Raw genomic sequence first — 60,948 nt, forward strand, 5'->3', positions numbered from 1 at the left:
TAGGACACTGCCTGGGACACATCAGTGCTGTGTGTCAGCTGTTGTGTGTTGTTGCTGCTGTTGTTACCATTATTGTTCTCTGTGGTTAGTAGAGAGTGTCAAGGGATGGAGACAGAGAAGGTAGATGGCGTCAGATTGTAGATGAATTTATTTGCCAGGCTAAGGAGCAGATCTTTCGAGACCACAGGTGGCCCTTGAGAGTTTTTCAGCAGAGGAGTGGCGTGGTCACAACCCTTGTTGAGATCAGTGCGGACACAGAGAGACTGGAGAGGCAAGGGGCTGGAGGCTGAGACCAGATGGGAGGCTGAGCAGACAGCAAGTGTGAACCGAGGTTCTGACTCTGGAGGAGCATCAGACCCCCGGTTCCCATTTACTCCAGACCAGGACGGAGAGGGACCCTCTACCGTCCATCTCCGCGGCCTAAACATCCATGCCACACGGTCCAGGAAGTGGCCATCACCCCGTCCATCACCACGTGCCCCTGTCAGTTCTCAGAAATGGCTCTGGAATCTGCCCTCTGCTCTCTTTCCTCTGCTCTCTTTCCTCTCCGATTCTTGTTGAGGCCAATGCTCACAGTGTCCAGGGCAGTAGCCTCCTGACCGCTCTCCCGGCCTCCCCCTCCAGTCTGCCTCTGCTCAGCAGCTAGAGTGCTGCGTCCTGCCTGAACACCTTCAGGGGCTCCCGTCGCTCACTCCCATTGAGACTCAGAACACACTGCTAACCATGGCCTGACCTGCGGGCCCACCGCCTGGCCAGGCGCCGGTGGCCCCCTTACCCCTCGGGGCACACGCATTCTATACAGAGCCACTGTCACCGTGAGCCACGTCCTCTCTGAAGCGAAATGAGCACAGCCCACTTTGCCGCTTTTAGACACAAATACAGGCTCATTTATTTTTCCAACCAGTCCCTCCATCTCCCAAGACCTTTATCAACAAGACATGCATCCTTCCCTGTGAGAGACTCCCCCTGACCTGCCTGGTGTCCTCCTCCTTGTCCTCTAAGTACCGCTCACAGAAGATGAGCACGTTCGTTCCACTAGAACATGTCTCCCAACTCCCCCCTCCTTTCCCTTCCCCAGGTGGGGGGCCGGCACCTCCAGCTGACCCCACCCGGACAGACTTGAGTACGTGCAGTGCATCTGCCTCCCTCTGTGCCCAGTTCCTCCTTGGACCCTATGCCCAGCCTCAAGCAGCATTGAGTGACTGACTACCTGGCTGAATGAATGAATGAATGAATAAATCAATCAATCATGAACAAATCAACAAATGAGCACATGTGTCTGGAAAGGCAAAAGTTCCCCGCGCCTGGTTTCCAGCTAGGAATCCGCCTCCTGTCTTCACTGCCTCTCTGCTCAGCGCCGCAGCCATGGGCCGAGACCCCCCACGCTGTCCCTGCCTCTGCGGGGTCCGGACTGGTTCAGGCTCCCACTCACACAATGTTGGCTCGGCCCTGAGGGTGTAATTCCAGCCGCTCCTAAGCACACCCCGGGCATATGAAGTATGTTTCCTGTCATTTCGGGCTGTCAGCGTTGTGCGTGCTGCCATCTACCTCGTCCCCGTACCCTCTGCAATCTCAGGGCTCACAGACCTCCCAGCTTCTCGTTTCCAGGGAAGCTGAAGGGGCCCGGTGCTGTCGGCCAGGCAGGCTGAGCCGAGGGAACCCAGGCCAGAGAAGAGGGAGTCTGAATCTACCACTAATTGCTGGGCAACCCTCCCTGAGCAAGAGCTATAACTGCTGTGGCCCATGCCAGACGCACAAGCCCCTAGTGCCTGAAGCACTCTGTGATGGTCCAGGCCAGTGTTCCCAGGCTGTGGGCCCCTCAGCTCAAGGAAGGCATCTGGAAACCACGTGGCACCCAGTGCTGTCTAGGAGGATAGACCGTGTGTCTCACACACAAGTATGAAGGCTTTTCAGATGGACACTGATGCTGCTATGAGAGACAAGAGCCCACATTTTAAGGCTTTATGGGGCACCTGGGTGGCTCAGTCGGTTGAACGTCTAACTTTGGCACAGGTCATGATCTCACAGTTCAACTCATGAGTTCAAGCCCTGCATCAGGCTCTGTGCTGACAGCTCAGAGCCTGGAGCTTACTTTGGATTCTGTGTCTCCCTCTCTCTCTCTCTGCCCCTCCCCTGCTTGTGCTCTGTCTCTCTGTCTCTCTCTAAAACAATAAATAAACATTAAAAAAATTTTTTAAATAAATAAAGCTTTGCATGAGTGGACATTAAAAGCATATATGCTGCTATGTGGAGTCATTGAGGGGTAGTTTTAAACCCCACTCTTTTTAAAAAATTGTTTAAATGTTTATTTATTTTTGAGAGAGAGAGACAGAGAGAGTGTGAGCAGGGGAAGGGCAGAGAGAGAGAAAGAGAGACAGAATCCAAAGCAGGCTCCAGGCTCTGAGCTGTCAGCACAGAGCCCAACACAGGGCTCAAACTCACGAACTGTGAGATCATGAACTGAACTGACGTTGGACATTTAACTGATGGAGCCACCCAGGCACCCCTAAACCCCACTCTTAAGCTACTGCTTTAGTCCAATATGCCTTCTTTACAGTTTTGGATATTGAGGTCCAGACAGAGGAGACATGTATCCCACGTCCCAAAACAAGTCAGTGCAAAGCCTAAACTGGAGCCTAGAAACCTGACCACCTCCCAGCCTTAGCTCCTTCTCCTCCACACTTATCCAACAGTATTTATTAAGTACCTGCCTTGTGACAGGCTCTATGCCAGCCACTAGGGATCCAGGGACGAAGACCAACTGTCCTACCTGCAGGGGCTGGCATTTTCTGGGAGGTGGGTGGACGTTATGCAGGGAGAGGAGTCATCAAACAAAGATTTTATCATAATTTCCTTTTTTTCATGTTTATTTATCTATTTTGAGAGAGACAGAGACAGAACACAAGCAGGCAGGGACAGAGAGAGAGAGACAGAGGAGAGAAAGAGGGAGGAAGAGAGAGAGAGAGAGAGAGAGAGAGTTCCGAGCAGGTTCCACGCTGTCAGTGCAGAGCTCAATCTTGTGAAACGTGAGATCATGACCTGAGCCGAAATCAAGAGTCAGACGCTTAACCAACGGAGCCACCAAGGCGCCCCTCCCCCCCATCCTAACTTCTACAGAAGCCATTGAAAAACTGGAATCAGGAAGTGATACGATAAGATCCCTGTTGTATAATAACCAGTACATTTGTAATGTGGATGATAGATGGGAAGTATTTTATCATTTAGGATGTTTTTGGCTTCAAGTAACAGGAAACATCAACTCAAAGTGATTTAGGCTGGAGGGAAATATATTTTTTTTCCCCTAACAAGAAGGTCAGAGGCAGGATGCCGTGAGGCCTCTGGCTCCCCTTTTCTGTAATTCTTTGGGCTGTGCTGTTCCTCATGGATTGGCCTCATCTTCAGCCTGGCGACAAGGTAATCACAACACCCAAACTATAACACCGAGCTCCAAGTATCCAGAAAAAGAAGAGAGGTTGTCTCTTTCTATGCACCACCCGCCCCGTGTGTCCTCAGCTCTCACTCGCCAGGATTGGATCACTTTCCATTCCTAAACAGTCTCTGGCAAGGAGAAATAAATTACAGGTTTGACCAAGACTAATCAGGACCTACCCTTTCCCAGAACTGGGGATGGGTCATTTGCTGCATGAGAGTAGAAAACACCGAGTTTCCTCAGGAAGGAGGAATTGGAACCCTCAACAATGTCTGCTACAAGGAGAGAAGAGAAGGGACACCCAGACTGGAGTCGATTGCACAGGGAAGCTGCTAGAAGGCACTCACCCCTCTGCCTTGCGTCAACCTCCCCCATGTCTCAGCCTCCCCACTTGGCTCTCAGCTCCTGGGGGCAAAGCCTGGGACTCATACTCTTGAGGATCTAGTGCCAGAGTCACCAAAGGAGGAGGAAGAGGAGTGTTAGGAAAGGCAGTGTATTTCTGCAGTAGAAAGCATGGGCTTCCCTCTGAGAAGTGTGCCGAGCAGAGCGCAGGGACTAACACCCTGTGAAACATCATCCAGCTTGGTGCCCTCGGACGATCATCTGGACCTCCTTGAGCCTCAGTTTCTCCTTCAGGATGTTCTCATTCTTCAGCAACTCCCAAACAAACATTCAATCCCTGTGACTCTGGATGATCCTCAGGGAGGGGGATGAATGGGGGGAGGAAGAAGAGGGGCAAGAGGGCAACCTGGGCAGCTGGAAAGTCAAGTCAGCTCCAGCCTGTGAGACCAGTGCGTCCCATCCCAGCACTGCCTTCCATGACACGTTGGCAGTTTGACATTGGCCACAGTGGGAGGCTGTACACCACGGAAATGGGCAAGCGCTACCAATCAGAACCTACCTCTCCTCCCTCCCTCGGAGAGCCAGCTGCTAAACATTCACCAGCCCACCACTTGACAAGTCTCCGATGATTAAAACGATAAAGCTCAAGTTAGACAGAGCCCCTTTTTTGTGGCTATCAGAGACTCCATCTCTCTCTGCCCCTCCCCCCTCTCAAAAATATATAAACATTTAAAAATTAAGAGAAAAGGGTGGGGGCGCCTGGGTGGCTCAGTCGGTTGAACATCAAGAGCCTGGCAACAGGCTCTGTGCTGAGCCTGGAGCCTGCTTAAGATTGTCTCTCTCTCCCTCTGACCCTCCCTGCCCCCTACTCATGCTTTCTCTCTCTCTCAAAAACAACCACCACCACCACCCAGGGTACAGAAGGTACACAGAATGGTTCCAATGTTTATGTACATACACATACCTAGAAAAGGAACAGGAAGAAAATACACCAAAATATCAACAATTGTATCTTCAGGTGATGAGTCTCATGTGATTTTTCCTTTTTCCTTTTTAAGAATTAGAACTATGATACTTATTCACCAAGTTGTGGTTTTGAGACAGTCACTTGGCTGCGTGTGTGTGTGTGTGTGTGTGTGTGTATTCTAGGTGAATACTGCTATCAAAATCCTTTTATCCATATTTAATACACCAGGAACCTATAGCAATGGCTGCCTCGGTGGAAGAAAACGGGTAGTTATGGAACAGGAGTGAGAGGGTGACTAATTCTGTGCCATTTGCATCTTTTGAACTTGGAATCGTGTGAGTGTATCACCTGCTCAAAGATGGGTTGATCAAATGTTTAAAAAACAGACAATAAGCATCCATAAGTTCTTTAACCAGTAGCCACCCCCAGTTTACAGATGAGGGAATGGAGGTTCACAGAGGTGGAGGGAACTGGCCGGAGTCACTCAGCCAGAAGACAGGTCCAAGCTTCGGTGCTGTCCAGTGGTAGCCATTCCTGAGTGTGTTTGGAAATTTGAGTTTTCTGATTACTGCCTCCCTACGGATTCATTACCATTCAATAGATGCAGAAACTGAACACACTCAAGTTTAGAACCCCTTGCCTCACCCCAAATCACCTAGAGCACTGGCTCCCAGCTTCCCACCTGGCATCCCTCCCCCACCGCCCCACCAGGCAGGTGCCATAGCCTCTACAACAGTCGGTGAAGGCAAAGATCCCATAGACTGCCCCTAGGAGACCCAGAGAAGGCGATCACTTACCCCAAGACCCTCAGCCGACCCTATGTCTCCTAGAGGACTAGAACCCAAGGAAGAGTCCAGGACCTCAGGCTGGGAGAAAGAAGAGCTCTCCCAGAGGCAAGAAGCAGCATCTGGAATAGTTTAAGCCTCTGGAGCAGGCGTGCAGTCATTAGTTGAGCTTTGGCATGTTTGGGGGCAATAACTGCATATTTTCTCCAGGATGCATTGTGAACCGCCTTTGCTCAGAATGTAATGAGTATGTTTCCGAGGAGAGGGGGATGTTTGCGCCCCTCCCCGGCCCGCCTGGGCTGCTCTTCTGCCGTCTGCTAGTCTGCTCACTGTTAGGTCTTATTTTTAGGTGGATCCAACGACAGCCTTAGGACCCGCTGCTGGATGCAGCATGGCCGCCCTGATGGGACCCAGGGCCAGTGGGACAGCCTACTGGAGAAAGGATCACTTGCTCCAGGGATTTACTGTGGTCAGGAGTCACTTCTTTTCATCCCTGTTCAAAGACTCCACCCTGGGGACTTTCCAAGCTTCAAAAATGGAGGTTTAGTTGTTGTTTTTTCCCCCATAAGTTTTACATGGGTGGAAAATACAAACCCGTTCCTCTCTTGTGTCCCTTCCCTCCAGCCCCAGGCTGCCGCTTTCCCTCATCCTCCTTTGGGCCCTTACAGTTAGCGTCTTCTGCCTGGAATGCGCTTCCTCCTCTCCCTGATCCCACCCCCATCTGAAAAATTGAGCTCATGCTACCTCCTCCAGGAAGCATTGCAAACGGGCCTGTGACTCCTCTGACTTCCCCATGGTGCCCATGCTTCCCTCCATCACAGCCGTTACCACACTCAGAACTGAATGCTTGCTCGGCTCCCCCCTAACTCTGTGAGTCTCTGGAACTGGCGGTGTGAATTTTTCCGCTAGTGTGACTCCTAGCATCTATCATGGGGCCAGGGACAGAACAGATGCAGTGTGGATGCTGACTGACTGACGAATGGATGAAACGAAGGAATTGATGAATGCGGTAGTAGGATGTCAGAGATGAAGGGGCAGGTGGCATCCTATACACAAGGCTTCTGAGGCATAGATAGGGAGGGAGACATATTATCAGGAGGCGTTGCTTGCAAGTAATACCAGCTCGAAGCAACTTTAGAAAAATGAGGAGAGTGTACCGGTTCATAAATTATGGTAAGAGTGAAGCAGGATTCTGAAATGTCCGGAATCAAGAACACAAACATCCTCTTCATACTGGCTTCACTCTCACAGACCATTTTCTCCATGAGTTTGGGAGCCTGTCGGTTGGCAGCTTTATGATCCTGTCTGTAGAATTGTGCAAACGGGGACAGAAGAGATGCTGTTGGAAAAAAGCCCCAGAGAAGCACTCCAAGGGATCCGATTTGGGACATACTGTCCCCTTGACAAATCGCTGTTGGAGGGTGGCAGCTCCCAGCTAGAGGCAAAACAATTCTCCCAAATGCATGGGGTATCATGGCCATGACCACAGGGGTAAATCGCTGTGAGCTTGGAGGCCACCCCAATATACATCTACTCGTGGCACTAGCATGTCTGGAGCATCTCAGTACCAGCCCATATTAGACATTCTGACACCGACTGCCTTCCAGTTACTCTGTGAGATGGATAGTGTGGCTGCCATTTTGCTCCCAGATGAAAAAGCAGAGACTCAGAGAAAGTAAGTAATTGGCCTAAAGTCCCAGAGAGTTAAGGAGCCCACCCTTGTACACTTGGTCCCACCCTTCCCGTGAACAGTGAAAACTACAGCCCAACAGGGGAAGGACTTGCCTCAAATCACAGAGGAGGTCAGGAATAGGAACTCATGAGCATTTAGTCACATGACATTACAGATAAGTAATAGACATCATTGGGGTATCTGCCCTACTCATGACAATTTCCCTTCTCTCAGAACAGCCCCCGATCCCCATGACTATGGGGAGTGGCTCCCAAAGGAGTAGCCTGGCAGCCGTGTTAGCCCTTCCCAAAGCCAAGTGGGCCAGAATGGGCCAATCACCTTCTCTTGGGAATCTGGAGATTCTTTTCACATGGCTGGACCTGTAAGGTGCTGTGAACAGTCACGCTCTCCCTCCCCACCCCCATCTGATAGAGGGCAGAGAAGGTCAGTCTGGAAAGAGAACAGAACAGAGCTGAGCCAGGTCAAGTCTTTTCCTGCATCAGGTTGCTTGAGATTCCAAGTTCCTTGCGATCTGTTCCCCTTCCTAGATTCAAGTGGATTTCTTGTTGTAAAAATAGCATCCTAATATTGCACGTAGCAAAGCATTAACTGGAAAAGGGTCATTGCATGAAATTGCAGGGTTACCTCAGTCATTTTAAGTGGTCTGACGAGGAGGCCACTGTGGGCTGGAGTGGTCCGAGGGTATCCCTGGAGCAAGCAGGATTCCTCTGTCCTTGAAGGATGAGAGTCATGTAAGAAGAGAGAGAAGAGGTGGAGTGCTTCCCAGGGGGCACTTGAGGTGATGAAAGGGAGGCTGATTTGAAGGAATTGAGTGTGTGAGCAAGCAGGGAGGTGAAGTAGTAAACAAGAAGGATGGTGGTCTTCTGCTCCCCAGGAGACATCCAAAGCCACCCAAGGTACTAGACGAGTGTAGACAGGGATTGGGAAGCATTAAGCACTAGGAGGGCTTCTCAGGGCTAGTCCCAAGCCAGATCATTGCAGCAAAAGCAGTTCTCTCCTCCCTGGGCTCAGGGTAGCACGACATCAGACAGTTGACCATTTCCTGCCCTGCCCCTCACTCTCCCACCTCTGTGTCTCCATTTATTTAGTTCCAATAGCCTAGGAGCCCTTTATCGAACCTCAACGCACCTCAAAGTCCTCCTTATCCAAAGCGCCTTTCCAGTCACCATCCCCGAACCTCCAAAGTGAAATCAAGGCTCTCTTTCTATGGGTTCTCACTTGGACCCTCTACTGTGTAGTTTATATTATACTGATCTATGCAAGTATCTGTTGTCCCTACTAGAATGTGAACCCTGAAGCCAGGAGCTCAGATGGGATTCATTGCTTCTCTGTCGCCCAAGGCTGGGGCTGGCTCACACCAGGAACATTGGTGGAACACCTGTGCTGATCCACTGCCCATGCTAAGCACGGGAAGAAGTGATGTGTTTGCTGCGTCCTTACCAGCCTCCCTCCCCGCTTACTATTCAGGAAGGAGAGCAGTGTTTGAAGGGGCAGAGTCTGTCCTCATACAGGCAGCTAGGGAGTTGGGAGCTGTGTGTGCATAGCAGTGTAGTGCACAGGTCCGTGTGTGCACGGGTGTGTGCAGGCAACTCTCTAGGTTGTGAGTCGAGGAGGGCTCCCCTGAGAGCAAAGCAGTTGGCAGCATTACAGGCCCAGCTGTGTTTGTCACCCCCTGACCCCTACCCTTCATTCTGGTCACATGGTCCTCTGGGCCAACAGGCATCAGGCCCGGAGGCTGATGGGCTATATAGTCAATAGCTCCAAAGCCAACCCAGTTTGGCCTGGAGCCCAGGAGGGCCTGGGGCACAGTAGGGATCAGTCTAATCTTCTGTCAGACGATGCTCCCCAAAGATCTGGTTAATCTCTGCTAATCTGGAGTTTTACATCCAGGCTGATTAGATACACCCTAAGGCTTGCAAGGGGCCAGGAGGGAGATTGGCACGGCCGGATGCAGGGACTGGCTGTTCAAAGGCTTGGCAAAGAAGGAAGGAGCAGGGCATAAGCGAGCACTTTGAGTACCTGCAGGTTCCGGCTCTGACACATTTCATCTGTTCCTCTCAACAAGCCTGGGAGCTATGACCCCTTCTCGGTCTTCGAGATAAGGAAGCAAGTACCGGACACTGAAGTGGCTTGGCCCAGGGTGAAGGGCTGGGGAGTGGCCCAGGGGGGACGTGAACTCAGCGGGCAGATGCCACCCTCTCATCATGGAGTCTCATTGCCTTTAGAGGATGTAGAAGCAGCACCCTTTCCTCCCAAAACTTCATGGCCCCAAACCCTCAGCCCCCTTCATGTTGGACTCTTTCGCAAACAGCTGTCCAGATGTCCGTAGCCTGGCCCCACTGGACCACAGTCAGATTACGCTGTCACAGCTGCCCCTTTCCATCCAGCATTGAGGCCTGTGGGTGACTGTGTGCCTGATGTCTGTCTCTGTCCTTGGGCTGTAAGTTTCATGAGGGGAGGGGCTTTCTCTTCATCACCACTCTATCCCCATTTGTTTACTCACTCAACAAATATCTATTGTGCACCATTCTGTGACAGCCACTGTACTGGGTGTTTGGGATTCAACAGTGAAAAAAAAAAAAGATAAAACTCCCTGCCTTTTGGAGCTTACTCCAAGCATAGACAATCAGCAAATCTTATAGTGTATTATGGCATAGAAGGTATTAAGCATGATGGACAGAAATAAAGTGGGGGGGGGGTAATAGAAAGAGTAGGGATGTGATTTTATGTAGGGAGGGCAGGAAGGGCCTGGAAGGAGGTCAGGAAGGAGTCATCTGAATATATGAGGGAAGGGCATTCCAGACAGTGGGAACAGCAAGTACAAAAGTGCTGAGGTGGGGTCAGGTGGGGTCCCTGATGCTTTCCAGAAACAACAGCAAGGCTGGAGCAAAGTGGCCAAGGGCAGGGCATGAGAGCAGTGCAGGGTACCATAAAGTCTTCCCCTTGCCTTTGGGCTGGGAAGCTGCTGGAGAGTGACGGAGAAGTCAGTTGATCTGACCTGGGTTTTAAAAGGATGACTGTGCGGGTGCCTGGGTGGCTCAGTCAGTTAAGCACCTGGCTCTTGATGACAACTCAGGTCATGATCTTGCGGTTTGTGAGTTTGAGCCCCACATCGGGCTCTTCGCTGACAGTGAGAAGCCTGCCTGGAGTTCTCTCTCTCTCTCTCTCTCTTTCTCTCTCTCTCTCCTTCCCTCTCAAATAAATAAACATTAAAAAATATATTTCAAAGGACCACTGTAGCTACTGTGATAAGAACTGATAGTTTCAATGCCCCTTAGGGATCGAATAGGGATTTGTGATTGAGCAGCTTCAAAGGAAGAAGCTGGAGAGGCAAACCCAGAGGACACTTCTAACCTGGACACTCAGTGCTTCTGAGTCCAGTTATTAAGTTATGAAAGGGTACAAAAGCTGCTGAGCCAAGTGTGAACCTTCCTGCTGGCAGGGTATCTTAGTAAATGTCCCAGGAGGTCATAATAATGCCTTGTCACGGGAGACGTGCAAGTGAGGCCCCGGTGGCCTCAGGAGAACTAGAAGCTGTGGCTTGCAAGGGCTAGAGACACCCTGTGTGTCCCTCAAGTCCTGTCCTCTAGCTCTAGCTGGAAGTGGATGCAGCAAGGCTCCTGTCTCCTCCTCCAGGACCTCCATCTGACCCTCGGGGCTGTCGAGCCTTCCGGGTACATGTAGTTCCTGCCTTGGGTGGTGCAAAGGATGGCAGAGGTCCCGGAAGCCAGCCTGCAGGGGACACTGGCAGCAGTGTTTGGAGTGATATTTGGCTGGGACCAGGAGGCTCTCCAGAGTGGCGGGCTCTCTATGGGCAGAGTCCTGGATTCCCAGGGAGCCAAGGCCAAGGCAGGCCAGGAATTCCTTGCCTTAATTTTTGCCTCTAATTCCTCCCAGAAATGAGGCGTGTCAGTCTTTAAATTCTCGGGTTTTTATGAGGCGATTATGGTGATTACTATAAATCTCCCGTGTGTTGTTTTCAAAGGGGCAATTAAGTGGAGGAACCAGGCACCATTTTCGTTTCTCATTAAGTGATTAGGGTTTGTTTGGCAAATCCCAACATCTGTGGCCAGAGGAAGGCTCTGCGGAGTCTGACTTGGGCAGCGCCTTAGCCTCCACACACGGGAAGCACACCCAGCCCTTCCCGTCTGGCCTGGCTTCTCCTAGCCGGAAGGAGTTGGAGGGAAACCTTGCATTGTATAGATGAGGACACTGAGGCACAGAATGGGGAATCAACCCACCAATATTGCCCACTAGGAAGCAGTAGAGCCAGGTCCTGCCTTCCAGAGTAAAACTCTAGCTGTGGCACCGTGCTTTCCATCTAAAGAAAGAGTTTTTAGTAAACCTGCTCCCACTGGCAGCTTTGCTTCTGGAAGGAGCAGTGAAGGCTCTTTCTTTAGCATGAGGTCCCCTTTTCCACCTGACCTTTCTTTCTCCTTGAACAACCACTGGTGTCAACAAATATGGCAGACACTGTTGGTGTCCACCCAACAGTCATTCTCAGCCTCCTTTTCCTTTGCTTACCTCCCACTAAAAATGTTTGCAAAACCTCCCTAGTGTTTTAGAAGAGACTACATGAGCCAGTTCTGGCTGATGAGATAAGTGGGGGATTTTGCTCGGGGACTTCTGGTAGATTTTCTTCCTCCTTCAAGTCACTTAAGAAGAAAGCCTTTGCGGGGCACCTGGGTGTTTCAGTTGGTTAAGCGGCTGACTTCGGCTCAGGTCATGATCCGCGGTCTGTGGGTTCGAGTCTGTGGGTTCGATCCCGCGTCGGGCCCTGTGCTGACAGCTCGGAGCCTGGAGCCTGTTTCAGGTTCTGTGTCTCCCTCTCTCTCTGACCCTCCCCTGCTCATACTCTGTCTCTCTCTGTCTCAAAAATAAAAAAACGTTAAAAAAATTAAAAAAAAAAAAAGAATAAAGCCTTTGCTCCCTCACTCCTGCTTTTAGCTGTGGGTGTTTGTAGCAATGTTTGGAGCTGAGGCAACCATCTTGTAACTTGAGGCAACAAACTAGAAGAAGAAAGCCAACTGTTCCAGTCATCTGCTGCTGCATAACAAATCACCCCAAAAATTCAGTATCTTAAAGGAACAATCCATTATTATCTTTCACCATTCTATATGTTGGCTGGACTCAACTAGATGGTTCTTACTTGAGGTCTCTTACATGGTTGCAGTCTCATAGAGGTGGGGGCTGGATGTCCTGGATGGCTCACTCACATAGCTGGCAGTTGATGCTGCATGTCCAGTGAGAGCTTAGCTAGGGCTCTTGACCAGGACACCTGCACAGGGATTCTCCATGGCTTGGGTGTCCCACACCTTGGCTGCTGGTTTCTTTTTTAAAATGTTTATTATTATTTTTGAGAGGGAGAGAGAGAGAGAGCAAGGGAAGGGCAAAGACAGAGGGAGACACAGAATTTGAAGCAGGCTCCAGGCTCTGAGCTGTCAGCACAGAGCCCACTATGGGACTCAGACTCACAGGCTATGAGATCATGACCTGAGCCGATGTCAGCGCTTAACTGACCGAGCCACCCAGGCACCCCAGGCTGCTCGCTGGTTACTGAGGGCAAGTGTTCAAGCACTAATCATTTTAAGAGGCTCAGACAGATGCTGCAGGGCTTATGATGTAAACTTGGAAGTTCAAAATGTCATTTCCACCGTGTTCTATTGTTTAAGCAAATTTTTAAAATAATTTTTTTAATGTTTATTTGTTTTTGAGAGATAGAGCATGAGCTGGGGCGGGGCAGAGAGAGAGAGAGAGACATAGAATCCGAATCTGAGCTATCAGCACAGAGCCCAGTGCAGGGCTCGAACTCACGAACCATGAGAACGTGACCTAAGCCGAAGTTGGACACTCAACTGACTGAGTCACCCAGGCACCCCAGGTTAAGTGAATTATTAATGCCGGCTTAGATTCAAGGGGAAGAGAACTAGACTCTATCTCTAGGTGAGGGAATGACAAGGTGACATTGCAGAAAAGCAAGTGATATGTGAGATACTGTCCATCTTTGGAAAATGCAATCTTCCATACCCATACCCTGAAGACCATGATGTGGTAAGCTGGAAAGAGTCATGGTACTTGTTACCTATAAGCCACTGTGCCAGTCCTGGCATTACTGTTTCTGGACTTCTCAAGTAAACAAATAATGTCCTAAAAGTTTAAGCCATGTGTGTTGGATTTTCTGTCCAAATGTGGAGCAGGAGGCAAACACGATCAAGGAAGACTTCCTAAAGAAGATGGGACTTAAACTGGACATTTTAAGACCATCTCAAGTTCTTCCACTTTGGTATCAAATACTCCTAGGTTTGAGTTCTATTTCTTCAATTACTACTAGCTGTGTGACTCTGAGCAAGTTAACCTCTCAAAGCTTCAATTTCGTCATCTGTAAAATAGGAATAATAACGGTTGCCTCTAAGGCCAGTCTGAGAATTCAGTGATATGATACACAGTCAGAGTTTAGCATGCGACCTGATACAGAGTAAGTGGTCTTTAATCATGACCTATTTGATCAAATTATTAATTGAGAGGCAGAAAAGTAACCCACTTGGTTTTGCATGGTTCCCAATGTTGTTGCTGAGACCACTGAGGGGAGGTATCAGGAAAGCATTTCCTGGTGGACATGGCTGCATCTGCGACCCTTCAATTTCTGAGGGCAAAAGCAGAGGTGCGGGGCCCTGTGGGGGAGACCAAGGAGGGGCTCCTGCCCTGGAAGAAGCTGGACCATCCTGTACAGCTCAGTGATGGGGAAGAAGTGGGAGTGGCCTGTGATTTGGTAGCTGGTGAGAGGAGCCTAGTTGGGACCCCCCAATCACTTAGAGGAGTTTGTGAGGCCCCAAACCTTTCTCTGTGGAAATCTGACATTAGGACATGGAAAGGTTCCCTGCAGTTAGGGTGACCAATCTATCCTAATTTGTCCAGGACTTGCCAGTTTTAGCACTGGAAAGCTCACATCCTGAGGAGCCCTTCAGTACAGGGCAAACCGGGATGGCTGGTCAGATCCTATTTGCAGGGGATCCTCTAGGCGGGAACTTCCGGGACTCAGAGAGTCCTGTGTCTCAGTATAAGGGATAACATCCTGGCCAAATAGACTGCCCCATGGAGGTCCAGGAAACAGAGCCACCTCCAAGCAACCAGCTTTATAGGGCAGGGGCAGCAATGGCCCCTCAGTGACCACCAGGTACATGTCCAGGTCTGGAGACAGAGGGTGTCATATAGAGTAGCAGCCACCTCCCTCCAGCCACAGTCAGCCTGTCTCAGCCCTTTGAAATTCTCACTCATCACCAGTGAGTAACATGAGATCATTTTAGGGGCTCAAGACATACAAGAACTGTGCTTATGCCTGAGATATAGTTTTCCCAAACCAAGTTCTAGAACTGAAATACCACCACTCACTCTTCATTTGTTAGATATGAACCAATAGAACTATGTTCCCAGAAGCTCTCACCTGACATGCACACTCAGAGTAAAGAAGTCTAGAGTCCTTCCTGGTGGGGGAAAGAGCCTGGAAAGCTGAAGAAGAGGTGCTTGAAGCGTGGGGATGAGGAAGCAAGCACAGGAGTCCTCAGACACACCTCATGGACCTCACAATTGTGCCAGTGTGGTAATGAGAGGTATAGAGGAAGATCTTGGGCTGACATGTCACTGGGAGTGTTAAACTGATGCCTGGTTTTATTCCCCTTTCCCTTGAGAGCCTTCTAAAATGATGGTTAAGAAATAAAAAAGGATGTAAACCCACAACAATAAAAATAGTGGGTGAGGTAGCATCAGTAGAGGAGATACTCAACAAGTTTCAGGACAACAGAAAGCAGATGGAAGAGTGGTAACAGACGCAGTAGGGCAGAGAAAGCCTTAGCACAGAGCATGAAGAGGAGAAGATACAGCCAAGGAAAGAGGCAGCCTTCCTCAGCAGCACCAGCAAAACGCAGAACTTAAATCAGCAGATTAAATGCATCTGTACACTGACCAGTGCCCCCCTACACCTGGGCACAGAGCACCAAGAGGTCAGGGTCTACCCTCCAGGTGGGAGCAGGAAGTTTCTGGAGAAATCGAATGTCCCCAGAAGAAGGACCCTCATGTTCTGGGATTGAGGTGGGGATGAGGGGGGGAAGTGCTCTGCTGTGGTGACTGCCTGCCTGCCTAGTCAACGAAGGCACGCCAGTTAATCTGCAAGCTTTTAGGCTCTTCATTCTTAAATATGAATGGACAGCCAAAGATTACCACACACTTGAGGGAAGCCTCCAAACTGAACACAAGACAAACAAATAAAATGACCTCAGAGGAAATGGAAATAATGCAAGGAACAGAGAAGAACTAAAAAAAAAGTTTACACTCTATTAATACTCTCACATAGATTAAAGGACATGTTGTACTCATAAAATAAAAACTGGATGGTATGAAGAAAACAGAACCAAACAGAGCTTTTGAAAAAAAAATATTACATGTGTACATATTAATTATATAAATAACTTACATACTATGTAACTAAATTATATATATAATTTCTATATAATATAAATATATATGATGGGAATAGAATGTTTTCAAGCTAAGGAAATTTTTCAGAGAGTGAAATAAAAAGATGAGGAGATAGAAAATATGAGAGAATAAGGAGCCTGGCTGGCTCAGTCAGAAGAGCGTGTGACTCTCGATCTTGGGGTTGTGAGTTCAAGCCCCATACTGGGTGTAGAGATTACTAAGAAAAATAAATGAACCTTAAAAAAAAAAAAGAAAAGAAAATAGAGAAAATATGAGCAACATAAAGGATCAATCCAAGAAGTTAAAAATCCAGTGAATGGGGAATTCTAGCAAAACAGGTACAAATGGAGAAGAGGAATCATTTAAAAGTCACATGAGAAAATTTCCCATAAACAAAGTTCATACACTCTCCATATTACAAAAGGTCAATATATGCCCCCAAAATGAATGACAGAGTGACCCACACTCAAGTCCAATATCCTGACATTTTTTAACACAGGGATTAGAGAGATCTAAAAGCTTTCAGAGGGGAGAAAAATGAAAATAAAGAAAAAAAGGTCACAAAGGAAAGATAATCAGAATGACTTCAGAATTCTTAGCAGCAACATGAGACACTAGCAGTCAATGGAGAAATGCTTCTAAATTCTGGGAGAACAGAGTTTGCAATCTAGAGTTCCATGTAGGCTGAACCATCCATTACTGGGTTATAGTGAAGACATATGGAGACATGTATGGAGTCAGAACATTTATGTCCTATGTACCCTTAGGCGATTATTTGGAGCGTTTTTTCCAGACAAACATGGAAATAAGCCATGAAAGAAGACTGAGCTCCACAAAAGACAGACCCCTGCACAGAAAGCCAGGAAAGGAAGTGAGGCTGATGGATGTCCACCAGGTTTGGACACTCGCAGACCAGACTGAGGTGCGAGAATGGCAGCTCTAAAAGAAGGTGTCTGGGGAGAGAGGGAGGTTGAGGAAACATGAGGGAAAGATAAGGGCCATTAAGCAAAGAGGAAAAGAAGGGGCCCCTGGGTGGCTCTGTTGGTTAAGTGTCCAACTTTGGCTCAAGTCATGATCTCACGGTTCATGAGTTCAAGCCCCGCATCGGGCTCTGTGCTGACAGCTCGGAGCCTGGAGCCTGCTTCAGATTCTGTGTCTCCCTCTCTTCCTGCCCTTCCCCTGCTCATGCTTTGTCTGTCTCTCTCTCTCAAAAATAAATAAAGATTAAAAAAAAAAAAAGGAAAAGAGGAAAAGAAAAAGCGGTAGGAAATAAAATACAGCCTCGTGGCCACCATTTCCGCAGTGAATGTGATACTAACACAGCTACACAAAAACCAGTTTATTAGCATCTTAGTTTTGGGGATGCATCTATAAACAAAGCATAAAAGACTTGTCCAGCTGGCAACAGAAGAGGAAATCAGAGATTTGAAGTGGGGGGAGGATTCCAGCTGCCTTTGTTGTCTGGAAAATGGCAGGGGCGAGTGGAAGGGACCCGAGCCCGGCCTCTAGTGCCAAGAGCACCCCATGACCAACAGTCAGCAAGGAAACAGGCACCTCAGTCTTACAACCACAAGGAACTGGATTCTGCCAACAGTGTGGATAAAAGCTTGGATGTAGATTCTTTCCTGAGCCTCCAGATGAGAGACGCGCCCGGCTGGTTTCTTGAGTTCAGCTTTGTGATACTGTGAGCAGAGAACCCAGACTTCTGAGCAACCATGAGGTAAGTGAGGGGAGTGTTGCTTCCAACTGCCAAGTTCATGACGATTTGTTACACAGTCATAGAGAACGAATCCGCCTGGGATGTCTGCCCCCAAACTCATTTTATTTGTCACAAGAGATGGTTTGGGCTGGGTGTTTCAACTCTCAGACTGCAGACGGGCCAACCTGGGTTAGAATTTGTCCTCTCTGAGGACTGGCTGTCACAAACACAGTGAACAGTCAATAAACAGAACAGGAACCGTTGTTCTTATCCACCCTATCTCTGCTCAGCTCTCACCCCCTCTGTCAATGTTCCTTGCCTTGTTCCTCTGGAAAGTGCACCCCACCCTCCCCTGCAATTCGTACTTGCTGCGTTATTGCTAGTCTTAGGCTGTACTGGTCAAATGCCCTCCCCAGACCATTAGCTTGTGGAAGGGCAGAAGCCCGGTCTCTTCAGAACATGCCACAGCCTCTGTCATGAAGACGGAGCTCTGGGAATATTTATGGAGAAGGAACATGGAGAAACTTGCCAGAAGTCTGAACTACCCGCTGAGGACAACTGCTCAGGGAGGGGGTGAGAAATCGGTTACTAGGGTAGCTATCTGTCAGGGATGCTAAAAGAGATCGACTGCAGGACAGATTGGGTCTTTCTCCCCTAGCTTATGTTTCAAAGCCAGGATTTGTTTCATAGAACCACAACGGGAAGGAAAAAAGCCAGGAGGCAGGTGCTGGGGGTGGAAGACCTCTCTAGCTAAGGGAGAATGGGGAAGTTGAGCTGGGCATTAACTCAATTATTTTAACATGCGTTGTTAACTTTTGGCAGTCCTGCCCTGTGAGACGCTATCTCAGAACTTGAAAAAGAGATGAGGTTTTGACAATCGCATCTGGGGGAGAAGCTTTTGGTAGAGGCCACGTTATGGTCAAGACCTGACAGGTCCAGCCCCCAAGGAGCGATCTCAGGACTGAGCAGGGGGCTCCGCAGTGTGCTGTGTGCTCCTCTAGGACAAAGCAGAGCGGAGGAGTTGTGGCCGCTTCAGTGGTGTGGGAGAGGAAAAGGTGAGACTGAGTTCAGTGGGTCCTGGAAGGTTGGGGCTGGAGGTAAGGAGCCTCCCAGCTGTGTGCAGGGAGCCGGAACAGGAAGGTGCAGCTTTGTGGGTACAGAAACAATCGATGGGCTGGCAGAACCAGCGGAAGGTGACTGTGGGATGGCTGACGGGTGCCCCTCGGTGGCCACACTGAATAACTACACCTGATACCACCCAGACACACCGGGCGCCCAACCCATTCAGTGCCTGCCTTACCTCAGGACTAGAAGGGCCTACTTGCCTACAAAACAGGGCCACACGTTGCAATAAGAATGGTTTGTGTGAATGCGTCCGTATGTGGGGCAGTGCATCTGTGTGCTTGTATCAGGTGGGGGCGTGCATGTATATGACTCTAGGCATGTGTATTTGTGTATGTGTCCAGGGACGTGTGTCCGTGCAGGTGACTGGGCATATGTGCAGGTTGTGTGTGCACGTACAGACTGCTTGTTAGTGTGCAAGCGCTGTGAGCACGGGGGCCAGAATGTGTATCTGTATGTTTGTATGTATGTGTATCTGTTGGTACAATTGCTTGTGTCTGAGTGGATGTGTGTTAATGTAACTTTTGGGGCCTTGGCTTTCTTTTCTGTTACACATTGAAATAGTTAAGCTCCATAATCTTATTGTTTGTTTAAAGTTTGCTCTTGGATGCAGGCCTGTTCCAGAATAACTAGCAGATGCGAAAAGCATCCATTATGTATTTTTGCAATTAGCCGAAAACCCAGAAACTTTTCTTAAATAACAGACACAATTCTGTGGGTTGCTTATTGCTAGGAGCCGCCTCCTCTCCCCAGCTCAGGCAGGCCGGCCCTGGGCCCAGCCCTAACCCAGGCCAAGCCAGGGAGGGTTTGCAAACTGTCCCTAGTGAGATGGAAAAACCATTAAGGGTCCAGAATAGAACTCAAGGGACAGTTTACAGCGAGGAGGAGAAAAAGAGGAGGGGGTGAGGAGCAGAGCAGCCTCCAAAATCTGAGAAGACTTTGTCAAACTGCCCCATCCAGCCTAGCAGTTACCCAGCGTTCTAGTCTGGACTCAGCTAAACAGACGCAGGATAAGCCCACAGTCTTCTACCCACCCTTACAGTTTGTCCATTACATTTCCCTACCTTGTCTTTGCATGTCCCTATCTCCTGTTGTTTGGTATATGGACCCCTACCCTGTCCAGCTGGGTGTGTCTCCCCCACCCCCCACTCAGCCTCACTGTCATGCTTTTGCTAGGGTTGTTCCTCTCCCGGAATATGCTGTTCCTCTCCCCTGATACAAAGCAGGCACCTTGGGACCGCCAGCAGCATTGCCACCCTCAGACTTTGTTGAACACCTATCCCAGGCACGAGGGAGGGCACCTGGGAGGCAGAAGCTTAAGGAAATTTCTCAATATTTGGGTTCCTATGGGAAGGCACAGGCTCCCATGATGTTCCCTAGACTTTCCTCCCTGCTTCTGTGGACAGGAAGCTGTTCTGCGTCCAGGGTTTCAAGGGGGCCCAAAGAATGTGGCCGGGGCTCCAGGTGGACCTCAGACGTAGACAGCCACAACTTGAACAGGATGATTCAACCATAGAACCTAAGGGCTGGAAGATTCTAGAACATCCTGCTGAGTATGCATCCGGGCTGCTTGCACTCTTCCAGTGACGGGGAACTCATGTCCTCAATTATCCCAATTCAATGCAGGTGGCTCTAACTTTACAAGGTCTTCTTTACGGGCGCCTGGGTGGCTCAGTCCGTTAAGCTTCTGACTCTTGATTTTGGTTCAGATCATGACCTCACAGCTGTAAGCTCGAGCCTCTAGTTGGGCTCTGCACTGGGCATGGAGCCTGCTTAACAGTGTCCCTCTGCCCCTCATGCCCACTCTCTCTCAAAATAAATAAAAGGGCTTCTTTAGTTGCTTCCATGGCCCTAACTCTGCCCTCAAACCCATCTCCTTTCAGAAGTCTGGACAGTGACAGTGGCCCCCAGGGCTCTCACCTTTTATGACAGTGGCAGCTGTGAAGCGAGCTGAAAGCCACCCTACTGTGCCAAGTTAGTACCCATCTGACAACTTCTTTAGAGAGAGAACATTGTGATCTTCTTGTAGTCTTTCTACCCCTCCCCTCCTCAACCCAGAACTTCAGGGATGGTAGACTAGGGAACTGTTTGATCTGTGAGCTCTCACTACAGTTATTATCAACCTGGCATTTATCCAGCACTAGGTACCTCTGTGTTAGGCACTGTGGATAGAAAGACCAAGAAGACTGGCCTGGTCCCTTGCCCACAAAGATGCAAGGCTAGGAGTTTCCAACATCAGCTCTGATTACTATTTACTATGCTGGTTTTCAAAATATCACTATCACCCGCAATTTTATAAGATATGCAGATTTGTGGACCCCCACCCCAGATCTACTGAACCAGAAGCACTGAGGTGGGCCCCCACAGACTGGGTTCAACAGGCCCTTCAAATGATTCTGATACACTTGAAAGTTTCAGAATCACTGGTTTAGATTCACCTGGGGAGCCTTTAAAATGAAATTAGAATTTCTGGGAGTGATGCCTGCAGCGTTGGTTTAAAGAAATGGTTTAAAGGACATTCAGCAAACATGTGGTACACACTGAATGAAATCCCGTCAAATAGAAGTGACCCTGCAGCATCACAAGTTACCACTTTGCCTTTCCAAGTCTTTGTTAGGAGTGGTGGCGGATAAAAGCACGTTGGTGTTAAGGGATGAGGGCTGGGCGAGGGGAGGGCTGGGTTCTAGGTTTAGTTCTGCTGTTATCTGGAGGGCTTTGAGGAAGACACATCTTTCAGTATTCAAGAGAATGTATTAAGAATATCTTAAGAAGAAAATGTAGGGGGCGCCTGGGTGGCTCAGTTGGTTAAGTGTCCAACTCTTGATTTTGGCTCAGGTCATGATTTCATGGTTCATGAGGTCAAGCCCCATGTGGGGTTCTGTGCTGCTTGGGCTTCTCTCTCTCACCACCCTCTCCCCACTTGTGCCCGTGCTTTCTTCAAAATAAATAAACGTTTTAAAAAAATAAGATGTATTCAGAATCGAATCTGTGCCAGGTCAGTAGAGAATACAGAAACACAGTGAAGCCCTCTAAACTCTCTTTCTCAGACTCCATGCATCAGGAACTACGATGCATACCCACTGAAGACAAAGTAGGTGGAAAGTTTCTCACTTTGTTTTTTCCCAGTCCAGTAAATATGATCAGTGAAAGCACTGAGGAGACGCCGTAGTCTTACAAGGCTTCAAGTAGAAATCCATACTAAGGAGTTTCAGATCAGGAACATGAACTGGAAACTATCAAAAGTCTTCATAAAGCAACAATTTTCTAATTCATGACACAGTAACATTACAATGGAGGTACAATAGGTCAAAAATCTATCAACTAGATTGAACTATGGGTGGGTGAGATTTTCGCCTAAAACATGATTTTCTGGTCCCTCCTGGTTTTCTTATCAAGATAGCCAGTCACACTGTCTTCTCTGAACTGTAAGCTCCAAGTAGAGGGAGGCTGATGAGGTGAAAGATTCACCTCCCCTCCCATCCCCCGTACTCCATGGCTATGTGCTTCCAGGCTCTGGGAGGGATGAAAATAGAATCCTAAGGAAATTGCAGGTGGACCCAGTTAGGATCCAAAGTTGAGTGATACAGCTGGCAGCTACAGTGACAGTCAAAAATAAGTTTCCTTTTTAGTTTGTTTTTTCAAGAAATATTTACTGAGGCCCTATTATGTGCAGACACTAGGAAACAGAGATGAAAACACAGTTTTTGCTCTCCTGATGCTTATAATCTAGCAGGGGAATCCGACAATAAGTAAACAAATTGCAGATACATGCAATAGGGAAAACAAACGAGGAGTGCCTGGGGAGCTCAGTCGGTTAAGCATCTGACTCTTGATTTCAGCTCAGGTCATGATCTCACAGTTTGTGAGTTTGAGCCCTGAGTCTGGCTCTGGGCTGACAGTGCAGAGACTGCTTGGGATTCTTTCTCTCTTCCCTTCTGTCCATCCCCTATCCTCTCTCCCCCAAAATAAACAAACTTTAAAATATATACATACATAGATATATATATGTGTATATATATATATGTGTGTGTGTGTATATATATATATATATATATATATATATATATATAATAAACGAGGGTGGAATGCCTGGGTAGCTCAGTTGGTTAAGCGTCTGACTTTGGCTCAGGGCATCATCTCACAGTTCATGAGTTCAAGCCCCACGTCAGGCTCTGTGCTAATAGCTCAGAGCCTGGAGCCTGCTTTGGATTCTGTGTCTCCTTCTCTCTCTGCCCCTCTCCAGCTCCCACTCTGTCTCTCGCAAAAATAAACATTAAAATAAACGACAGTAACAGGATAGTGACAAGGAAGTATGATGGCATATTAGCAGTTATGCTTCAAAATCAGGCTTTATTCCAAGCAGGCAGCACGGGCTACTAGGAGGCAGGAGGCAGATCTGGTAAGCCCCACAGGTCTGGGGTCCAGTTTCAGACTCACAACTATCTAGCTGTAAAGACTGTTGAGCAATTGACTTGGAGTCCTTGGGTTTCAGTTTAATCATTCACAAAACAGGAAAATCTCCATCCTAACCTGAGTGGTTGAGAAAACAAAATGAGATCACAGAGGTACAAGTGTGCTGGCATTAAAGCACTATACAAAAAACATAATACGGTTAAGAAACCACTAGACTTGAGCTTAACTGGTGAGCCTGTTGAGGGCAGGGACTATGTATTATTGCTTGTGGTGTTCCTAATAAATGTGTCTCAAACATATTTTGAATGAATGGTCAGCCAACGTTAAAAATTTTTTTAATGTTTACTTATTTTTGAGAGAGAGAGAGAGAGAACGGGGAGGGGCAGAGAGAGAGGGAAACACAGAACCCAAAATAGGCTGCAGGACTTGAACCCATGAACCATAAGATCACGACCTGAGCCAAAGTTGGACACTTAATTGACAGAGCCACCTAGGTACCCTGCCAGCCAACTTTTTGTAATGTCACCATTTTAGTGCTCTTGTCGTCTCCTGGTCTGATGACAGACATATTTCCTAAGGAAGATACAGATTTCCTATAACAAATGCTCTGATCTCAGTCCTAAGGGCTAGCATCTCTGAAATGCAGCTTGCTAACGTGACCAGTTAGCTCAATTAACATGGCAGATCCTTGCATGAATGTGATTAGACTGTAATAATGCCTCCTGTATGAATCTAGTTGTTATTTCAGCAACTGGCCAGTCTCAGTACTGTCATATGAAACAATGATTTAGCTTATTTAGCAAACTGTAAATAAGACATATACACAAGCTAAACTCACAAATATTCACACAATTACTGAAACCGTAAGTTAAGGATAAATGAAGATAGGTAGTATCAAGGGAATCACATTCCTGAAGCTCATTTTCATCAACAAAATAATCCTGGAGAGCAGTGGGAATGTGGTCTATGATCATGAAGACTTTGGACAAATTAAGAAATGGTATTTGGTAGGGTAGAGTGATTATGGGTAGAGTAAGTCTCCTACAAGGACTATCATCAACGAAGAAGAACTGGATTGAACCAACTCCTGCTTCTCTACACAAACGGTCTCACTCTCCCTGCTCTCACCCTACCCCAGCCCCTCCCCTCCATTTCCGCATCTTCCATTGGCACAGTAGCAGCAGCCTCAGGCCAGCACTGCACCTTCCTTCTCTAAAGAGCACTTAGCCAGACCTAAGGAAAGGCCCTAAGCAGAGGAATGGCCTCTGTGCAATCGTGTTTGATACTGGACAGGACAAGGTCATTCTGACACAGTACTTGACATCAGGGGCATTTTGATGCAGCTGTTTTAAACTGGTCATTTTGACGTGGGACTGTTTTGATCCAACATCACCATTAAACTTCAGCATTTCCCCCTCAAAGACTGTGACTGAGGTGTCCATCTTAAACCACTATCCCAATGCAGGACAGGATAATGGTAGTGCCTATTGTGCTCTACCTGGTAATTAAAAGGAAAAAAGGTTTCCATTTGGACAAGGCTAGTCTGATGCAGCCTTGTCACAATCGTACTCTGGCCAAATTCTGGCAGCCACTTTGGAACCACTTGTGAGAACACTTCTCTGCAAAACTAATGAACCACCAGCCCGGGGTGAGACATGCACAACAGCTTTGTGCTTTTAAGTTCTAACTGCTAAGCAGATTCAATGTCTTTTCCTTCTGGTTCTGGAAGCCTTTGGAGCCAGGTGGTTGTGAGAGAGCCAGTTCCACCCCAAGTCCCCAGAGGGCCACAACCGTTTACAAACTGGCAAGGAATCTCGGCTCATTCAGGGGGTTTCTTGGAAGTCCATCTCGAGTCCACTGCATCAGTTTTCCCCCCTTAGTTTCAGAGAAGCAGCTACCGAGAGTATACTTCTTCCAGGAAGCCTTCTAAGGGCAGAATACAAATATTCCCAAAGCTTACATACATGTTTTTTGAATTTTACTTTCTCTGTTGAGATGTGGTTACTCAACCAGATGAGAATGCATCTGCTATTTATGAAAATGCTGCTTAACTCCTCAATTCCATGGTGTAGATGACAATTTTTAAAGTGTGTTTGGATTATTTACATCAGGGCTGGGATGAGGTAACCCAACCCACCTCTGCAGATGCTTTTCCTTTGGTTGGTTGGGGCATCAAAGGGCAGTGTTAAGAAGTTGCACAAAGTTACTTCAAAATGTATCATAAATAAAAAACCATTTTCTGTGGCTGAGAGAACCTCACTTAGAGAAACGTTGATTTATTACCCTCGTCTCCCCCGATGAATAGGACAAAATAATTAAACCTTCTTCTCTTATGGCTGGGTCGTAGGACAAAATCACGAAAGAAAAGCCTTTTCGAAGAAGAGGGACTCCAGAAAACCAGGTGCTGCTCTAATGAGCAGGGACAGCAAGGATCTCATAAAAATCTGAGCCCTGGTGGTGGCCCGGGGATAGAAGGGCTAACAACAGGCATAGGGTGTGAGAGCCAGAAATTCAACTTCGTCCTTTCGCCGCCCTGAGTACAGGAAAGCTGAGGACCTGCAGAGCACAACTGAGGCCCAGAATTAACACCACAGTCACAACAACCACACCCATTCAAAGGAAAGCAAACCTGGCTGGATCCAAGAGAGTACTTAAACTGGAGTCAGGGGTGAGGAAATAAAGGGATAGATGATTAGGACCATTTTTATCTTTTTCCTTGGTACACAACAAATGAACTTACTTTCATTTAAAAAAATGTGTAGAATTAAGGAGTACTTAATTTAGTTGAAGCATGCAGGCAGGCTAGGGAGAAGTGAAATAAGCTAAATAACAACGACGATTACCCAACAGAAGACATCTGAAGGTCTACCCACATCGGGTGTTGGTTTCAGACAGAAAACTCTTGGAAGGCAGAGAATATGTTTGTAGCACCTACGGCTTGTGCAATTATTCTGTATTTGAAGATGAAGGAGCAGACCTCCAGGGGAAAAAAGCTTACCACTCTGGCCACTACTTTCAGCCACTACCATCTCCAGAGTGTCAAGCTATCACTCACTTACAGACAAAGCCACAAGCCCCCAAAGCCCTGCATCTTGAGACATTGCCTGCTGCCAATTTCCCCCTCAAAGAGACAAGTGATGGCTGCTGTAGGTAGGTAATGAAATTGGCCAGACTTGTGCTTTGATACAGATTACTTCTTGAAGGAATGGGATAAAGTCATGCTTTCTACTTAACTCAAGATGTGCAAACATAATACACAGAGCAGAAAATTCTCGTGGATCCTGAACTCTGCTTTTGCTGTAAACCCACATGTTAAATACAGGATACTTCTCGGTTTTCAATATGCTTGAGAGAATGGAAATCTGAAACAGCAAACGCCATAGCACAAAATTTATTAGGATTATTTACCAAGTAATTCATACACATCCAACATCACTGAATGGAAATAATGTCAGTTAATTGTTAATTAAAAAAAAAAAAAAAGCAAGGCTTCCACGAAGGTCTTTCAAGAAAGTAAAACACTTCTTGGTAACCGTACTTTTAACAAATGGAATGACCAAACTAAGGAAGTCAGATGTATCTCAGTCAAATCCTAAACACAATATTGCCAACATGATTTTCTACTCAAAAGCAAACTAGCAAAGGCTCATAATTTCATAATTACAATGTTTCTTGATTTGTGTTTTCAAACGCCACAGAGGCTGTGTGATGAAAGGAAGCGAAGCGCCTCGTCTCAGCAGTCTTCTTAAAAACCTCACATGTGCTTACACAAATCAATACAAACATTTAGAGTTCCCTATCTGATGAATTTCTTCACTTATTTGAGCAGGAATGCTCTCAAATCTCAGTCTTTACTCTTGCTTCATACTGCAGCTGTTTAATGAAACCACCAGTGAAATCCCTCGGTATGAGCTAAACTAAATCACCCGAAAAGAATTTGTTACAGTCTCTTCCAGGAAACCAAGGTAATCTCAATACACATTTTCTTGGCTAATATGGTCCATCCTTTATAGATACTTTGTTTCCTAATGGCAAGTATGTTGAAAAATGTATCATCAAGTGAATTTCATAACACACATAGAAATAAATGAACCTATTATAATGTCAGAACATCTACAAGTTGTCCTCACTATTCCCAATGACTTTATACTTCTAATTCTTTTGTCTCTTTTTTAAGTAAACTCCAAGCCCAATGTGGGGCTTGAACTCACACCATGAGATCAAGAATCACATACTTTACACCACTGAGTCTGCCAGGTGATCCTATTCCCAATGATTCTAAATATAAAATCTAATTAAACAAAGACAAAATTCCTTACCCTATTTAACCCTGTATACCAAACAGTATAGGTGCTAAAAACGAGAAACATTTTAATAAATCGCACATTAAGAACTTTGGAAATAACTCTTCACTAGTAATGGTAGAAAAAGATAAGAAAGGGGAAAACAAATTTCTCAAGAGATTTTTTTTAAAGGAAGAATGGATTTAAGGGAAAATTCCTTTGGACTCTACAGGCTTTTTAAATTCTGTACCCTTCAATGCTTCAACATGATACCAAAAAAGAATTTACTTTAAATAAAAGTAGCCAGGAAGGAAATCAAACATTTATAAGATATATTTATTATTTTTCTGACCAAAGTGCAATGATCTTTAAGTCTCCTTAAACAAATAACTGAAAAAAAAAGTATTCAAGAAAATAAACACAAATGGGAAATTTAACCATTAGATTTTTTTTACTTCATACCAACCCTACATTTAGTCTAGAAAACAAATAAACAAAAAAACTCTGAATGAAGTATTATTAAAATGCTAACCAAATCATTCTACCATAAACCCAGGACATGCATTTCAAGTTTCCACTGCTAGGGATTTTGCTAAGATCAGTTTACTCACGAATAACACTATATAATAGAGCACAGGAACACACGTCATTAGATGTGACCCTGCCCCTTACCCTCAGATTTATGTCAGAATAAAGCTGACAATTCTGCCAGGCTCTGAACCCCCAGTGACCCCATCCCAATCCCTGAAAGCAAAGAAGATGCTTTGTCATACAACTTTGTGTAAGTTGTAATAAAACAAAGCCTTACATTTTCTTATCTTTCTGTAGGAAATGGTCAGTTATTTGATAAATACTAAAACACTTCTAGGAATTCATTTTATGAGTTTGTTTATCAAACACATTTTGCAAGAACCGACTACACAAAAAAGTTCCTTTGGAATTTGGTCCACAAATTCGCTTAACAGGTTGGAAATGTAAAACCTGCAAGAAAACAAGGAAGTGGGGACCCCTAATCTTAGCATGTCGGAATTACTAATGGGGCATACACACAGACTACAAAGTTCTGCTCACAGAAGGCACAAACTATAAAAGGGATATGCTTTTTGAGAAAAAACAAAGAACTAGCTGATCTCCTCCTTTGTTTTGTGAGCACCATAGCTAAGATGAAGTTAGACCCGAATTCACTGTCTACTCCTGTAACCAAAAAAATTGAAGATAAAAAATTTAATTTGTCTTACTACATACTTTCCAGCCATTAATTGAGATGTAATTATGAAAGATTAAAATTGCCTTAAAAAGGGGTTGTAATAGCAGCTATCAAAGCAATATTCAAGCATGATTTCAAGGATGCTTTCAGGTTTAGAGTTAACCTTCTTTGTCAAAAATCTTCACAACTTCATCAAAAACCTGTAAAGGACAAAGATAATGGTCATTTAAAAAGCAAGTATTATTAAAACACTATATGGCTAGTTCCTGTTTAAAAGCCCATTTTTTATTAATTTACGAGATGTATCATTTAAAAAGATACCTGGCTATTTCCTTGGTTTCACCTATTTTACAATGGACAGTGGTATAAATACCATGAATACACATAGAATTGTGAACATGATATGCATCAATTTTATTCCTGTTTTCAGGACAAAACAAACATCTTAATCGGCAGCAACTGTTTGATAAAATGTAAACCGAAGTGGCTTTTCTTCCTAGTTCTGATTCTTTTTTTTTTTTTTTTTTTTTACAAATAGTTTATTGTCAAATTAGTTTCCACATAACACTCAGTGCTCATCCCCACAAGTGTCCTCCTCCATGCCCATCCCCCCCTCCCCCCACATCCTAGTTCTGATTCTAAAGCACCAAGTTTCCTGATGTATCACCTCATCTCTATGGGAAGGAGTAATGGATAAGAAAACAAAACAATATGTAGTAAACAAGAAAGGTTCCGAGGAGGAAGACTCAGGGAATCAGGGCAACAGCAGCTGGATTAAGAGATACTAGAAAAGGGGCATCTGGGTGGTTCAATCAGTTAAGCATCTGACTTACGCTCCAGTCATGATCTCACAGTTTATGAGTTAGGGCCCCCGTTCAGGCTCTATGCTGATAGCTCAGAGCCTGGAGCCTGCTTCAGATTCTGTGTCTCCCTCTAGCTCTCTGCCTCTCCTGGACTTGCGCTTTTTCTCTCTCGCTCTCAAAAATAAACACTAAAAGAGAGAGACACTAGAAAAGAGCTGCTGGGCACTGAGGCTTGCACAGCAATTTAGAGATCATGGATTCGTGCAGCAGGGAGGGAAGGGCTGGGTGTGGAAGGCCTGTGCCCCTGGGGCCCTGTGCTCTGTGATGAAGAGATGATGGAAGCCGCCTGGGGTTCTTGCTCTAGAGGCCTCGCCATTCACATTAAAGATTTTAAAAGATGAATGTGGTCCAAATCACAGTTCTCAAAATGCCAATTTTCCAGTGCTTGAGAAAAGAGGTTTGGAATTAATAAACCACCCACTTCTTATGAAGAACAAGTCTAAGTTGTAAAATCTATTTTAGACTCTATTCAAAAAGGGAGAAAAAAAAAATCTCATTTTTCATTTAGTCTCCCGGGTCTTGAAAAGCAAACAAACTAATCTGTCATACTTCTTTTTCTCCTGCCTACCTAGCCCTGATCCCGCAGATCACATCTTTACTGGACTTTTAAGGCAAGCTAGGGATACTCACTTCATCAACAGACTTAGAGGCGTCTATTTTCTTGACTTTCCCCATTTCTTCATATAAGTCAATAATTGGCTTTGTTGACTGAAGATAGGTCTGAATTCTGCAAACGCAGCACATATTGCAAGGTTCTAAGTATCCGCTGGCTCTCCCCCAGGTTACAGAACAGCTCAGGGCATGACTCAGACCCAACCCAACCGACTCCCTTACCATCTTCTTAGACCACACATTTTACGTAGTTAAGCATGCCACTTTCTTTTTCTGGACCAAAATGAGGCAGGTATTTAATCTGTGACTCAAGTTCCAAACTGAACCCAAGGTGGCCATGTGTAAAGTCTGCAAAGTACCTCTTTTCCAAGCTCTCTCTGTTGTCATCACTTCTACCACTACTCTTCCCCCTCTCAAGACACCGTTCGATACAGATCTAGAAAGAGAGATAAGTAAAAAGTCAGTCCAAAGAAAAAAGAAAGATGTGAATTTCACATTTGCCATTCTTTTAACCTGAAATGAGAACAAAGTTTGAAGAGATCACACAAAAAACCCTACATTAAAACTAATTTGTCTAATTCATTAATCAACATGCAAAGTCCTTTTAAATTTAAACATGTGGTTCAATTTATATAAACTAGGTTAAATAAGTACAGAGCATAATAAGAATTCATTCATGACTCAGTTTTTCCTGTGTACTTTTTCTTAAACCGCAATAAAAAGAAGATCTGTATGTGTATGCTTCCATCTAGGATATATTATTAACTTATTAGGTATGAATTACATGCCTCAAACTCTGTTCCATTTTGCTTACTTTTCGATAATTCCATAAATATCCAAATATTTAAGAGTCAACATATTTGCATCTGAATAAAGTATCCCTTGTTAATCGTGAATAAACATTCCTTAGTTATAAAGCTGTGGTAACATTCTAAAGTCAACTTTGAAGAATAAGTGAAAACATATTTTTGGGGGTTGGAAAAAGAGAGTTACATTTTAAAACAACTCAAAGGCTGCAGCAAGCCTCTCCACCAGAGGCACATTTGCAATTCAACCCAAGAACAGCCAACTTCCTTCAAGGCAGCTCTTTAGATTCTTATTCATCCAGCCTGTTGGCGTTAATTTAATGAAGTTCTACTACAGCTGTCAAACAGGCAGGCCTTTTAATTAAATGACTGAGAAAGTGAGTTATTCAAAGGTATGTCTGTGAATGTTATGAGAAGTGCCAGAAAGAAAAAGAACGCTTTCCGGCTTTTTCAAGATCACTTCACTGTTAGAAGACAAACTGAGCTATCTTACGTGTTTCTTTAAAAATAGAAAGTTTTCGGGGCGCCTGGGTGGCTTAGTCAGTTAAGCATCCGACTTTCGCTTAGGTCATGATCTCGCGGTTCGTGGGTTCGAGCCCCGCGTCGGGCTCTGTGCTGACTGCCAGCTCAGAGCCTGGAGCCTGTTTCAGTCTGTGACTCCCTCTCTCTCTGACCCTCCCCTGCTCAAGCTGTCTCTCTCTCTCTCCTAGAAATAAATAAAACATTAAAAAAAAAATTTAAAAATAGAAAGTTTTCCCAACTTCCCAAAAATGTTTCCCTTAACACCCTAAGGCAAGATACTCTTGGATAAGAGTGCATACCTAAGAGGAAACAGGGCACCTTCGTTACCTAACATTACTATACAAGTCAATTCTTAAAACAAATACAGTACTTGCTATTTTGAAAATAAAGCAAATTTTAGGTCCACAAGGTTGCTGATGCCAAACAGTTTTTAACAGTCCAACAGCAAGACAGTTCTGTTCCACCCACCCAATATACCGGTTCAAAGCAATACTGCTGCCAATATGAAATAAAAGTGAAAAATCACTTTGTTTTTCTCTAATAGTTGACTATCAGTTGGTTAAACCCCATGTGGGCAGATGAAGGTCATCATTACCTCATTATCACAGTCAAAAAAGAGAACAAAGGACACATCTGCCTTCCCATCCATGGTCTTATTCCAACCTTGAAGGTTGTCTTGATTTCTTGGAAACCCATCAATCAAGAATTTATTCTTCTGAGCATTGGTGGCCATTGTCTGATCCATTTCCTAAAAGAAAAGGAAGATTTTGGTTCAGTATAACATTAACAAAATACAGTTTCTTAAGCAGGGTGGGTAACACATGAATGAGTGTTTGCTTTGCTATTATTATTTGCTATTATTATTCATTAAGTCATGAGTAGAGTGGAGGGTATGTAAGGAAAAAAAAAACAAGACTTAAAGGAAATGATGGGGGCTGGGTGGCTCAGTCGGTTAAGCAAGCATCTGACTTCGGCTCAGGCCATGACAGCTCTGGGCTGACAGCTCGGATTCTGTGTCTCCCTCACTCTCTGCCCCTCAGCCACTCACCCTCTTTCTCTCAAAAATACAAACATTAAAAAAGTTTTTAATTATAAATTAAAATTAAAAAAAGAAAGGAGATGATCCAGTAGAGTAACAAGGTCACCTCAAGTTGGTGGAATTATGGGTATACAGCCCTTCCCCATTTATATGTATATATACACACACAGTTTTATTCTACAGTTTCTAAATTTTCCACAGTAAGCATATATTACTTTCACATATAGAGTTACAAAGTTATGAACAGCAAAAAGAAAATAAGCATTAACCAGTATCTTTGCTCTAGCCACCAGAGACCCTATCTTCCTTCCCCTCCCCCACCAAGTCATTTTCCCTGTGGGAAGGAAGTATGCTGTTTCTGTGGGTATTGTGATTTTCTGCAATAACTCAAGTCCAATTGCAAAAAAACCATGGACAAATATACAGAGATTGCCGGCATTAATTATTAGTAGAAAGTTAATACTTTTTTCAACTGAAGCTAATTAAGCGACCCAGAACACAGGTAGCAGAGGAAAGAATAGACTCAAGAAAGGTAGCAAGAGGTGCACGTTTCACCATCCTCTGCCAGTCTGACTTTGGGCAGAATGTGACCACATGTGAACAGGAGATGCAGATCTCTCGTCTCCAGATCCTCCCCACTGCCAGCCACCATGGGGTACGCACTGACGCATGATTGACCAATTCCAGAGCAGCCTCCATTCAAGACACTAATATCCAGTCCCCTCAGTGCTCAAACTGTTTCCTAGTTCTTCAAGAATGAGGGCCATTAGGCCCCCCTAATTCCTTTATCTGAGGGTTTGTCCCATTATCTAGCTTCTCCAATATTCTCCAATAATATGCAACTATCACAGAATGTTTTTGGGTCCCTGCTATGGCATTTCTACCCCAATTATGGTAGCAGAAGATACTTGAAGAGGTTCATCGATATTCTACTCATAACATACATTTACTCAAGGCCCATTACCAGGGAACATGAAAAGCAAAGTCATGGCTCTTGGGGGCTCATAGTTCAGTGGGTAACAAATATGTGTAAGTATATGCACTAAGTCCTATGATGAGGTATGAAAGAATGCTATGAAAAAACAAAGAAATTAAGCACAAACTATCTGGGAAACTGCTAGAGAGAGTTTTACCAGAGACCTGGCCACGGAGTCCTAAATAATTAAGTGGTAAGCAGACAGGGATCAAGGTACTCCAGACAGCATAAACTGGATAAAGGCTCAAAAATGAGAAAGCATAACAGCTTTGATGAATCTGAAGCTGAGGCAGCTGAATCTTGAGACATGTGTAGAGAGTAGTGGGAGACAGGACTAGAAAGTAGGTAGGGGCAAGATTAACGAAGAATTTATTATGTCACACTAAGGAACTGGTTTTTATCCTGGAAGCAACAGAGGATTGCTAAGGATTTTGAAGTAGAAGAATATGCTTACATCACCTTCTAGAAGAACACCTTGACTATACCATGAAGGATGAGTTAGAAGGGGACAAGCATGGATTAAAGGCAAAAAGACTCATGATAAGACTCCAATAATGGTCCGGGTAAGAAAAGAGGATCTGAAATAAGGTGACAGTAGTAATAGAGAAAGAAGCCTAAGTCAAAGAGGGTTAAGAGGAAGATAACCGGGTGGCTGAATGGCTCAGTCAGTTAAGCGTCTGACTCTGTTTCGGCTCAGGTCATGATCTTACGATTCGTGAGTTCAAGCCCCGCGTCAGGCTCTGCGCTGACTGCACCACAAAGACTGTTTGGCATTCTGTATCTCCCTATCTCAGCCACTCTCCTCTAGCACTCTCTCTCTCTAGCTCTCTCAAAATAAATAAACAAAAAAAAAAAAGAAAGAAAAAGAAAAGAGGAAGATAACTGAAGATCTGCTCACTGAATGGACTTGGGAGAGTGAAGAAGAAGTGGAAAACACAGGATGGCCCCCAGATTTCTGGCTTGGGCAGCTATGCAGATTGTAGAACCATTAACCAGGACAGGAAATAAAGGGTGATCACATTCTAGACGTTATGTTAATTCGCTGAGATACTTGTCAAATATTCAGATGGATGTCTAGTAGTTAGAAATGTAGGTCTGGAGTTCAGAAAAAAAGATGAGTGCTAGCAATATAGTGTTTAGCATTTATTAGCACAGTGAAAGCCTTGGGCATGGCTGAAACCATCCATCATGAAATATATAAAAGGACAGGAGAACCAAGGAAAAAACCCTGAGAGGCATCATGGTTTAGAAACTTGCAGAAGGTGAGCTATCAAAGGAGACCTAAGAAACAACAGCCACTGAAGTAGGAAAGACTGTCCCAGAGAACAAAGAAGTTTTGAAGAGATATAAATAGAGTTAAATGCTGTAAGAAAAATGACTACAAATATCCCCTAGATTTGATAAGGAAGATCACTGGTAACAACAGCAAGAATAGTTTCTAATAGTAAGATGGAAACAGAACCTGACTCCAAAGGGTTGAAGAGTAGGAAGCGAAAAAGTTAAAAATGTAGACCACTTTTTCACAGTGCTTAGTGATAAAGTGGTGAAAAAGGTATTAAATCCAGAGAACAGGGGAGGATACACTCTGGACTGGAAGGAGGTTACTCCAGTCTTCGAAACAAGAATGTGTGTAAATGAGCCACTGCTCCTCATCCTCAAGGTTCTGTGGTTCTGTCCAGGAGTTCAGATATCTCTTTTCCATTGGAAACTATTTCTTACTTCATCTATTTCTTACTGTTCTCACTCTTGCATTTCTCCTTCACTGTTTATTATATATGAAAATACCTGCTAATAACTAGTCTCAGAACTAGTGGAGAGTTACCATGTAAATACAAGATCTCTGGTTTTACGATGGGACATATTTTAATTTGATAGCTATTAATCTCAGCATTTCATATCAAAGATGGTGACACATTCACCAGGAAACATCGAAACAGAGAGACTGGCAACAACGGGAGGGTCATGGGAAGCACAAAAGGGAAGGGAGGGAAGCGGGAAGGAAGAAGGCTTATAAGAAAACAGAAAAGGGAAAGGAGGTGGGGAAGGAAGAAGAGGAGAGGAAGGAAGAAGATAGAAATGGAAACCGCACATTGGGGAAGGGTCAAGTACACACATATGAATGTTAAGTTCAGCCATAGCTGATCCTAGCTCCAGGCAGAGAATGCTTGCTACTGTCCAATTTCTTCCCAGGTGAAAAGTAGAATTTCTAGTTCTGCTGTTCTCAAACACCGTGACCACCTACCACAAGCAAGAAACTGAGTATTCTCATTTTTTTCATTACTCAAAGGAAAGGTAAATTTACTTTCTCATTTCCTTACTGGTTTAAACTGGTTGGCATTCATACTCCTTACCCTCTTTAACAAACTGATGGTTATCTCAACTGGCACAATCTTTCCATCTTTAATGTACTTTTCAATGAGTTCACCATACTGTGAATCTGGGTTCTTCCTTTCATCACGAAGGAGTTCTCCTGCAGAAAGGTGTGTGTAGCCATATTTCTGAAAGAAACAACACAGAGGGGGAAAACAATCAGAATATATTCAACCCAGTGGTAGGACTATCAATTTTTTTCCTTCATGTTAATTTCTATATTCTAATTTTTCTACAATAAACAAGCTTTGCTTGTATATTAAGTATGTTTTTCAAATTTAAAGAGGTTTCATATAATCAAGTTTGCTTAAAAAATACTCTTAACCTGGTAGGACATGGTAGCTATAATGTTCACACACCATTAAATCATCCTGGAATTTATGCAACTATTCAAGGCATTAACATTTCATTATAATCCTTCACAAAACACAAAGTTTAAATGTCATTAATAATGTTCAAAGAAATGCCTAACAAAAACCTCTACAATTCAAGCCAAAAATAAAAATAAAAAATCTTACCAGTGTTGGCTATATCCACCTTCTACAAAATCTCTACTTCCCTTCTTAAACTCAACACATCTAAACTGAACTCATTCGCATCTACACTAACTCCATTCTTCTGGTCTGTTCCCTTTCTCAGTAAAGAGCACAAGTCCTACCTCCTCCACTAAACTGGCTTCTCTGACCACTCTGGAGAGTAGTCACATTAATCAAATAGTCTTCAAGTATCACTGTCTCTCTACCTAGACCAGTACCTTCCTTACCTTTTTCAAAGCTCACCTCTCCTCCTCTAGTTGCAACTAGAGGTCTCATCTGTAAATTGGGAATACACATAGCAATTTTATAAGTTAGTGATGATGGCTAAATAAGATAAAGTATATAAATTGCATACAAAAAAGCCTGACACATAGAAGGGGATAAAAGGCATCAATCACCTCCTTGCTATTATGAAGATACTTAAATAAGCTAGAAGCATTTTTTTGTATTATACATACCCCATTTGATATGTGTGTACACACACACACACACACACACACACGTACTCATTTTGATGGTTTTTATAGAAAGACCAAAGGGGCTTAAGTGAGATAACAGATATGAATAGCCAATGAAAAGTCAGTAGTATAATTATGACTGTGATAATCATTATGTAGGACTTACAAAAATGATGAACTAGGTGGATGGTACAGGGTAATCATTGAATTAAGTCATATAAAATGCTACAGTATTGTGGGCACCTGGGTGGCTCAATCGGTTAAGCGTCCAACTCTTGGTTTTGGCTCAGGTCATGAGTTCGGGCCCCACATCAGGCTCTGCGCTGACAGCACGGAGACTGCCTGGGATTCTCTCTCTCCCTCTCTCTCTGCCCCTCTTCTACTCTATTTCTCAAAATAAATTAAAAAAAAAAAAAGAAAGAAAGAAAGAAAAAAAAGCTACAGTATTGCTCTGCTGTTTCCCCATGACTGGAATGAGAAAACAACGCAGATCTGAGAGACCATTCTAAATACTGAAAAGCTTCTTCCTCTACATGCACATATATATTTCCTTTTATTAAGTCAAAAGAACTATAAAATCTATTTTTTTAAGTTTTTATTTATTTATTTTGAGAGAGAGAATGAGCATGTGAGCAGAAGGAGAGGCAGAGAGAGAAGGAGAGAGAGAATCCCAAGCAGGCTCCATGATGTCAGCACAGAGCCCAACGCAGGGCTCCATCCCACAAACCTGTGAGATCATGACCTGAGCAGAAATCAAGAGTCAGATGCTTAACCTACTGAGCCACCCAGACACCCCTAAAATCTATTTTTACAACATTTTTATTCTCAAACATCAGGGCACTCAGAGAACTATATTCAATTTTTGGTTACAAAAATCATCTCTCCCCAAATTCTTAAGACCCCCTATATGAGATTTTATCTCATCCATCCTTAGTATACAATAAACATTTAAGATCTTAAATTTATCTTCAATTTCAACATTAAGATTTGAGGAAGGCTACATTCCCATCCCCAACTTTTAAAATAGAATGTTTCAATTGCACAGTTCATAAAAACTCTCTCAATTACCCAGGTTATGGAGGGTCTTTTTTTGGACCACAGAAGCCATACATTCTTTACCTCTTTCTATTTCCAAACATTGTTGGCTAAACTTTTGCTTGCTGAACTAGTTCTAAGCTAGCAGTAAGGGAGTCAGCAAAGGAAAACAAACTGTAAATAGTTTATTTCCTGACTAAAATTGGGCATAAGGTTGGATGAGAATAAACAAAACCACAGGGTCACTCATGTCTCTTAGTTATACAGTCCCTTCCATTAGAATAATCAAAAGTGTATTTTTATTTTATTTTATTTATTTATTTAAATGTTTGTTTATTTTTGAGAGAGACAGAGTGTGAACAGGGGAGGGGCAGAGAGAAAGGGAGACACAGAATCCGAATCAGGTTCTAGGCTCTGAGCTGTCAGCACAGAGCCCGACATGGGGGCTCGAACTCAGGAGCAGTGAGATTATGACCTGAGCTGCAGTCGGATGCTCAACCGACTGAGCCACCCAGGGACTCCCAAAAAGTGTATTTAAAAAAAACAAACCTCCCATCATTTACAGAAAATGGAAATACAAAATGTTTAAATATTTAAACTGTTACTTTAAAATTATTTCCACACCACACCATTTTTAAATGCCTACTCTGATCAGCAAGCATAAGCAAACTTCTGAAAGATGGGTGTAGAAAAGGCCTTATAAAAAAATGAGGCGTGACCCACTTCCCACTTACTATTACAATTTTCAAATAGCAGTTTGCAACTATTGTCCATAAAATTTTATAGCAGTTCCATTTCCTACAGTTTACTTTGGTTCCTGCTTGGAAGTCTAGGCTTGCTGGATGTCCTCATCTGGTCTAGAGATTATAGCATATGGTGATATTGAATAAATGCAGGGACAAACAGTACTAAACAATGGCAAATGCTCAGTGAAACACCAACCACACAGATTGCTTGGTACAGATTGCCTCTGCTGCATGAACATACATTTAGAAGCCCAGCTAGTAATTTAGAAATTAGTATGTACAGTGTTTATTTCCTGACACTGGAGCAGTCAAATTTGCAAACTCTATATTGCATTAAAGTAGGTTTTGGCATAGCACCTTTTTCAAAGAGAAACTAGTTGTAAATTGCAGATGTATACAAATGATATTTTTTTAAAAAATCACACACCATCGGTCAAAAAGAAAGAAAACAACCTTATCTGCAAAGTCTAAGAAAACAAGGAATTTAAATAAGTAGAACGATGTCAAATCTATACATGTGTCTTCCTATTGCTCATTCACATTCCAATTTTAAAAATCTTCTATTTACCACTTTTTTATTCTTTATTTTTCTTAAGGATTTTGCTGAAGCTTTCCTCTTACCACAAAGTTTCTACAACAAAAAAGTAACTATCACTTACACACTAGCTATTATGGTATCTTAATAACAGCTAGACTTTAAAAAGCATGTTTTTCAAGCATTCTGTTGTCATTAAATAGTCACTGATGCCAATTTTAAGGAAAGCAAGAATGACTGGCTATTTCTCAGACTTAACCAGAACTCTTTCACGTTCTCTGAATTTCCAAGCAATTAAAACCTAGCAGGTCACTAACTGCAGTCTTAAGAACAACATTCAAAACCACAGCAGGTTATAAATACTATAAACTACAATAAATACAATTACAAGCTACTATTCAACTAAAAATAGTAGTTTTCTAGTGACAAATATATAAACTCAATTCATTTAGAGTAATGGTGTAAATTTTTTACTTTCATTTTCTCCTTTTAGAAATTGAAAACTCAATAAATTTTTCTAAACCATATACTAAGGCTTGGAAGGGGAAGAAAAAAAGCACGATGTTCTCGGTAAGGACAGAATGGCACTTTGTGCTACTATAATCATGCAAATGTTGACAATTTTGTGGTATCAAATCTCCAATCATCTTGATGGACTTCTCTCACTTCTTAGCAGTCTTTCCTTCTTTCTAAATTAAGGTAATGTGGTGTTATGTGAACAAAAACAACGTTAAAAACAATAAAAAACAAAACCACAACAAAAAAGAGTTCAAGGTAAAAATGATGCATCAATGGCAAGTCCCTGGAGGCAAGAAGAGATCCAGATGCCAGACACTTCCTCCTGTTAGTGTGGCAATTAGAAAGGACCACAGCCTGCTACTGAGCCTCTCATAGAAGGAGCATAGCAGGTGTATTAGCTACAAATGTATATGTATTATACATACATATGTATATATTTAATTTTTTTAATGTTTATTTTTGAGAGAGAGAGAGAGAGCAAGCGAGCAGGGGACAAGCAGAGACAGAGGGAGACACAGAATCCAAAGCAGGCTCCAGGCAGTGAGCTGTCAGCACAGAGCCCAAAATGGAGCTCGAAACCCACAGACCTTGACATCACGACCTGAGCCGAAGTTGGATGCTTAACCAACTGAGCCATCCAGGCACCCCGCTACAAATATATTTTTAATGCAACTGTGTGAGTTAAAATTAGTGGGTGTCCTTTAAATAGTGGATGCATCTGTGAAGCATTTAAGACTAAGTTTACTTTGCATTCCCTATAAGATTAGTGACCCTTAAAATCTAAATTTTGGTTCTGTACTGTCGACAATGGTATCTTCAGCAACATATCCAGAAACGCTGCAAGGACTATCCCGAGCCATCCAGACTCACCAGTCTGGTGCTTGCTGCAAACAATAGCTTTAGACCCTATAGCCTCCCAGCAACACTTTATGTAAGGCTCTCATTTATTTCAAAGGCATTTCCAATAGAACTTTTTCCAATTACTCTAAATGAGATGTCTGATAAGGACCCTCCAAGAACAGAATCTGCCAGTCTTGGGGAACTTTCTTTACTTGGAATGTAAAAACTGCTCCACAGTGCCCAGATGCTTAAAACTAGTCAAACATTTAAGGTTCCTTCTCCAGTTTTACCGATAGAGGGTTAGAGAAAGGGTCTTTCCTATAATTACCATTAAAGAAAGGTTAGCATTAAAAGGGGGAACAAAGGCTATTCAGTGCAAGAAAAGCTGAGTGTAATAGTTGACTTAAATTGCCAGTGGATTTCCAATTTTAGTCTGCCCTTGCTGTATTTCCAAATGTATGCATTGCATTTCACCATGCCTATTTAATTGCAAATCTACATATTAACTATAAACTACATAAGTTATAAACTGAGCTAAATCTTTTCTTAAATATCTTTAGCAGACGGGTTTTAAATTAACATGAAGCATACTTCTTTTTCTAATTAAAGAGTGGTATTTTATTTTATTTTTTTGAAAGCGTTTTTCTTTCTTTTTTAAATGTTTATTTATTTTTGACAGAGAGAGAGAGAGCACCAGAGTGCAAGCGGGGGAGAGGCAGAGAGAGAGGGAGACACAGAATCCGAAGCAGGTTCTAGGCTCTGAGCTTCAGCACAGAGCCCAATATGGGGCTTGAACTCCCAAACTGCGAGATCATGACTTTGGCCAAAGTTGGCCGCTAAACTGACTGAGCCACCCAGGCGCCTCAAAGAGTGATATTTTAAAAGCTTAATTCCTGAAAAGAAGAGGGATATAATCCATTCAACCACACTATTACACACTATTCATTTTCCTCAGTGTTTTGCTCTTCCTAGAAGACAACCTTAATTCAGGCAATCCTTGGAATTTACTTTAAATCCATAAATATTTATTGACTGTCTATGAAGTGCCAGGCGATGTGCTGATTTCAGGGAAGTAAATAGGATGTAATAGTAACTTGTACATTAAAGTGACTTGAGCCATACTATTAACTATTAGACAATTCTTCATCTTGCATGGCTTTTCCTAAGGAATTCAGTCTTTACCAGTACTGTCTGCTTGGGGAAGAAGTTGATTCTTCAGAGGCAGTGGCAAGAAGACAGAACAATAAACAAAATTTAAAGTAAAGGTGATTTAGAAGCCACCCAACATGGTTTCCCCATTTCTGTAAACCTGTATATTGCTCTAACAGTTTGCAAAAGGCTCTCAGATAATTGAGGATTTAGGTACCCAATTTACATACCAAATGGCCCCTAAAGAAACTGCAAATTGGAACTTTCACACTCCAATTTCATTCCAGTTGGTCATTTCTAGTATTTTAATTCATCTCATCATTCTGAATCGATCTGTATTCCCTACATTAGAAGGCATGGAAAGTAGTCAAAGATGAAGACCAGGCTCAGAAACCTCCTGGGATTCCAGGAGTTCAGAGACAATAATTTGAAAACTTCCAACATTAATTGATAGGTACAGATATCTTGTTAATCTTAGAAAACACTTTCTGATCTTGTTAACTGAATGATCAATTCTTACAGTCACTCTCAAGCCTACAAGCTACACACTCATATCACTCAAACCCAAATATTGTTGCAGGTGGCCTACGAGCCTAGAAGTTCAGTTAATTCATTTCCTGTGAGAACACTCAGAGGACATATATGAAACCACTTAGATGAAGCCCTTGCCTCTCTACTTCACCTTAGGAAAGAGAAGTTTTTTAAATATTAAGCAGGCCTAACTGTATTTGTTTCTTATTTTTTTTAAAAAGTAAATAACATTAAAATCAAAATATCATCTACCCAGGGAATACCAAAAGTAATAAAGTCACCCTAAGAGATATAATTACTGGAGAATGTAATTTGTAAAAAGACTCAAAATAACCACAACATTGAGGCATCTGGGTGCTCAGGCAGTTAAGCATCTGACTTCAGCACAGGTCATGATCTCACGGTTCATGAGTTTGAGCTTCATGATGGGCTTTGTGCTGACAGCTCAGGGCCTGGAGCCTGCTTTGGATTCTGTGTCTCCCTCTCTGCCCCTCCATGGCTCACACTCTGTCTCTGTCTCTCTCAAAAATAAATAAAAAACATTTAAAAAAATTTTTACATAACCACATTTTAATAACTCAGGTTCTTCTGAAGGGTTAGAATTTATTTGGATTCATGAATCAACTCGAGTAAAATGTGCAAAGGATAACAAACTCTGAATTCAGTAATATATGCAAACATAGCATTTGAGCATTTGCAAAATTATCATACTAATGGCGAAATGCAGTTAGACAAACATAGAATTCAGCAACCACCACAAGAAAAGAACCCTGCATGAAGTCACATACTCAGAACACTGAACTGAAAGTTAAGGGATCAAGTCTTAAAATTAAACTGTCACAACCCTATGTGACACTGGAAAATTTATGTAACCTTTCTCAGAGCTCAGCTTCATCTGTAAAACAATTAATATCTATACTACCAGAAATAATACCTATACTACACTATCGGCTGCAGCATAGTATCACTAGCTATGACAACTAAAGGCATCCCCTAAAGAACATACTCCTAAAACATTGCTAGATTCAAGACCTACTGTGAGAGCAATCAGACCAGGGAGAAGTTAGACAAACTCATTCCAGTTATTCCAAAGTCCAAAGTAATCAGTGGCTAACCTACAAATTACATACCAATAAAGGAAAAGCACTACCAAACTGGCTCAACAACATACGAAACATACACAGGAAAGAAACAAAATCATACAACACGTATTGTATGATAAATGACAGTCCAATCCACTATGCAAATAGCCTCAAACACAGTCTCCAAAAATAGGCAACAGTGATATATTTAAGTACACTTAAAGATATGAGAACCAACAAGAATTTATCTTGCTTACTATCTTCTTATAAACAGATCAATTTCAAACCCACTAGCAATGACTAATTAGAATATATACATTTTTTAAAAGATCCTACTCAAAACAGCAATAAAACCTTAAATTTAGGATTAAGCCTAAAGTTTACAACTCATTTTACAACTAACTTTACAACTAATGTGTAAAAATTATGTAAAGAAATTAGAAACCCTTAAAACCATTATCATAAAAAGAAGACATGGGGCACCACCTCTCTGGCTCAATCAGAAGCAAAGAGCATGTGATACTTGATCTTGGGGTCCTGAGTTTGAGCCCCACATTAGGCAAAAAACTGACTTAAAAAATAAACAAATCTTTCTAATAAATAAACAAACAACGCATTCTGTGTTTCTGTGTTCCTGAACAGAAAGATGTAATACTGTAAATATTTTTAAATTCCACAAATTAATCTATGAATTTATTGCAACGTCAATCAAAAATCAACTGGAATTGAGTTTTCTAATGAAACCTAATGAATGGATTCTCAAGTTTATCACAGTAAATGTGAGAGGAGCATGGCCAAAACTGAAAATAATTTTAACAACTACAAGTGGGAAATTGTCCCACAATGTGGCATAAAGTATTATAAAACTATAGTAATTAAAATAATATTATACTACTATAAAAACAGGCAAATAGAACAATGAAAGTGAACAGTCCATAAACAGACCCAAGTGTAAATGGGAATTCAATAAATGACAGACATAGGATCTAAAAATCAATGAGGGGCGGCACCTGGCTGGCTCAGTTGGTACAGTGTGCAACTCTTGATGTCAGGACAGTGAGTTTGAGCCCCATATTGACATAGAGATTACTTTTAAAAAAATTTTTAAATTTAAATAAAAACCAATGAGGAAAAGATTAACTATTTAATAAATGATACTTGTGCAACAAGCTACCCATGGGAAAAAATTAAATTAGATACCTGCATCATACTACATGCAAAGCTAAAACAACACAAGCAAAGAATTCTATGACAGTACTGGAGGAAAATAATCCTAAGATTAAAAAAAAGGCATTCTAAAACAAGAACCAAGGTTCTTGTTTTCTTCAGCTAAGGTTTATGTTTAACCACATAAATAGTAAACACTTCCAAAGAAAGAAAGATATCATAAATATAATCAAATAACAAGCTAGAACATGGAAGAAAATGTTTTCACCATATAAAGGTGACAGGGTAATATACATTGTACATGACAAGATCATACTGGGACACCTGGTGGCTCAGTCAGGTAAGGTCTGAATCTTGATCTCCACTCAGGTCATGATCTCACAGTTGGTGAGATGGAGCCTACATCAGGCTGTGCTGACAGCGCAGCACCTGCTTGAGATTCTCTCTCTGTCTACCCCTCCTCTGTGTGTGTGTGTGTGTGTGCGTGTGTGCGTGTGTGTGTCTCAAAATAAATAAATAAACTTAAAAAAATCACACCAACAGAATAAAGAAAAAATTCAATACAGGAATGGGCAAAGGATAAGAATAAACAATTCACAGAAAAGAAGAAAAGAACAGATGTTCAACGTCACTGGTAATCACAAAAATTTAAATTAAAACAATGTGATTCCATTTTCCACCCATCAGATTGGTTAAAATAAAAAGGCAGTAATATCTGGCTATGGCAAGAATGGAGGTGGGAGTGGGGGAAAACCAGTATCCTCATACTTTGTGGGAGTATAAACTGGTTCAGCCTTTTTAGAGGGCAAATTTAGCAAAATCTATCAAGCACAGGGCACTCTGGCTCAGTAATTCCTCTCCCGGAGTCGTGCTACTGAAACAGTTGCATATGTACACAGAGATACTATGTAAATGAATGTTCACATGAGCATTATCTGTAAACAAAATCAAAATGCTCACCAATATATGAAAAGCTAAATATACCACTGTATATATTATGAATGAAGCAGAGCTATCTATATGTTCTGATATGGAAAGCTATCCAAGATGCACTGTTAGGGAAAAAACGCCAAGTCACAAAACACTAAGCAACGTGGGTGCACGTATGTGCACATGCACTGTATCTGTGTATAGATACATCAAAAAAAGAACAGAAAGGGGCGCCTGGGTGGCTTAGTCGGTTAAGCGTCCGACTTTCGCTTGGGTCATGATCTCGCGGTTCATGGGTTCGAGCCCTGCGTCGGGCTCTGTGCTGACTGCCAGCTCAGAGCCTGGAGCCTGTTTCAGAGTCTGTCACTCCCTCTCTCTCTGATCCTCCCCTGCTCACACTGTCTCTCTCTCTCTCTCCTAGAAATAAATAAAACATTAAAAAATTAAAAAAAAAAAAGAACATAAAGGCACACACAATAAAACTGATGTGATTATATAATCTGAGGTTAAGGAGAACTTTCACTTTTACTTTACGTACTTTCAAATGTTTGACTCTTTTATAATGTACATGTCTATACATAAACTTTTTAGAGTTTTAATTTAATATATATATGCTTTTACATAAGCATCTTTTACCACACATCTCTAAATGGCAAATACCACAAAGAAAAATTAATGATTAAATGTTTTATTAATATAAAATCCTAAGAAAACAGCAAGACGAAATTCAAAGTAGCCTCACATTAAAGATAAAAATTTCTCTATATATAAAATAAATCTAATTTCAAGAAAAAAGAGAAACAGTACCTGTGCAATCAAAAACTTACTTAAAATTTAAAACTAAATCATTGTAGAGAATAGCAAAAATCAATTCAAATGTTTGAACAAAAATTTCTCTGGAAGGGGACCCATTCCTTAAACAAAGGAGAAACAAAAGCAAAATATAGCAACACAAAAACATACTGCATGGGCATGAAGTCAAGAGTTACAGGAGACAGAAAACAGTCCAGTTTTATAGCCTAGAAACAGATGGAAATTTAGAGAAAACACTCAGTTGGGAATCCAAAAGGCACATCAGCAAAGGTTTAAAAGGAAACATATTTCAATGAAGCCCTACTCTAGACACTAGAATTCAGAATTATAAGCAAGTTGTTCTTCATGGCAAAGACAATATATTCACACTACTTTTAGTCTCCAGAGCACTTTCAGAACGTTACTGTACCAAGCATTCTCTCTCAATTGATTTTTTATACATAATTAATCTTGCTTAGACAACAAAGAATCATCTTCATTTTAGGCCACCAACCTGTGCTAATAGAAGAAAGTGTGAGCAAAACCATTAGGCTTTAAAAGGTAGTGCGTGTTTTTCAAATTTGGGGGTATAAAGTTCAGTTTCATTACATTTTGCTCAATATAAAATTAAAGTCAGCAAAAACAAATGAATAAACAATGCAAAAGCAGAATCTGATCTCCAAATACAGAGAATAAACTGATGATTGCCAGAGGGAAGGAGGATGGGCAAGATAAGTGAAGGGAAGTAGGAGATGCAGGCTTCCAGTTATAGAAGGAATAAGTTATGAGAATAAAAAATAAAGCACAGGGAACACAGTCAAGGATATTGTAATAGCACCGGATAGTGACAGATGGTGGCTATACCTGTGGTGAGCATAGCATAACCTGGAGATGCTGAATCACTATGTTGGACACCTGAAACTAATATAACATTGTGCGCCAACAATCAATCAATCAAATCAATAAAAGTCAGTCTAAGAACACACTTTTTTAGCTTATTTATTGTAAGACAGAGAGAGAGGGCACATGTGCACAGGCAGGACAGGGGCAGTCAGAGAGAGAGACAATCCCAAGCAAGCTCTGCACTATCAGTGCTCAAACTCAAGAACCATGAGATAGGACAAGAGCCGAAATCAAGAGTTGTACACTTAACTGACTGAGCCGCCCAAGCACCCCTAAGAATACACATTTTTTATGGCATAGCCATCAAATCCTAGCCAAGCTGGGAATTTGATGCTGGCCACAGATACCTGTATCCATTTTATAATATAGAGCAGTATATAAAGGACCCCTTTCTTGATCAGAGACTAACTTCTTCAGAGAAGGGAAACAGTAGTAAGCCTATGGGAAATTTTATGGCAAATTTTCTTTCCTGCCATCACTATACAACAGGAAGAATGCTGGAAACCATTCTGCAAAATGGGCAACTTCTCTCACTCATCCCACTAGTCTGACTTAACTTGGACACAATCATGCCTAGAATCAGTCAAGGAAGTAATTAGAATCTGTTATCCTCACTCTTCTTTTCCATCCATCACTATCCCTTCTCTCCTTCACCCCCTACTCTCAGTCCCAGATACAAGACATACACTTAACTAGTTATGCTCTTTTTTAATTTTGAACTTACTTATCAATCTTTTGATCTTTACACCATAGGCAGTAGAAAGCATACTGTATGTTCTAATGTGCAGGGTAGTAAGGCCTCATCAAAATTAAGAACTACTGTGCTTCCAAAGATACTACCAAGAAAAAGAAAAGACAACCCCACAGGATGGGAGAAAATATTTGCAAATCAGTTATCTGGATAAGGGACTTGTATCTAAAATACATAAGTAACTTTATAACTAAATAATAAAAAGATGGGGCACCTGGGTGGCTCAGTCAGTTGAGCACCCGACTCTTGATTTTGGCACAGGCTGTGAGCCCAGGGCTATGGTATCAAGCCCCACGATGAGCATGGAGCCAGTTTAAGATTCTCTCTCCCTCTCTCTGCCCCTACCCCTGCCTTGCATGCATACTCTCTCTCCCTCTCAAAATAATAAAATAAACTTTTGGGGCACCTAGATGGCTCAGTTGGTTTAGTGTCTGACTCGTGATTTCAGCTCAGGTCATGATCCCGGGGTCGTGGGATTGAGCCCCGGGTCAGGCTCAATGCTGGGTGTGGAGGCTGCTTGGGATTCATTTTCTCTCTGTGCCTCTCTCCTGTACTCGTGCTCTCATTCTCTCATTCTAAAAAAAAAAAAAAAAAATCAATAAATAAACTTTAAAAAGATTAAATAAAAATGGGTCAAGGACTTGAATAGACATTTCTCCAAAAATATACAAATGACCACAAAGTCCGTGAAAGATGCCCATGCTAGTCATTAGGGAAATGCAGATCAAAACCACAATGAGATACCACTTCACACTACTAGAATAGTTATAATTACACAAACAGAAAATGATCAAGTGTTGGTGGGGGTATAAAGAAACTAGAAGCCTCACACATTGCTGACGGGAATATAAAATGGTACAGCCACTGGGGAAAAGTTTGGCAGTTCCTCAACAAGTTAAACAGAATTATCATATGACCCAGCAATTACACTCTAACTATATACCCAAAATAACTAAAAACAGAGACTCCAACAGTTGTTTGTACGCCAATGTTCACTGCAGCATTATTTACAAGGGCCAAAAGGCGGAAGCAGCCCTTGTCCCACAATAGCTAAATGGATAAATAAAATATGATATATACATACTACATTAGTCAGCCATAAAAAGGAATAAAGTTCTGGCACATGCTAATATGGATGAACCTTGAAAACATTATGCTAAGTGAAATAAGCCAGACACAAAATGACAAATACTATGATTCCACTTGTATGAAGAACCTAAAATAGGCAAATTCGTAAAGAGAGAAAGTAGATTAGAGGTTACCAGGGACTGGGAAAAACGAGGAATGGGGAATATCACTAAATGGTACAGTTTCTAGTTCGTGTATCAAAAAAAGTTTTAGAAAAGTGGTGATGGCTGCACAACACTGAATGCAATTAATGCCACTCAATTATATACTTAACAATGGTTAAAATGAGAAATCTCAGTTATATTTTACCACAGTTAAAAAAATTAACAATGTAATTACCAAAGCCATTGGATTATACACTTCAAATGGGTGAATTGTTTGGTATGTAAATTATATCTTAATGAAGTTATTTTTTAAAAATATAGAATTTCTGAAAAATCACAAACAAAATTTCCAAAACAGGGAATTAATTATGTAATGTATCTAATCTACACAGTATGATATACTTATATAGGTTATATGGTAAAGGTATTCATTAAGATGGAAATATGTTTGTGATATGGCAAGTAAAAAGCAGGTTTCCAGATAGCATGAGCCTACTTAAAAACAAAAAACAAAAACAAACAAACAAACAATGTCTGAAAGATATATGCCCTAAAATATTGACTGATGGTAGTTCTCTGGATGGTTAGATCACTGGTAATTTTATACTCTTCTTTTTATGTACCTGTATTTTCTAAATTTTGTATAATGTGTCTGTACAACTTGCATAATAAAAAGTATCCAGAAAAAAAAGGTAACCAAAATAAAGTGTGCACATCCTTAATAATAGGACGGTTAAAGTATATACACAGTATTAGCTTATAATACTTAACCCATCATTAGGACATTCGCTCCATTTGGCACCTAATATTCTATTTTGAATATAAATAGCATTTATACTATAAACTTCCTTACATCTACATGTCCTTTCTAGGATTTTTAAATGTAAGCTAACTCTAAATATTTTCTCTAAAGTATAAAGACCGTTCATATTCAATAGACTCTAAAATACCATGCCCGATTTCCTAAATTCTATAAACTGATTAGTGTAATCATTACTATAACATATAATTATATTATGGTAAACAATGAGAATATAATGCTTCCCCAAACTATTACCCAAATTTTTCTTTGATCTCTTTCCTATACATTTTTTAAGTAAATAAACTTATACATTAAGTGTCATGTGCTGTGCTAAACATTGTAGAAGCATCATTTCATTTCATCTTTATAACAACCCAGTGAAGTTGGCATTATCATCACTTTACAAATGAAGATACAGAATCAGAAAAGTTAGGGAATGTAGCTGTAGGTGTTAGACTGAGATTTAAACTAACATCTGACCTCAAAGTCTACATTCTTTCTAATACTACATTAGAGTGTAAGAAAGTCCTAATATCCCATTTCTTACATATTTTTAATTTTAAAAAATACATACACAATTCTATTTCAGAAAGCTATTCTTTTTCCCAACTTTACAAATTCTTTGTTACCAGTCTGAAGCTCATAAACATGAAATCCAGTGGGAATTTATTAAATACAATTCCTTGGTGCTCATATTCATAAGGCACAGAACAGCAAAGATATACCTATTCATTGTGACTGGATAATTTGCCTCTGACTGTGACTATACTGGATTACATGCTAACACTGAAGTCTCAGGATACAGATTTAAGGTTGGCAAAACCACCTACTTCTACACTCCTCCTTTCACAAAAGGGAAAACTGAGGTAAACAGACTTGCCAGTTAGTGGAGAGGAAACCGGTACTTGAACCCAGGTCTCCTGACTATAATCCACAGTGGGCATCTGAGGCAATTCCTAGGCAAGAGACATGGAGACAGTCATTTGCTTTGAAGATACTTACAGCCTTTAAAAAACAGAATCTGCTGGCAGAAATTAAAAAGGACAAAGTTGATGTACTTTATAATTTTGTTGTCTCCTAGCACGGAGATGAGATCAGAACTTCATCCACACCAAACAGCCAGGCATAGCTGACCTACCATCCAGCCAGATTCTAACTGCCTTTCCTTCATTTGCTTCACTCTTGTCTTTATGATCCCACTACCACTCTGACACCATTGCCATTTCCACTTTCCATTTGCCTAACCCAATAATCACTAAGTAAGTGCCACATACAATTTTCCACTATTTAAAAACCTAGTCATTAAGTCAGTTCCCAATCAAATAAGCAAAACATCTGGGTTGTCTCTCTACTCCCTGTAGACACCAAGAAAATATTAATTCATGTTATTATCTACCTAAACAGTATATAATTATTAAGGTAAATCTTGTAGGGAAAACTAATGGCACACACCAATGACAAACACAGCTGAGAAGTTCCAAACAGAAAGTGGGTGGTGAAGCAGTATTTTGTGTAGCCCCAAGTTAAGCATATTTGTTTGTTGATATAAGATATGTCCTAATGATGAATAAAACCAACTTGTGGGTCTTCTGGAGAAGGCTGATGGAAACCAGGCATGGAACATGATTCACGGGACCCAGTCCCTCAAAGAGAAAATTTCTGACAATGGTAGGTAACAACTGGTGCTTTTTCCTTTACCAAAGTAATGTTTTGTTAGATTTACCAGGCAGCATAAAAATGTCAGCAAACAGTATGTCCAATCACACCTGTTCTCTATTAAATTCTAAGTGCTCTTATCACATGTTTAGTCTGTAAAAATGTTCTTGATTTGCCAGGTTAAAGCAATAGAAGTATCAGAGTAAATACATTTTCATAGGCAACTGAGCTAAAAGTATTAGCTTTAGGGTTAACAAGAGTCAGTGTGATCGGGCCAACATGACACAAAGAATAAGACAGTTATCCCCCATCTTTACTCTTTCTCTCTTACCTGATCTAAAAGTCCCACTACTAGAGCAACTTCTCTGAAATTCTCTGAAATTCATTCAGGATAACTGTTGAAATACTATACTCCCATGTGACTTTGGGAGGTCTTCTGTAACTAAAATCCTCTCCCTGTTGGTGTCTTAACTGGAATGTGGTGTTTAGAATAACCCATTATTGTTACTGAAACTTCAACCCAAAGGGTACATACACATCAAGCAGATTTCAAAGAGAGTAAGGATAAGGGAAAGAACTGATACTGAAGAGGAGCTTTGAGCTAAGACTTAGGTAGAGGCATCTAATTTTCATGGGGTGGACTATATACATACATTCAGAGACCCCCTCTGCATAGAAAACCCATGTTGGATGTATATATATATAGATATATATACATCCAACTACATGGGTATATATGGATATATATGTGTGTGTGTGGATATGTATTCTTTTATTTTTAAGATATTATTTTTAAGTAATCTCTCTACCCAACACATGGCTCAAATTCACAACCTCGAGATCAAGAGCCACATGCTCCACCTACTGAGACAATCAAGCATCCCAAAGGGAACATTTTTTATAACTTTTTTTTTATTTTCTTAAATAATCTCTACACCCAACGTGGGGCTCAAACTCACGACCTCAAGGTCAAGAGTAGAGTTGCGTGCTCTACCAACTGAGCCAGCCAGGCACCCCTTATGTGTGTGTATTCTTTTTTTAATGTTTATTTATTTTTGAGAGAGAGACAGAGAAAGAGCATGACCAGAAGAGGGGCAGAGAGAGAGAGGCAGACACAGAATCCATAGCAGGCTCCAGGATCTGAGCTGTCAATACAGAGCCAGTGCAGGCTCTGCCGGGCTCGAACTCACAAAGCGTGAGATCGTCATCTGAGCTCAAGTTGGACGCTTTAGCTGAATGAGCCACCCAGGCACCCCAACACTTTGATATTTATTCATATACTTTCAATTAAATTTTACTTCACTCTAAATGACTAAGGATGCCTCCCAAAATGTAGCTACTTACACTGCTCAAGCCATTTGCTTCACTATTTACGGATAAGCACAGAATAGGCAAAGAGGAAGGGCTACTAACATACATGAAGTAATAATACATATTAGGCAGTCTGCCAGACATTACATAGGTTCTTTGGGTTAATCTTCACAATCACCCGGAAAAGTAGATTAACATCCCAAATTTTTAGTGGAAGAAATTAAAATGCCAAAAATTTAAGTAACTCACCAAGGGGCAGGAACCCAGGTCTGAATGGCTTCAAAATCTACTTAAATGTTCACTGAGAATCAATTTATGCCCTATGTTGTGCTGGACACTAAAAATTTGAGAGTAAATCAGCAAGTCAGGGTTCTCACCCTTATGGAGTTTAATGGTCTAATAGGGGAGTCTGTGGGGTCCCTGGACCCAATTCCAACTTGAGGAGTAGGTTTCCTTATACAACAAACAATTCTTGAACACCAGCAGAGTGTTCTCAAGTCTCAGTTCCGACACTATCTACCCAGAGATATCGTCATCTTTGGACACCAGTGGCAAGTCTGGTATTGCCTGTACTTCTGCCCAACTGGCTATAAATTAGAGGGCCCTACCACCCCCTCTTTGGGTTTGATTAATTTGCCAGAACGGCTCACAAAACTCAGAGAAACGCTTTACCTACTAGATCACCAGTTCACTGTACAGAGGATGCAACTCAAGAACAGCTGGCTGGATGAGGCACAAGAGCAGAGAGCTTCCCTGCCCTCTTCAGGTGAGTGTCTCCCCCTGAATCTCCACGTGCTCACCAACCCAGAAGCTCTCTAAACCCAGGCGGCGGGTTTTTTGGAAGCTTCAATACATATGGATTAAATCATTGGCGATTGGCGAATGATTAAGCATCCAGGCCCACTCCTCTCCCTGAAGGTGAGCGGGAGGGCCAAGATTGAAAGTTCCAACCCTCAGATTACTTGGTTGGTTTTCCTGGCAACCAGCTCCAGTCCTTAAGTGAGGTCCAAAAGTCACCTCATTGACATAAAAGAAACATTTTTGTAATGCTCAACATTTAGGAAATCCCAAGGGTTTCTGCGAGCTGTGAGTCAGGAACTATGGACAAAGACCACAAGTTGTTAGAAAATACCTGAGTATTATTCAGATCTAATTACTAAGTTAGTTTTGAAAAAATTACTGAGACACTACACTAAAGGCACCATGAACTGGACATTTGGGAATCTCTATATAAGCTAAGATCTGAAGGATAAGCAGGCATTTCAAACACCATGCACGGGGAGTAAAAGACCAGGTCCCCACCCTTGAAAAAATTACAATACAGTTAAGAAGCCAAAACTATAAGATAAACAGTTTTAAAACAATTTAGTGTTAAACTTTAAGATCTGCACAAGTTTTTCACATCCTTTCCATAAAAATCTATTAGTGTGTGTCTATCTCCACTAAATTGAGGCCCCTAGAACCCTGTATCCCTATACACAGACACAGCACACTGTCTACATTCAGAAAGTGTTTTCTGGGTCATTCTCATATAGGTTTATTCTCCTTAGGCTTTTCTCAAAACTGAAACCTCAAATTACCCTATTCAAGGGTAACATGGCTTTAAGCATTCTCTACTACCCCACATCTCCCAGCTGTTTCTTTCCTTCGGTCCTTCAAAACTGAGTTCAGACCTATCACCTCCCCTGGGAAGACTTCCCTGATCCACTGGACTGAAACTGAAATGTCCGTTATCTAAATGGTGTATTTAGTATATTTCTATCATTGGACTTCCCACTCTATTCTGTAGTAGTCATCAATTAATTTCCTTGCCTCCACATTAACTGTAAACTTTCCTCAACAGCGATATCTATACGTTATTCATTTCAGCAACAATTAGAGGGTCTACCCCTCTCAAAAAAAACTGTTTTTGGAATGAATGACAAGGGAAATTTTTCAAATTATGCCTTTTCTTCTTTATGGACATCTTGAAAAAAAATAAGGAATTTACTTAGAAAAACTTTAGAAAGAGGATTACAAATCTGCAAAAATTAAATTGATAACTATCCAGTGCTAATAAAGAATCATATACTGCTAATGGAGTTGTAATTATGTTTTTGAAAATAACTCTGATAATTAATTAGCAATTAAGATTTAAAACGAATATATCCTCTGACTCAACAATCCTACTTTTAGGGACTTAACTTACAAAAATAATAGTATCCACTGCAATGTTATACTTACAAGGAAGTTTGTTTTTGCTGTTGTTTTGCTGGTTTTTTTTTTTTTTTAACAAGGAACTTTTCTGAAGTACTGGTTTACTGTTTGCAATAGTAAAACAATTCCTAGAGACTCTCCTGAATGTCCATCAGTAGGGGAATGGTACAACTATGCTATGGAACAAGCATTTTACGGAATATTCCACAGCTACTAATAAGAATGAGTTAAATCTAGATGTAAAGACCTGAAAGGGTATCCATGATACATTAAGCAGAAAACAGAAAAATCCCATGGAGAGGTAAAAAACAATATTGGCATTTTTATTTTTAAGACTATTGAGAAAGAGATGGGGAAGCAGTTAATACTAGACAGCTAATATGAGTGACATCAGAATTAGAGATTTAACTCTTCCCATCCAAGTATTACTTTTATAATTGAAAACCGAAGGGTAAAAAAAAAGGAAGTTTTAAAAAGTAATGATAAAAAAAAAGTAATGATAGTAATATCTCAATATATTCTCCCCTCCTCCAAGTTCTTAAACTGAAAAAAATTCTAAATTACAACCACCTTTAATAAAAAGGTGGTACTTCAGAAGAGTCAAGAATACTGTGGACTATGTCTTTCATAGATAATTTAAACTTTCTTTAAAAAAAAAAAACTCCTTACTCTACCCTGTCCCACCAAAAGGGAGAGAAAGGCCTATTCTTAAACAAGCTTAATGTCCAGTGGATCATCCTGTCATCGTTCTTCTATGAGCGGTAATCTTCTTTGGAGATTTGGAATCAGGAGCTTGGATATTTTAGAATACTCAGCAGATTTTCACAAACATACCATTTAGTCACTGAAAGTAAGTAGAAGTGTTACATAAGAAATAGCTGTACGACAGATCTCATTCAAGCACTTCTGTCCTGAAATTAGGAGAGCTAACTGCTACTTGGTCGCCCCCTACAGACCAAATTTTTAAAACTTTTTACATCTTAAGGGCAAATCAGTGTCCTCTAAAACTGATTCAAAAAACATTCTCCCCACCCCCAAATACTTATTAAGCCCTTACTATGTGCCAAGCACAATGTTCAGCACTGGAAACACAGAGATAAACAAAATCAACTTTCTGATTTCTACATGTTTAAATTTAATACCATCCCCAAATTTCTAAGTACAGTAAGTAGGAGGACCATACAAAGTATGAGTTACTCATACAGGTCTGGAGAAAGTTATGACACAGAAAATGGTAAGAATTCTTTTAGGGTACTAGAGAAAGCAATTTGGCATGGAGAGAAGCTTTAGCATAATTTGTTTATGTAAGCAAAATGTCCACTATCTTTAAAAGAGAGGTTTAAATATCCCTTTTCCAGCTAACACATGCAAAATTGTGGTTATTTTGAAAGATAAATTTAGGTTATAGCATCATAATTTTTCTTGGGCCAAAACAATATAAATAAAGCTTAATTTTAAAAATTAAAAAATCACAAGTATCCCTGAGAGGACTGCATGATTTAGAAAACGGATAATTTTCAAAAACAAATAGAGTACAAGAGGACGCAGATTTAGAAATAATGAATTAGTCAGAAAATAAAACAGGGCCGCCTGGGTGACTCAGTCAGTTAAGTGTCAGCTCAAAACAGAGCCTGCTTGGGATTCTTCTCTCTCTCCCTGCCCCTCCCCTGCTCACATATGCTCTCTCTCTCTCAAAACTGAGTAAATAAACTTAAATGATAGATAGATAGATAGATAGATAGATAGATAGATAGATAGATAGAAAGAAAGAAAGAAAGAAAGAAAGAAAGAAAGGAAGAAAAAACTGAGGAAGACCAATACAAATAAATGAGCAAAGTCAACCCCTAAATCTCCCTCAAATCATTCCTTCTCAGTTCAGAACTTTCAGATGATACTGTATCAGACTTGCCTTCTCTTCCCTCAAGGTCTGGGAGCGTACGTAGCAGAGATAGAATTCACCGGAAGGAAGGAAGGAAAGAAGAAAGGAAGAGGAGGAAAGGAGGGAGAAAAGAAAGAGATAGGTAATAAATAAATTATATATACATACATATACACCAGCTTCCCTCCAGTCACACCCTGATCACTTACTGCAATGCCCCAGGACACTGGAGGGCCAGATATTCTGATTCTGCAGCCAGACCTGAAAAGGTAGTTCTGGCAGCCTGAGTTGGAAATCAGCCTAATTACCCACCCCCTCAAGTTGTATTTCAGCCACATTTCAGATACCCTATGAGCTAAATTAGCATTGGCATCACAGATGGAGAATTTAACCCTGACTTATATAATTTTTCCTTACAGAAAAACTTAGTCCCCAAAATTACAGTTGTTTAGGATTCAGTTCATGTTGCTTTTTAAATAAAATATTGAGTCGAAATACAAAAGACAAAGAGGAGGAAAAAAACAAAACCCTCTGCCTCAATTGCTCATCAGACATTCCACTGTTTAAGTTAGTCAGCTAGGAGATAGCAATTGCTAAATTATATACTATTTGGAATTTGTAGAAATCAGCTTAATTGTTTGCAGCAATTGGGATCAAGGGCAACTATTTTCATGCAAGAAGATGACAGTTTAAAACAATTTAAGCTCATATAATTGCCAAAATATTAAAGAATAATATATTATGAAATATTTAATCATGGAAATCTTATAGTTGATAATAGGTTTAAAATATGATCAACTTACTGAACAGAGTAAAGAATACTAGTTACAGAATGTGTAAATTATTTTTAACGGAGTGGAGTAATTCAACTATTATTAGTTTGGACGTGGATATTTAAAGCCATGTTATGATTCAGAAACAAAATATTTAAATGCATTCAGACATAGCAGCCATAAACCAATTTTTAAAGTAATACGACTTCAAAGTGAAAATAACCAATCTCATAAATTACAAACGGGAAGTCAAAATCAAGAAAATAGTTATTTGCATCTATGTGTGCCAGATATTTTACCTCATTTAATATTTGCAAATACCATACGAGATATGTATTATTCCTCCCTCTTCACTGAGGAAGGCCAGCCAAAAGTAACAACTTCTCTGAAACTAAAGGCAGAGTAGGGCATCTGGCTGGCTCAGTGGGTACAGCAGGTAGAACATGCAAGTCCTGATCTTTCCGTTGTGAGAGTTCGAGTCCCACGATGGGTGTAGAGATTACTTAAAAATGGAAGGAAGGAAGGGAGGGAGGGAGGGAGGAAAGAAAGAAACAGTAAATGGCAGAGTTAGGATTTGAAACTGTATCTGTTTTGTTCTGAAGTCTTCTCCTTCCTCTACCAAACTATATGCATGTTAAGAGTCATTTCATATATTTAAGCAAACAAACAAACCCTGAAATCATCCAACTGCCACAAGTCTTTAAAAGTTAAAAGAACCAACAAAAATGGGGGGGGGGGGGAGGCGGGGGGCGGGGCTCCTACGTGGCTCAGTCAGTAACGCATGGGACTCTATTTCAGTTCAGGTCATGATTTCATGATTTGTGAGATCAAACCTGCCTGAGGCTCTGAGCTCTCAAAATAAATTGACATCTTTTTAAAAAGGAGAAAAATATTTACTTTTTTGGTTGAATTAGTTAATGATCAATAATTATAAAGACAGCTGTAAAACACATAGTGAAGTAGATGTTACCATTCGACCTTCTCTGGATGTTCTTTAGAGAATAAAATATAGGACAGGAGTGCACTGCATGAACACAGGAGAGGAGTGAACGCCCAAAGCTAATATAAGCCATATCCTGGAAGAGAGGAGGGAATTATTTTACAAGTTCTGGGCCAAAACTTTTGTGGTCACCGAGTTTCACAGGGATGGTTCAGATGTTTTAGAGCACCACTGTCGCCTGTTGTTTCTATATACCCTGTTTTTCTTCACTCCCAACTTTATTCCCCAGGTTCTCCAATAAGCCTTACTCCTCAAACAGCGTCACGGCAGCTAACCACGTTATCTATTCGCAAATTAACAGAACTGAACTGGTAACCTTAACATGCCGTGAAGCACAACAAAAGAAGGAACACCATTTTAGAGTTGGGAGTTATTTTATATTGAGTTTTAATGTGGGTGCACAGCCTCTTATGGTGTAGAGCGCAAACTGAGACTCAGAGAGAGGAAGTGACCTGGCCGTGGACAAAGCGTGAATTGGCAGTGGGACCAGAGGTTGAAGCTTGAATTCAGACTCGGTTCCTTGGCTTTTCGGGGCACACGAATCTGGGCTGAGCCTCAGAGCTGGTACTGTCATTGACAGTAAGTGCTCCCGGCAGATCACCGACTACCCTAGGCAACACCCTGTCCCCCGGGGTTCCTTTCCAGGGTTAAGACCACAGTTAGGTTAACTGAGGTGTTGGCGTTTCTAGAGGGCTTGCGGGAAGAGGCCAAGTGAACAAACCGGTCTCCCCTCCACACAGCTGCGAGCGCACACCGCCTGTAACCTAAATCCATACTCCTGCCGCCTTCACCCACCCCATAACCAGTGACACACTGACCTCGGCGCGCCGGAGGTCCCCGAAGGCTGATCCTCTTGGATTCCCCCCACCCCCAGCCCACTCTTGAGACGAAATCGGTTCCCAAAATGTTAAGGAGAGAGGGGTACGGGAACAAAGCGACCCCAAGCGGTCCCCCTCCCTGCTGGGCACCCCCTTCCCGAGGCAGGGGGACGTGGACTACGAGTCCCGATAGGCCGCGCGCCTCAGGACCCTCGTCCACTGCCACGCGGGCGACGCGATGGTCGCCGGGACTCGTAGTCCGCTGAGTCCGCAGCTGCGGGGAGGGGGGGGAGGCAGGGAGGGGGCGCGGACCGCCCGGCGCTGCGGGACACGCCGACCCCGCGTTCGGTCAAGCCCAGGGAGCGCGCTAGCTGCCCGGGCCTCACCTCGACGATGCGGGCGCACTGGGTCCCTTTGCCGGCCCCGGGACCGCCGAGGACGAACACGACCAGCGGTTTCATGAGGCGGTGAGGGCAGAGGAAAAGCGGCCGGCAGGTCAGCAGCGGGAATCTAAGGCCCAGGACGTGCAGCAGCCTGCGGCCGCAGCGACTCAGCATTCACCGCGTCTCGGCCGGTCGCTGAGAGAGCTGACAGCGGCCCGGCCTGCGGTGGCGCGGGGCGGGGCGGGGGGGAAGGGGGCGGGCCGAGTCGGCGCCCGCCGCGGCCCGGCCGCCGTGGCTGCCGAGGCGTCCTTTGGCGCGGCCGGAAGGGGCGGGGCCTCTGCTGCGCGCTCGGCGGCTGCGCTTTGGCGCCGCCCGTGCGGGCCCGCGCCCCTGCTCGTCCCCGCCCCTCTGCTGGCTCATCCATCCCTCCCTCCGCTGGCCGCTCGGCCAGTGCGCAGGTCCCCGTCGCTTGTCTTCTGTGGCAGGCCTCTGCTGGGATGTGCGACGCGACACACGAAGAGAGAAAACCTATTGTCCGTTCGCGAGAAGTTTAAATTGTAGCGGGAAGGCAGCCGACCTGAACAAGCCAAGAGAATAGATAGTTGACAGAAAAGAAGGGAGGAAAACATAGCGATACAGGCTTTCAAGGAAAACGGAAGAATAACAAGGGATGGATGTAATTTGGTAGAGGTAGTCAGAGAAAGCCTCTGAACAGGTGACATTTAAGCCAAGACATAAGGGCACACGGAAAAGCAAAAGCAGATAAAGACTGGGATAGGTCCCACAAGAAGAAAAGCATGTGCAAAAACCCCTAAAATGGCTTGTGTTGGAAAAAGCAGAGAGAACAGAGCTATAGAAATGAGGCACAGAATGTAAAGTGGGAGAGTTAGACCCAAGCAGGTCGTTCAGACCCTTTGGTTTCGTAAAGGAATTGAGATTATATTTTGACTGCAGTGGAAGCCCTTTAACTGTAACTGCAGTTCTCGCCTGCCTGCCTGCATAAAAGAAACATCGTAAGGGAGAAGAAAAAGAGTCCAGGGAATGAACCACATGTGGCTCTTTAATTATATTAAAGACAAATAAAAATTAAGGTTTTCAATCAACACTTAACATTTCAAGTGCTCAATGGTCACATGAGGTAATGGCAATTATATTGGACACTGCACATTCAGAACAAGGTTCTAGGGATGCCTGGGTGACTCGGTCAGTTAAATGTCTGACTCTTGATTTCAGCTCAGGTCATAATCTCACAGTTGTTGAGTTGTAGCCCTTCATTGGGCTCTGTGCTGACAGTGTGGAGCCTGTTTGGGATTCTCTCCCTGA

At 42.5% G+C, this 60,948-nt stretch overlaps 1 protein-coding gene across 1 annotated transcript; it reads right to left on the reverse strand.

Moving 5' to 3' along the window:
* Positions 1–26,298: 26,298 nt before the first annotated feature.
* On the reverse strand, positions 26,299–59,895 carry CMPK1 (cytidine/uridine monophosphate kinase 1). The gene is made up of 6 exons (XM_039219780.1): positions 59,629–59,895; positions 35,583–35,729; positions 31,812–31,964; positions 30,248–30,324; positions 29,907–30,003; positions 26,299–28,613 (listed from the first exon to the last, which is right to left on the reverse strand). The coding sequence occupies exons 1-6, from the start codon at positions 59,797–59,799 to the stop codon at positions 28,572–28,574; spliced, it is 687 nt and encodes a 228-aa protein (XP_039075711.1). The 5' UTR covers positions 59,800–59,895; the 3' UTR covers positions 26,299–28,571.
* Between the last annotated feature and the right edge of the window lie 1,053 nt (positions 59,896–60,948).

Source organism: Hyaena hyaena, unplaced genomic scaffold (genome assembly GCF_003009895.1).
Source record: "Hyaena hyaena isolate Hyena2069 unplaced genomic scaffold, ASM300989v1 scaffold_831, whole genome shotgun sequence".
Lineage (NCBI taxonomy): Eukaryota > Metazoa > Chordata > Mammalia > Carnivora > Hyaenidae > Hyaena > Hyaena hyaena.

Coding starts and splice junctions, on each gene's coding strand:
- CMPK1 (XM_039219780.1), bottom strand. CDS start 59,799: ATGCTGAGTCGCTGCGGCCGCAGGCTGCTGCACGTCCTGGGCCTTAGA. Junction 30,325..31,811: donor TTTTTGACTGTGATAATGAG/GTAATGATGACC, acceptor CTCTCTTTCTAG/ATCTGTATCGAACGGTGTCT. Junction 30,004..30,247: donor AGAGAGAGCTTGGAAAAGAG/GTACTTTGCAGA, acceptor CTGCGTTTGCAG/AATTCAGACCTATCTTCAGT.